The following is a 72089-nucleotide window of genomic DNA, read 5'->3' as shown; positions in this document are numbered from 1 at the left end:
ATCTCTCCCAAACGTCTCAGGTGTGATTAGACTCGAGCTCGGAAGTGTTTGTTATGCCATTTGTACATAATGGTTAGAGCGCCACCTAGTGGAATGACTAACTAATCATGAATGAATGAGTTGAAATGTTAGCTGGTGGTTAAATGCATGAATTCCATCAATGTGACATCAGATCGGACGTGCTGGTTTTAGGTGTTGGGCGTGGCTCGACGCGCCGGGGGTGCGAGGGCCCTCATAACGCTGCTTGCAGCTTTAATTATTATTATTATTATTATTTCGGCAAATGAATTGGCCGTTTGAGGGCCTAAACATGCTCGAAAACTCATGAAATTTTGCACACGCGTCAGGTCTGGTGAAAATTTACGTATTTTAATGTTCTCAGACATGGCCAGGGAAAATTAGCTCAGTAGCGCCACCTAGAAAAATGAAAAACGCGAGCCCCCGGTATGGGTATGACCTACATGTTTGAAAGTCGGTACACCTATATAATGTTCAGAGTCGAACAAAAAAGTCTATTATGGCAATGTCCTAAACCCAACAGGAAGTCCGCCATTTTGGATTGAAGGTGACATTTTGGCTCTGATTTTACCATTTCCATGCCTCGAACTTTGACGAACTCCTCCTTGGGGTTTGATTTCATAACCTTCATATTTGGTCAGTGCCAACTACACCCTTGTGCCATGTTAAATTGCGGAGCTTTTGAGTTTTCACAATACTATGAGGCCGTGGCGCCATGGCGAATTTCGATGACTCGCCATGAAAATCTTATTGCCTCTCATTTTGTCATACATGTTCCGATCTGGACCAAAGAGCACACATATGATAAGGCTCCACCCCTGAACATATTTCAACTGCCATATTTGACATCAAGGACAGCGCCACCTAGTGGGAACAGGAAATGTCATGTTTTACACTTTGGGGTACAGTATAGTGATGGGTGACATCTGCAGCCTCAAATTTCTCCAGGAAAGCCTTAAGGAGTTGGTCTTGGGTTACAGTGAAAACTGTGACTTTTCGCAAAAGGGTGTGACCCCAGCAGCATGGCGAACTTTGATGTCACGCCATGAATAAACAAATTAGTATAACTCAATGAAATCCAGTCTGATCAGTACCAGACTTTACAGGCATGATGGCAGACCCGCCCTGAACAGATTGATGTGCCCATTGTCGGAAATATGGACAGCGCCACCTAATGGCAACAGGAAATGTCATGGCTTTAATTTTGTTGTACTGATTTTCACAGGTTCATCGTGGCCACCTCAAAAGCGGTGAATATCAACATCAGTCCCTCGTGATGCTTCAGTGCAAAAATTGTGACTTTAAACTGAACGGCGCACCCTGGTGGCAACGCGGTTCACCATGAAAGATGAAGTGGCTTTTGAGGGGCTTGGAAAGTTTATAGAGGCTTGAAATTTGGCACACACCTCCAAATGGATGAAGGCATTGTTGTTATGTAACCATTTTCCTTGAATAGCGCAAAATGGCTCCACAGCGCCCCCTACAATATTTCAAAACATCAGCCCCTGCTCTGTGTTTCATCTATGAGTCTGACACTTGGTAAGCTTGTGTAAGATATCAAGATGTACAAAAAAGTCTCTTGGAGCAATATCCCAAATCCAACAGGAAGTCAGCCATTTTAAAATTAATGTGTAATTTTGATGACATTTTCCCCCCTTTTCAGGCCTCATACTTTGACGAACTCCTCCAAGGGATTTCATCATATTGAAGCATTCTTCAGTGTGTAGAATCTAAAGACCTTTGTGATGTTAAATTGTGAAGCTTTTTCCGTTCAGGGAAACGGGGTGGTCATGGCGGCACGTAGAGTTTCAATCACTCGCAAAAAGCAGTAATCTGCTGTCACTAAAAAACACAATGTCCAATCTCTCCCAAAGGTCGCAGGTGTGATGAGACTCGAGCTTGGAAATGTTTGGTATGCCATTTGTCGGTAATAGTTAGAGCGCCACCTAGTGGGACGACTATAATCATAGTTCAATGAGATGAAATGTTAGCTGGTGGTTAAATGCATGAATTCCATCAATGTGACATCACATTGGACGTGCTGGTTTTAGGTGTTGGGCGTGGCTCGACGCGCCGGGGGTGCGAGGGCCCTCATAACGCTGCTTGCAGCTTTAATTATTATTATTATTATTATTATTATTCACCCCAAACAAGGGCCTTTTTGAGGGCCTAAACATGCTCAAAAACTCATGAAATTTTGCACACATGCCAGGTCTGGTGAAAAATTTTGTATTTTAATGGTTTTACTTATGAGCACTGGGAAATGGCTCTAGAGCGCCACCTATGCCTTGTTAAATGCAGCCCTACGACCACATGGTTTGAGCTACATGTATGAAATTTGGCACACATGTGTATCATTCCAAGACGAACAAAAAAGTCTGTGGGCCCATTGACGCAAACCCAACAGGAAGTCCGCCATTTGGAAGAGAAGGTGACATTTTGGCTCTAATTTTGCCATTTCCATGCCTCGAACTTTAACGAACTCCTCCTTGGGATTTGGTCCTATAAACTTCAAATTTGGACAGTGTCAACTACACCCTTGTGCCATGTTAAATTGCGGAGCTTTTGAGTTTTCACAATACTATGAGGCCGTGGCGCCATGGCGAATTTCGATGACTCGCCAAGAAAATCTTATTGCCTCTCATTTTGTCATACATTTTCTGACCTTGACCAAAGTGAACACATATGATAAGGCTCCACCCCTGAACATATTTCAAGTGCCATATTTGACATAAGGGCCAGCGCCACCTAGTGGGAACAGGAAATGTCATGTTTTACACTTTGGGGTACAGTATTGTGATGGGTGACATCTGCAGCCTCATATTTCTCCAGGAAAGCCTTAAGGAGTTGGTCTTGGGGTACAGTGAAAACTGTGAGTTTTCGCGAAAGGGTGTGACCCCAGCAGCATGGCGAACTTTGATGTCTCGCCATGAAGAAACAAATTAGTATAACTCAATGAAATCCAGTCTGATCAGTACCAGACTTTACAGGCGTGATGTCAGACCCGCCCTGAACAGATTGATGTGCCCATTGTCAGGAATATGAAGAGCGCCACCTAGTGGGAACAGGAAATGTCATGTCTTACACTTTGTTGTACTGATTTTCACAGGTTCATCTTGGCCACCTCAAAAGCGGTGAATATCAACATCAGTCCCTCGTGATGTTTCAGTGCAAAAATTGTGACTTTAAACTGAACGGCGCACCCTGGTGGCAACGCTGTTCACCGTGAAAAATGAAGTGGCTTTTGAGGGTCTTGGCAAGTTTATAGAGGCTTGAAATTTGGCACACACCTCCAATGTGATGAAGGCTTTGTTGTCATGTGATCATTTTCATTGAATATCCCAAAATGGCTCCACAGCGCCCCCTACAAAATTTCAAAACCACAGCCCCAGCTCTGTGTTTTATGTATGAATCTGAAACCTGGTAGGCTTATAGGAGATATCAAGATGTACAAAAAAGTCTCTTGGAGCAATATCCCAAATCCAACAGGAAGTCAGCCATTTTAAAATTAATGTGCAATTTTGGCAACATTTTCCCCTCTTTTCAGGCACCGTGCTTTGACGTACTCCTCCAAGGGATTTCATCAGATTGATGCAATCTCCTGTGTGTGGAATCTAAAGACCTTTGTGATGTTAAATTGCGAAGCTTTTTACATTCAGGGAAACGGGGTGGTCATGGCGGCACGTAGAGTGTCAGTCACTCGCCAAAAAGCACTAATCTGCTGTCACTCAAAAACACAATGTCCAATCTCTCCCAAACGTCATAGGCGTGATGAGACTCGAGCTCGGAAATGTTTGTTATGTCATTTGTACATAATGGTTAGAGCGCCACCTAGTGGAACGACTAACTAATCATTATTGAATGAGTTGAAATGTTAGCTGGTGGTTAAATGCATGAATTCCATCAATGTGACATCAGATCGGACATGCTGGTTTGAGGTGTTGGCAGTGGCTCGACGTGCCGGGGGTGCGAGGGCCCTCATAACGCTGCTTGCAGCTTTAATTAGGGCCCGAGCACTGACAGTGCGAAGGCCCTATTGTAATTGCTCTGTTTATTATTATTATTATTATTATTATTATTATTATTATTATTATTATTATTCCGGCAAATGAATTGGCCGTTTGAGGGCCTAAACATGCTCGAAAACTCATGAAATTTTGCACACGCGTCAGGTCTGGTGAAAATTTACGTATTTTAATGTTCTCAGACATGGCCAGGGAAAATTAGCTCAGTAGCGCCACCTAGAAAAATGAAAAACGCGAGCCCCCGGTATGGGTATGACCTACACGTTTGAAAGTCGGTACACCTATATAACGTTCAGAGTCGAACAAAAAAGTCTATTATGGCAATGTCCTAAACCCAACAGGAAGTCCGCCATTTTGGATTGAAGGTGACATTTTGGCTCTGATTTTACCGTTTCCATGCCTTGTACTTTAACGAACTCCTCCTTGGGATTTGGTCCTATAAACTTCATATTTGGACAGTGTCAACTACACCCTTGTGCCATGTTAAATTGCGGAGCTTTTGAGTTTTCACAATACTATGAGGCCGTGGCGCCATGGCGAATTTCGATGACTCGCCATGAAAATCTTATTGGCTCTCATTCTGTCATACATGTTCCGATCTGGACCAAACAGCACACATATGATAAGGCTCCACCCCTGAACATATTTCAACTGCCATATTTGACATCAAGGACAGCGCCACCTAGTGGGAACAGGAAATGTCATGTTTTACACTTTGGGGTACAGTATTGTGATGGGTGACATCTGCAGCCTCAAATTTCTCCAGGAAAGCCTTAAGGAGTTGGTCTTGGGTTACAGTGAAAACTGTGACTTTTCGCAAAAGGGTGTGACCCCAGCAGCATGGCGAACTTTGATGTCACGCCATGAAGAAACAAATTAGTATAACTCAATGAAATCCAGTCTGATCAGTACCAGACTTTACAGGCATGATGTCAGACCCGCCCTGAACAGATTGATGTGCCCATTGTCGGAAATACGGACAGCGCCACCTAGTGGCAACAGGAAATGTCATGGCTTTAATTTTGTTGTACTGATTTTCACAGGTTCATCTTGGCCACCTCAAAAGCGGTGAATATCACCATCAGTCCCTCGTGATGCTTCAGTGCAAAAATTGTGAGTTTAAACTGAACGGCGCACCCTGGTGGCAACGCTGTTCAACATGAAAGATGAAGTGGCTTTTGAGGGTCTTGGCAAGTTTATAGAGGCTTGAAATTTGGCACACACCTCCAAATGGATGAAGGCTTTGTTGGCATGTGATCATTTTCATTGAATAGCGCGAAATTGCTCCACAGCGCCCCCTACAAAATTTCAAAACCACAGCCCCTGCTCTGTGTTCTATGTATGATTCTGAAACCTGGTAAGCTTATAGGAGATATCAAGATGTACAAAAAAGTCTCTTGGTGCAATATCCCAAATCCAACAGGAAGTCAGCCATTTTAAAATTAATGTGTAATTTTGGCAACATTTTCCCCTCTTTCCAGGCACCGTTCTTTGACGAACTCCTCCAAGGGATTTCATCATATTGAACCAATCTCCAGTGTGTGGAATCTAAAGACCTTTGTGATGTTAAATTGCGAAGCTTTTTACGTTCAGTGAAACGGGGTGGTTATGGTGGCACTTAGAGTTTGAATCACTCGCCAAAAAGCAGTAATCTGCTGTCACTCAAAAACACAATATCCAATCTCTCCCAAACGTCTCAGGTGTGATAAGACTCGAGCTCGGAAATGTTTGTTATGCCATTTGTACATAATGGTTAGAGCGCCACCTAGTGGAACGACTAACTAATCATGAATGAATGAGATGAAATGTTAGCTGGTGGTTAAATGCATGAATTCCATCAATGTGACATCAGATCGGAGGTGCTGGTTTTAGGTGTTGGGCTTGGCTCGACGCGCCGGGGGTGCGAGGGCCCTCGTAACGCTGCTTGCAGCTTTAATTAGGGCCCGAGCACTGACAGTGCGAAGGCCCTATTGTAATTGCTCTGTTTCTTATTATTATTATTATTATTTCGGCAAATGAATTGGCTTTTTGAGGGCCTAAACATGCTCAAAAACTCATGAAATTTTGCAGACATGCCAGGTCTGGTGAAAAATTTTGTATTTTAATGGTTTTACTCATGAGCACTGGGAAATGGCTCTACAGCGCCACCTATGCCTTGTTAAATGCAGCCCTACGACCACATCGTTTCAGCTACATGTATGAAATTCGGCACACATGTGTATCATGCCACGACAAACAAAAAAGTCTGTGGGCCCATTGACGCAAACCCAACAGGAAGTCCGCCATTTGGAAGAGAAGGTGACATTTTGGCTCTAATTTTGCCATTTCCATGCCTCGAACTTTTGCGAACTCCTCCTTGGGATTTGGTTGTATAAGCTTCATCTTTGGTCAGTGTCAACTACACACCTGGGCCATGTTAAATTGCGGAGCTTTTGAGTTTTCACAATACTATGAGGCCGTGGCGCCATGGCGAATTTCGATGACTCGCCATGAAAATCTTATTGCCTCTCATTCTGTCATACATGTTCCGATCTGGACCAAAGAGCACACATATGATAAGGCTCCACCCCTGAACATATTTCAACTGCCATATTTGACATCAAGGACAGCGCCACCTAGTGGGAACAGGAAATGTCATGTTTTACACTTTGGGGTACAGTATAGTGAAGGGTGACATCTGCAGCCTCAAATTTCTCCAGGAAAGCCTTAAGGAGTTGGTCTTGGGTTACAGTGAAAACTGTGAGTTTTCGCGAAAGGGTGTGACCCCAGCAGCATGGCGAACTTTGATGTCACGCCATGAAGAAAGAAATTAGTATAACTCAATGAAATCCAGTCTGATCAGTACCAGACTTTACAGGCATGATGTCAGACCCGCCCTGAACAGATTGATGTGCCCATTGTCGGAAATACGGACAGCGCCACCTAGTGGCAACAGGAAATGTCATGGCTTTAATTTTGTTGTACTGATTTTCACAGGTTCATCTTGGCCACCTCAAAAGCGGTGAATATCACCATCAGTCCCTCGTGATGCTTCAGTGCAAAAATTGTGAGTTTAAACTGAACGGCGCACCCTGGTGGCAACGCTGTTCAACATGAAAGATGAAGTGGCTTTTGAGGGTCTTGGAAAGTTTATAGAGGCTTGAAATTTGGCACACACCTCCAAATGGATGAAGGCTTTGTTGGCATGTGATCATTTTCATTGAATAGCGCGAAATTGCTCCACAGCGCCCCCTACAAAATTTCAAAACCACAGCCCCTGCTCTGTGTTCTATGTATGATTCTGAAACCTGGTAAGCTTATAGGAGATATCAAGATGTACAAAAAAGTCTCTTGGTGCAATATCCCAAATCCAACAGGAAGTCAGCCATTTTAATATTAATGTGTAATTTTGGCAACATTTTCCCCTCTTTCCAGGCACCGTTCTTTGACGAACTCCTCCAAGGGATTTCATCATATTGAACCAATCTCCAGTGTGTGGAATCTAAAGACCTTTGTGATGTTAAATTGCGAAGCTTTTTACATTCAGTGAAACGGGGTGGTTATGGTGGCACCTAGAGTTTGAATCACTCGCCAAAAAGCAGTAATCTGCTGTCACTCAAAAACACAATGTCCAATCTCTCCCAAACGTCTCAGGTGTGATGAGACTCGAGCTAGGAAATGTTTGTTATGCCATTTGTCAGTAATGGTTAGAGCTCCACCTAGTGGGACAACTATAATCATGATTGAATGAGATGAATTGTTAGCTGGTGGTTAAATGCATGAATTCCATCAATGTGACATCACATCGGACGTGCTGGTTTTAGGTGTTGGGCGTGGCTTGACGCGCCGGGGGTGCGAGGGCCCTCATAACGCTGCTTGCAGCTTTAATTATTATTATTATTATTATTCCGGCAAATGAATCGGCCTTTTGAGGGCCTAAACATGCTCGAAAACTCATGAAATTTTGCACACGCGTCAGGTCTGGTGAAAATTTACGTATTTTAATGTTCTCGGACATGGCCAGGGAAAATTAGCTCATTAGCGCCACCTAGAAAAATGAAAAATGCGAGCCCCCGGTATGGGTATGACCTACATATTTGAAAGTCGGTACACCTATATAACGTTGAGAGTCGAACAAAAAAGTCTATTATGGCAATGTCCTAAACCCAACAGGAAGTCCGCCATTTTGGATTGAAGGTGACATTTTGGGTCTGATTTTACCGTTTCCATACCTTGTACTTTAACGAACTCCTCCTTGGGATTTGGTCCTATAAACTTCAAATTTGGACAGTGTCAACTACACCCTTGTGCCATGTTAAATTGCGGAGCTTTTGAGTTTTCACAATACTATGAGGCCGTGGCGCCATGGCGAATTTCGATGACTCGCCATGAAAATCTTATTGCCTCTCATTCTGTCATACATGTTCCGATCTGGACCAAAGAGCACACATATGATAAGGCTCCACCCCTGAACATATTTCAACTGCCATATTTGACATCAAGGACAGCGCCACCTAGTGGGAACAGGAAATGTCATGTTTTACACTTTGGGGTACAGTATAGTGATGGGTGACATCTGCAGCCTCAAATTTCTCCAGGAAAGCCTTAAGGAGTTGGTCTTGGGTTACAGTGAAAACTGTGACTTTTCGCAAAAGGGTGTGACCCCAGCAGCATGGCGAACTTTGATGTCACGCCATGAAGAAACAAATTAGTATAACTCAATGAAATCCAGTCTGATCAGTACCAGACTTTACAGGCATGATCTCAGACCCGCCCTGAACAGATTGATGTGCCCATTGTCGGAAATACGGACAGCGCCACCTAGTGGCAACAGGAAATGTCATGGCTTTAATTTTGTTGTACTGATTTTCACAGGTTCATCGTGGCCACCTCAAAAGCGGTGAATATCACCATCAGTACCTCGTGATGCTTCAGTGCAAAAATTGTGACTTTAAACTGAACGGCGCACCCTGGTGGCAATGCTGTTCACCATGAAAGATGAAGTGGCTTTTGAGGGGCTTGGAAAGTTTATAGAGGCTTTAAATTTGGCCCACACCTCCCAATGTGATGAAGGCTTTCTAGTTATGTGACCATTTTCCTTGAATAGCGCAAAATGGCTCCACAGCGCCCCCTACAAAATTCCAAAATATCAGCCCCTGCTCTGTGTTTTATCTATGAGTCTGAAACTTGGTAAGCTCATGGAAGATATTAAGATGTACAAAAAAGTCTCCTGGAGCAATATCCCAAATCCAACAGGAAGTCAGCCATTTTAAAATTAATGTGTAATTTTGGCGACATTTTCCCCTCTTTTCAGGCTTCATACTTTGACGAACTCCTCCAAGAGATTTCATCAGATTGGACCGATCTGAAGTTTGTGGAATCTAAAGACCTTTGTGATGTTAAATTGCGAAGCTTTTTACGTCCAGGGAAACGGGGTGGTTATGGCGGCACTTAGAGTTTGAATCACTCGCCAAAAAGCAGTAATCTGCTGTCACTCAAAAACACCATGTCCAATCTCTCCCAAACGTCTCAGGTGTGATGAGACTCGAGCTTGGAAGTGTTTGTTATGCCATTTGTACATAATGGTTAGAGCGCCACCTAGTGGAACGACTAACTAATCATGAATGAATGAGTTGAAATGTTAGCTGGTGGTTAAATGCATGAATTCCATCAATGTGACATCAGATCGGACGTGCTGGTTTTAGGTGTTGGGCGTGGCTCGACGCGCCGGGGGTGCGAGGGCCCTCCTAACGCTGCTTGCAGCTTTAATTATTAGGGCCCGAGCACTGAGAGTGCGAAGGCCCTATTGTATCTGCTCCGTTTCTTATTATTATTATTATTAGGGCCCGAGCACCGAGAGTGCGAAGGCCCTATTGTATCTGCTCCGTTTCTTATTATTAGGGCCCGAGCACTGACAGTGCGAAGGCCCTATTGTAATTGCTCTGTTTATTATTATTATTAGGGCCCGAGCACTGATAGTGCGAAGGCCCTATTGTATCTGCTCCGTTTCTTATTATTATTATTATTATTATTATTATTATTATTATTATTATTAGGGCCCGAGCACTGACAGTGCGAAGGCCCTATTGTAATTGCTCTGTTTATTATTATTATTATTATTATTTCGGCAAATGAATTGGCCGTTTGAGGGCCTAAACATGCTCGAAAACTCATGAAATTTTGCACACGCGTCAGGTCTGGTGAAAATTTACGTATTTTAATGTTCTCAGACATGGCCAGGGAAAATTAGCTCAGTAGCGCCACCTAGAAAAATGAAAAACGCGAGCCCCCGGTATGGGTATGACCTACATGTTTGAAAGTCGGTACACCTATATAACGTTCAGAGTCGAACAAAAAAGTCTATTATGGCAATGTCCTAAACCCAACAGGAAGTCCGCCATTTTGGATTGAAGGTGACATTTTGGGTCTGATTTTACCGTTTCCATGCCTTGTACTTTAACGAACTCGTCCTTGGGATTTGGTCCTATAAACTTCAAATTTGGACAGTGCAAACTACACCCTTGTGCCATGTTAAATTGCGGAGCTTTTGAGTTTTCACAATACTATGAGGCCGTGGCGCCATGGCGAATTTCGATGACTCGCCATGAAAATCTTATTGCCTCTCATTCTGTCATACATGTTCCGATCTGGACCAAAGAGCACACATATGATAAGGCTCCACCCCTGAACATATTTCAACTGCCATATTTGACATCAAGGACAGCGCCACCTAGTGGGAACAGGAAATGTCATGTTTTACACTTTGGGGTACAGTATAGTGATGGGTGACATCTGCAGCCTCAAATTTCTCCAGGAAAGCCTTAAGGAGTTGGTCTTGGGTTACAGTGAAAACTGTGAGTTTTCGCGAAAGGGTGTGACCCCAGCAGCATGGCGAACTTTGATGTCACGCCATGAAGAAACAAATTAGTATAACTCAATGAAATCCAGTCTGATCAGTACCAGACTTTACAGTCATGATGTCAGACCCGCACTGAACAGATTGATGTGCCCATTGTCGGAAATACGGACAGCGCCACCTAGTGGCAGCAGGAAATGTCATGGCTTTAATTTTGTTGTACTGATTTTCACAGGTTCATCGTGGCCACCTCAAAAGCGGTGAATATCACCATCAGTCCCTCGTGATGCTTCAGTGCAAAAATTGTGACTTTAAACTGAACGGCGCACCCTGGTGACAACGCGGTCCACCATGAAAGATGAAGTGGCTTTTGAGGGTCTTGGCAAGTTTATAGAGGCTTGAAATTTAGCACACACCTCCAAATGGATGAAGGCTTTGTTGGCATGTGATCATTTTCATTGAATAGCGCGAAATTGCTCCACAGCGCCCCCTACAAAATTTCAAAACCACAGCCCCTGCTCTGTGTTCTATGTATGATTCTGAAACCTGGTAAGCTTATAGGAGATATCAAGATGTACAAAAAAGTCTCCTGGTGCAATATCCCAAATCCAACAGGAAGTCAGCCATTTTAAAATTAATGTGTAATTTTGGCAACATTTTCCCCTCTTTCCAGGCACCATTCTTTGACGAACTCCTCCAAGGGATTTCATCATATTGAACCAATCTCCAGTGTGTGGAATCTAAAGACCTTTGTGATGTTCAATTGCGAAGCTTTTTACGTTCAGTGAAACGGGGTGGTTATGGTGGCACTTAGAGTTTGAATCATTCGCCAAAAAGCAGTAATCTGCTGTCACTCAAAAACACAATGTCCAATCTCTCCCAAAGCTCATAGGCGTGATGAGACTCGAGCTCGGAAATGTCTGTTATGCCATTTGTACATAATGGTTAGAGCGCCACCTAGTGGAACGACTAACTAATCATGAATGAATGAGTTGAAATGTTAGCTGGTGGTTAAATGCATGAATTCCATCAATGTGACATCAGATCAGAGGTGCTGGTTTTAGGTGTTGGGCTTGGCTCGACGCGCCGGGGGTGCGAGGGCCCTCGTAACGCTGCTTGCAGCTTTAATTATTATTAGGGCCCGAGCACTGACAGTGCGAAGGCCCTATTGTAATTGCTCTGTTTATTAGGGCCCGAGCACTGACAGTGCGAAGGCCCTATTGTAATTGCTCTGTTTCTTATTATTATTATTATTATTTCGGCAAATGAATTGGCTTTTTGAGGGCCTAAACATGCTCAAAAACTCATGAAATTTTGCAGACATGCCAGGTCTGGTGAAAAATTTTGTATTTTAATGGTTTTACTCATGAGCACTGGGAAATGGCTCTACAGCGCCACCTATGCCTTGTTAAATGCAGCCCTACGACCACATCGTTTCAGCTACATGTATGAAATTCGGCACACATGTGTATCATGCCACGACAAACAAAAAAGTCTGTGGGCCCATTGACGCAAACCCAACAGGAAGTCCGCCATTTGGAAGAGAAGGTGACATTTTGGCTCTAATTTTGCCATTTCCATGCCTCGAACTTTTGCGAACTCCTCCTTGGGATTTGGTTGTATAAGCTTCATCTTTGGTCAGTGTCAACTACACACCTGGGCCATGTTAAATTGCGGAGCTTTTGAGTTTTCACAATACTATGAGGCCGTGGCGCCATGGCGAATTTCGATGACTCGCCATGAAAATCTTATTGCCTCTCATTCTGTCATACATGTTCCGATCTGGACCAAAGAGCACACATATGATAAGGCTCCACCCCTGAACATATTTCAACTGCCATATTTGACATCAAGGACAGCGCCACCTAGTGGGAACAGGAAATGTCATGTTTTACACTTTGGGGTACAGTATAGTGAAGGGTGACATCTGCAGCCTCAAATTTCTCCAGGAAAGCCTTAAGGAGTTGGTCTTGGGTTACAGTGAAAACTGTGAGTTTTCGCGAAAGGGTGTGACCCCAGCAGCATGGCGAACTTTGATGTCACGCCATGAAGAAAGAAATTAGTATAACTCAATGAAATCCAGTCTGATCAGTACCAGACTTTACAGGCATGATGTCAGACCCGCCCTGAACAGATTGATGTGCCCATTGTCGGAAATACGGACAGCGCCACCTAGTGGCAACAGGAAATGTCATGGCTTTAATTTTGTTGTACTGATTTTCACAGGTTCATCTTGGCCACCTCAAAAGCGGTGAATATCACCATCAGTCCCTCGTGATGCTTCAGTGCAAAAATTGTGAGTTTAAACTGAACGGCGCACCCTGGTGGCAACGCTGTTCAACATGAAAGATGAAGTGGCTTTTGAGGGTCTTGGAAAGTTTATAGAGGCTTGAAATTTGGCACACACCTCCAAATGGATGAAGGCTTTGTTGGCATGTGATCATTTTCATTGAATAGCGCGAAATTGCTCCACAGCGCCCCCTACAAAATTTCAAAACCACAGCCCCTGCTCTGTGTTCTATGTATGATTCTGAAACCTGGTAAGCTTATAGGAGATATCAAGATGTACAAAAAAGTCTCTTGGTGCAATATCCCAAATCCAACAGGAAGTCAGCCATTTTAATATTAATGTGTAATTTTGGCAACATTTTCCCCTCTTTCCAGGCACCGTTCTTTGACGAACTCCTCCAAGGGATTTCATCATATTGAACCAATCTCCAGTGTGTGGAATCTAAAGACCTTTGTGATGTTAAATTGCGAAGCTTTTTACATTCAGTGAAACGGGGTGGTTATGGTGGCACCTAGAGTTTGAATCACTCGCCAAAAAGCAGTAATCTGCTGTCACTCAAAAACACAATGTCCAATCTCTCCCAAACGTCTCAGGTGTGATGAGACTCGAGCTAGGAAATGTTTGTTATGCCATTTGTCAGTAATGGTTAGAGCTCCACCTAGTGGGACAACTATAATCATGATTGAATGAGATGAATTGTTAGCTGGTGGTTAAATGCATGAATTCCATCAATGTGACATCACATTGGACGTGCTGGTTTTAGGTGTTGGGCGTGGCTCGACACGCCAGGGTGCGAGGGCCCTCATAACGCTGCTTGCAGCTTTAATTATTAGGGCCCGAGCACTGACAGTGCGAAGGCCCTATTGTAATTGCTCTGTTTATTATTATTATTATTATTATTATTTCGGCAAATGAATTGGCCTTTTGAGGGCCTAAACATGCTCGAAAACTCATGAAATTTTGCACACGCGTCAGGTCTGGTGAAAATTTACGTATTTTAATGTTCTCAGACATGGCCAGGGAAAATTAGCTCAGTAGCGCCACCTAGAAAAATGAAAAACGCGAGCCCCCGGTATGGGTATGACCTACATGTTTGAAAGTCGGTACACCTATATAACTTTCAGAGTCGAACAAAAAAGTCTATTATGGCAATGTCCTAAACCCAACAGGAAGTCCGCCATTTTGGATTGAAGGTGACATTTTGGCTCTGATTTTACCGTTTCCATGCCTCGAACTTTAACGAACTCCTCCTTGGGATTTGGTCCTATAAGCTTCAAATTTGGACAGTGTCAACTACACCCTTGTGCCATGTTAAATTGCGGAGCTTTTGAGTTTTCACAATACTATGAGGCCGTGGCGCCATGGCGAATTTCGATGACTCGCCATGAAAATCTTATTGCCTCTCATTTTGTCATACATTTTCTGACCTTGACCAAAGAGCACACATATGATAAGGCTCCACCCCTGAACATATTTCAACTGCCATATTTGACATAAGGGACAGCGCCACCTAGTGGGAACAGGAAATGTCATGTTTTACACTTTGGGGTACAGTATAGTGATGGGTGACATCTGCAGCCTCAAATTTCTCCAGGAAAGCCTTAAGGAGTTGGTCTTGGGTTACAGTGAAAACTGTGACTTTTCGCAAAAGGGTGTGACCCCAGCGGCGTGGCGAACTTTAATGTCACGCCATGAAGAAACAAATTAGTATAACTCAATGAAATCCAGTCTGATCAGTACCAGACTTTACAGGCATGATGTCAGACCCGCCCTGAACAGATTGATGTGCCCATTGTCGGAAATACGGACAGCGCCACCTAGTGGCAACAGGAAATGTCATGGCTTTAATTTTGTTGTACTGATTTTCACAGATTCATCTTGGCCACCTCAAAAGCGGTGAATATCACCATCAGTCCCTCGTGATGCTTCAGTGCAAAAATTGTGACTTTAAACTGAACGGCGCACCCTGGTGGCAACGCGGTTCACCATGAAAGATGAAGTGGCTTTTGAGGGGCTTGGAAAGTTTATAGAGGCTTGAAATTTGGCACACACCTCCAAATGGATGTAGGCTTTGTTGTCATGTGATCATTTTCATTGAATAGCGCGAAATTGCTCCACAGCGCCCCCTACAAAATTTCAAAACATCAGCCCCAGCTCTGTGTTTCATCTATGAGTCTGAAACCTGGTAAGCTTATGGAAAATATCAAGATGTACAAAAAAGTCTCTTGGAGCAATATCCCAAATCCAACAGGAAGTCAGCCATTTTAAAATTAATGTGTAATTTTGGCGACATTTTCCCCTCTTTTCAGGCTTCATACTTTGACGAACTCCTCCAAGGGATTTCATCATATTGAACCATTCTCCAGTGTGTGGAATCTAAAGACCTTTGTGATGTTAAATTGCGAAGCTTTTTACGTCCAGGGAAACGGGGTGGTTATGGTGGCACTTAGAGTTTGAATCACTCGCCAAAAAGCAGTAATCTGCTGTCACTCAAAAACACAATGTCCAATCTCTCCCAAACGTCTCAGGTGTGATGAGACTCGAGCTTGGAAGTGTTTGTTATGCCATTTGTACATAATGGTTAGAGCGCCACCTAGTGGAACGACTAACTAATCATGAATGAATGAGTTGAATTGTTAGCTGGTGGTTAAATGCATGAATTCCATCAATGTGACATCACATCGGACGTGCTGGTTTTAGGTGTTGGGCGTGGCTCGACACGCCGGGGTGCGAGGGCCCTCATAACGCTGCTTGCAGCTTTAATTATTATTATTATTATTATTTCGGCAAATGAATTGGCCGTTTGAGGGCCTAAACATGCTCGAAAACTCATGAAATTTTGCACACATGCCAGGTCTGGTGAAAAATTTTGTATTTTAATGGTTTTACATATGAGCACTGGGAAATGGCTCTACAGCGCCACCTATGCCTTGTTAAATGCAGCCCTACGACCACATCGTTTCAGCTACATGTATGAAATTTGGCACACATGTGTATCATGCCGAGTCGAACAAAAAAGTCTGTGGGCCCATTGATGCAAACCCAACAGGAAGTCCGCCATTTGGAAGAGAAGGTGACATTTTGGCTCTAATTTTGCCATTTCCATGCCTCGAACTTTTGCGAACTCCTCCTTGGGATTTGGTTGTATAAGCTTCATCTTTGGTCAGTGTCAACTACACACCTGGGCCATGTTAAATTGCGGAGCTTTTGAGTTTTCACAATACTATGAGGCCGTGGCGCCATGGCGAATTTCGATGACTCGCCATGAAAATCTTATTGCCTCTCATTTTGTCATACATTTTCTGACCTTGACCAAAGTGAACACATATGATAAGGCTCCACCCCTGAACATATTTCAACTGCCATATTTGACACCAGGGACAGCGCCACCTAGTGGGAACAGGAAATGTCATGTTTTACACTTTGGGGTACAGTATTGTGATGGGTGACACCTGCAGCCTCAAATTTCTCCAGGAAAGCCTTAAGGAGTTGGTCTTGGGTTACAGTGAAAACTGTGACTTTTCGCAAAAGGGTGTGACCCCAGCAGCATGGCGAACTTTAATGTCACGCCATGAAGAAACAAATTAGTATAACTCAATGAAATCCAGTCTGTTCAGTACCAGACTTTACAGGCATGATGTCAGACCTGCCCTGAACAGATTGATGTGCCCATTGTCGGGAATACGTACAGCGCCACCTAGTGGCAACAGGAAATGTCATGGCTTTAATTTTGTTGTACTGATTTTCACAGGTTCATCGTGGCCACCTCAAAAGCGGTGAATATCAACATCAGTCCCTCGTGATGCTTCAGTGCAAAAATTGTGACTTTAAACTGAACGGCGCACCCTGGTGGCAACGCGGTCCACCATGAAAGATGAAGTGGCTTTTGAGGGGCTTGGAAAGTATATAGAGGCTTTAAATTTAGCACACCCCTCCAAATGGATGAAGGCTTTGTTGTCATGTGATCATTTTTATTGAATAGCGCGAAATGGCTCCACAGCGCCCCCTACAAAATTTCAAAACCACAGCCCCAGCTCTGTGTTTTATGTATGAGTCTGAAACCTGGTAAGCTTATAGGAGATATCAAGATGTACAAAAAAGTCTCTTGGAGCAATATCCAAAATCCAACAGGAAGTCAGCCATTTTAAAATTAATGTGCAATTTTGGCGACATTTTCCCCTCTTTTCAGGCTTCATACTTTGACGAACTCCTCCAAGGGATTTCATCATATTGAACCATTCTCCAGTGTGTGGAATCTAAAGACCTTTGTGATGTTAAATTGCGAAGCTTTTTACGTTCAAGGAAACGGGGTGGTCATGGCGGCACGTGGAGTTTCAATCACTCGCCAAAAAGCAGTAATCTGCTGTCACTCAAAGACACAAAGTCCAATCTCTCCCAAAGGTCGCAGGCGTGATGAGACTCGAGCTCGGAAATGTTTGTTATGCCATTTGTGCATAAGGGTTAGAGCGCCACCTAGTGGAACGACTAACAAATCATGAATGAATGAGTTGAAATGTTAGCTGGTGGTTAAATGCATGAATTCCATCAATGTGACATCACATCGGATGTGCTGGTTTTAGGTGTTGGGCGTGGCTCGACACGCCGGGGGTGCGAGGGCCCTCATAACGCTGCTTGCAGCTTTAATTATTATTATTATTATTATTATTATTCCGGCAAATGAATTGGCCGTTTGAGGGCCTAAACATGCTCGAAAACTCATGAAATTTTGCACACGCGTCAGGTCTGGTGAAAATTTACGTATTTTAATGTTCTCAGACATGGCCAGGGAAAATTAGCTCAGTAGCGCCACCTAGAAAAATGAAAAACGCGAGCCCCCGGTATGGGTATGACCTACATGTTTGAAAGTCGGTACACCTATATAACGTTCAGAGTTGAACAAAAAAGTCTATTATGGCAATGTCCTAAACCCAACAGGAAGTCCGCCATTTTGGATTGAAGGTGACATTTTGGGTCTGATTTTACCGTTTCCATGCCTTGTACTTTAACGAACTCCTCCTTGGGATTTGGTCCTATAAACTTCAAATTTGGACAGTGTCAACTACACCCTTGTGCCATGTTAAATTGCGGAGCTTTTGAGTTTTCACAATAGTATGAGGCCGTGGCGCCATGGCGAATTTTGATGACTCGCCATGAAAATCTTATTGCCTCTCATTCTGTCATACATGTTCCGATCTGGACCAAAGAGCACACATATGATAAGGCTCCACCCCTGAACATATTTCAACTGCCATATTTGACATCAAGGACAGCGCCACCTAGTGGGAACAGGAAATGTCATGTTTTACACTTTGGGGTACAGTATAGTGATGGGTGACATCTGCAGCCTCAAATTTCTCCAGGAAAGCCTTAAGGAGTTGGTCTTGGGTTACAGTGAAAACTGTGACTTTTCGCGAAAGGGTGTGACCCCAGCAGCATGGCGAACTTTGATGTCACGCCATGAAGAAACAAATTAGTATAACTCAATGAAATCCAGTCTGATCAGTACCAGACTTTACAGGCATGATGTCAGACGCGCCCTGAACAGATTGATGTGCCCATTGTCGGAAATACGGACAGCGCCACCTAGTGGCAACAGGAAATGTCATGGCTTTAATTTTGTTGTACTGATTTTCACAGGTTCATCGTGGCCACCTCAAAAGCGGTGAATATCACCATCAGTCCCTTGTGATGCTTCAGTGCAAAAATTGTGACTTTAAACTGAACGGCGCACCCTGGTGGCAACGCTGTTCACGATGAAAGATGAAGTGGCTTTTGAGGGTCTTGGCAAGTTTATAGAGGCTGGAAATTTGGCACACACCTCCAATGTGACGAAGGCTTTGTTGTTATGTGATCATTTTCATTGAATATCCCAAAATGGCTCCACAGCGCCCCCTACAAAATTTCAAAACCACAGCCCCAGCTCTGTGTTTTATGTATGAATCTGAAACCTGGTAGGCTTATAGGAGATATCAAGATGTACAAAAAAGTCTCTTGGAGCAATATCCCAAATCCAACAGGAAGTCAGCCATTTTAAAATTAATGTGCAATTTTGGCAACATTTTCCCCTCTTTTCAGGCACCGTGCTTTGACGTACTCCTCCAAGGGATTTCATCAGATTGATGCAATCTCCTGTGTGTGGAATCTAAAGACCTTTGTGATGTTAAATTGCGAAGCTTTTTACGTTCAGGGAAACGGGATGGTTATGGCGGCACTTAGAGTTTGAATCACTCTCCAAAAAGCAATAATCTGCTGTCACTCAAAAACACAATGTCCAATCTCTCCCAAAGCTCATAGGCGTGATGAGACTCGAGCTCGGAAATGTTTGTTATGCCATTTGTACATAATGGTTAGAGCGCCACCTAGTGGAACGACTAACTAATCATGAATGAATGAGTTGAAATGTTAGCTGGTGGTTAAATGCATGAATTCCATCAATGTGACATCAGATCGGACGTGCTGGTTTTAGGTGTTGGGCGTGGCTCGACGTGCCGGGGGTGCGAGGGCCCTCATAACGCTGCTTGCAGCTTTAATTATTATTATTAGGGCCCGAGCACTGACAGTGCGAAGGCCCTATTGTAATTGCTCTGTTTATTATTATTATTATTATTATTTCGGCAAATGAATTGGCCGTTTGAGGGCCTAAACATGCTCGAAAACTCATGAAATTTTGCACACGCGTCAGGTCTGGTGAAAATTTACGTATTTTAATGTTCTCAGACATGGCCAGGGAAAATTAGCTCAGTAGCGCCACCTAGAAAAATGAAAAACGCGAGCCCCCGGTATGGGTATGACCTATAAGTTTGAAAGTCGGTACACCTATATAACGTTCAGAGTCGAACAAAAAAGTCTATTATGGCAATGTCCTAAACCCAACAGGAAGTCCGCCATTTTGGAGTGAAGGTGACATTTTGGCTCTGATTTTACCGTTTCCATGCCTTGTACTTTAACGAACTCCTCCTTGGGATTTGGTCGTATAAGCTTCAAATTTGGACAGTGTCAACTATACCCTTGTGCCATGTTAAATTGCGGAGCTTTTGAGTTTTCACAATACTATGAGGCCGTGGCGCCATGGCGAATTTCGATGACTCGCCATGAAAATCTTATTGCCTCTCATTTTGTCATACATTTTCTGACCTTGACCAAAGTGAACACATATGATAAGGCTCCACCCCTGAACATATTTCAACTGCCATATTTGACACCAGGGACAGCGCCACCTAGTGGGAACAGGAAATGTCATGTTTTACACTTTGGGGTACAGTATAGTGATGGGTGACACTTGCAGCCTCAAATTTCTCCAGGAAAGCCTTAAGGAGTTGGTCTTGGGTTACAGTGAAAACTGTGACTTTTCGCAAAAGGGTGTGACCCCAGCAGCATGGCGAACTTTGATGTCACGCCATGAAGAAACAAATTAGTATAACTCAATGAAATCCAGTCTGTTCAGTACCAGACTTTACAGGCATGATGTCAGACCCGCCCTGAACAGATTGATGTGCCCATTGTCGGGAATACGTACAGCGCCACCTAGTGGCAACAGGAAATGTCATGGCTTTAATTTTGTTGTACTGATTTTCACAGGTTCATCGTGGCCACCTCAAAAGCGGTGAATATCACCATCAGTCCCTCATGATGCTTCAGTGCAGAAATTGTGACTTTAAACTGAACGGCGCACCCTGGTGGCAACGCGGTCCACCATGAAAGATGAAGTGGCTTTTGAGGGGCTTGGAAAGTTTATAGAGGCTTGAAATTTGGCACACACCTCCAATGTGATGAAGACTTTGTTGTCATGTCATCATTTTCATTGAATAGCGCAAAATGGCTCCACAGCGCCCCCTAAAATATTTCAAAATATCAGCCCCTGCTCTGTGGTTTATGTATGAATCTGAAACCTGGTAGGCTTATAGGAGATATCAAGATGTACAAAAAAGTCTCTTGGAGCAATATCCCAAATCCAACAGGAAGTCAGCCATTTTAAAATTAATGTGCAATTTTGGCGACATTTTCCCCTCTTTTCAGGCTTCATACTTTGACGAACTCCTCCAAGGGATTTCATCATATTGAACCATTCTCCAGTGTGTGGAATCTAAAGACCTTTGTGATGTTAAATTGCGAAGCTTTTTACGTCCAGGGAAACGGGGTGGTTATGGCGGCACTTAGAGTTTGAATCACTCGCCAAAAAGCAGTAATCTGCTGTCACTCAAAAACACAATGTCCAATCTCTCCCAAACGTCTCAGGTGTGATTAGACTCGAGCTCGGAAGTGTTTGTTATGCCATTTGTACATAATGGTTAGAGCGCCACCTAGTGGAACGACTAACTAATCATGAATGAATGAGTTGAAATGTTAGCTGGTGGTTAAATGCATGAATTCCATCAATGTGACATCAGATCGGACGTGCTGGTTTTAGGTGTTGGGCGTGGCTCGACGCGCCGGGGGTGCGAGGGCCCTCATAACGCTGCTTGCAGCTTTAATTAGGGCCCGAGCACTGACAGTGCGAAGGCCCTATTGTAATTGCTCTGTTTATTATTATTATTATTATTATTTCGGCAAATGAATTGGCCGTTTGAGGGCCTAAACATGCTCGAAAACTCATGAAATTTTGCACACGCGTCAGGTCTGGTGAAAATTTACGTATTTTAATGTTCCCAGACATGGCCAGGGAAAATTAGCTCAGTAGCGCCACCTAGAAAAATGAAAAACGCGAGCCCCCGGTATGGGTATGACCTACATGTTTGAAAGTCGGTACACCTATATAACTTTCAGAGTCGAACAAAAAAGTCTATTATGGCAATGTCCTAAACCCAACAGGAAGTCCGCCATTTTGGATTGAAGGTGACATTTTGGGTCTGATTTTACCGTTTCCATGCCTCGAACTTTAACGAACTCCTCCTTGGGATTTGGTCCTATAAGCTTCAAATTTGGACAGTGTCAACTACACCCTTGTGCCATGTTAAATTGCGGAGCTTTTGAGTTTTCACAATACTATGAGGCCGTGGCGCCATGGCGAATTTCGATGACTCGCCATGAAAATCTTATTGCCTCTCATTTTGTCATACATTTTCTGACCTTGACCAAAGAGCACACATATGATAAGGCTCCACCCCTGAACATATTTCAACTGCCATATTTGACATAAGGGACAGCGCCACCTAGTGGGAACAGGAAATGTCATGTTTTACACTTTGGGGTACAGTATAGTGATGGGTGACATCTGCAGCCTCAAATTTCTCCAGAAAAGCCTTAAGGAGTTGGTCTTGGGTTACAGTGAAAACTGTGACTTTTCGCAAAAGGGTGTGACCCCAGCGGCGTGGCGAACTTTAATGTCACGCCATGAAGAAACAAATTAGTATAACTCAATGAAATCCAGTCTGATCAGTACCAGACTTTACAGGCATGATGTCAGACCCGCCCTGAACAGATTGATGTGCCCATTGTCGGAAATACGGACAGCGCCACCTAGTGGCAACAGGAAATGTCATGGCTTTAATTTTGTTGTACTGATTTTCACAGATTCATCTTGGCCACCTCAAAAGCGGTGAATATCACCATCAGTCCCTCGTGATGCTTCAGTGCAAAAATTGTGACTTTAAACTGAACGGCGCACCCTGGTGGCAACGCTGTTCAACATGAAAGATGAAGTGGCTTTTGAGGGTCTTGGCAAGTTTATAGAGGCTTGAAATTTGGCACACACGTCCAAATGGATGAAGGCTTTGTTGGCATGTGATCATTTTCATTGAATAGCGCGAAATTGCTCCACAGCGCCCCCTACAAAATTTCAAAACCACAGCCCCTGCTCTGTGTTCTATGTATGATTCTGAAACCTGGTAAGCTTATAGGAGATATCAAGATGTACAAAAAAGTCTCTTGGTGCAATATCCCAAATCCAACAGGAAGTCAGCCATTTTAAAATTAATGTGTAATTTTGGCAACATTTTCCCCTCTTTCCAGGCACCGTTCTTTGACGAACTCCTCCAAGGGATTTCATCAGATTGAACCAATCTCCAGTGTGTGGAATCTAAAGACCTTTGTGATGTTAAATTGCGAAGCTTTTTACGTTCAGTGAAACGGGGTGGTTATGGTGGCACTTAGAGTTTGAATCACTCGCCAAAAAGCAGTAATCTGCTGTCACTCAAAAACACAATGTCCAATCTCTCCCAAACGTCTCAGGTGTGATGAGACTCGAGCTCGGAAATGTTTGTTATGCCATTTGTACATAATGGTTAGAGCGCCACCTAGTGGAACGACTAACTAATCATGAATGAATGAGTTGAATTGTTAGCTGGTGGTTAAATGCATGAATTCCATCAATGTGACATCACATCGGACGTGCTGGTTTTAGGTGTTGGGCGTGGCTCGACACGCCGGGGTGCGAGGGCCCTCATAACGCTGCTTGCAGCTTTAATTATTATTATTATTATTTCGGCAAATGAATTGGCCGTTTGAGGGCCTAAACATGCTCGAAAACTCATGAAATTTTGCACACGCGTCAGGTCTGGTGAAAATTTACGTATTTTAATGTTCCCAGACATGGCCAGGGAAAATTAGCTCAGTAGCGCCACCTAGAAAAATGAAAAACGCGAGCCCCCGATATGGGTATGACCTACATGTTTGAAAGTCGGCACACCTATATAACGTTCAGAGTCGAACAAAAAAGTCTATTATGGCAATGTCCTAAACCCAACAGGAAGTCCGCCATTTTGGATTGAAGGTGACATTTTGGCTCTGATTTTACCGTTTCCATGCCTCGAACTTTAACGAACTCCTCCTTGGGGTTTGATTTCATAACCTTCATATTTGGTCAGTGCCAACTACACCCTTGTGCCATGTTAAATTGCGGAGCTTTTGAGTTTTCACAATACCATGAGGCCGTGGCGCCACGGCGAATTTCGATGACTCGCCATGAAAATCTTATTGCCTCTCATTTTGTCATACATTTTCTGACCTTGACCAAAGTGAACACATATGATAAGGCTCCACCCCTGAACATATTTCAACTGCCATATTTGACATCAAGGACAGCGCCACCTAGTGGGAACAGGAAATGTCATGTTTTACACTTTGGGGTACAGTATAGTGATGGGTGACATCTGCAGCCTCAAATTTCTCCAGGAAAGCCTTAAGGAGTTGGTCTTGGGGTACAGTGAAAACTGTGGCTTTTCACGAAAGGGTGTGACCTCAGCAGCATGGCGAACTTTGATATCTCGCCATGAAGAAACAAATTAGTATAACTCCATGAAATCCAGTCTGATTAGTACCAGACTTTACAGGCATGATGTCACACCCGCCCTGAACAGATTGATGTGCCCATTGTCAGGAATATGAAGAGCGCCACCTAGTGGGAACAGGAAATGTCATGTCTTACACTTTGTTGTACTGATTTTCACAGGTTCATAGTGGCCACCTCAAAAGCGGTGAATATCACCATCAGTCCTTGATGATGCTTTAGTGCAAAAATTGTGACTTTAAACTGAACGGCGCACCCTGGTGGCAACGCTGTTCACCATGAAAAATGAAGTGGCTTTTGAGGGGCTTGGAAAGTTTATAGAGGCTTGAAATTTGGCGCACACCTCCATTGTGATGAATGCTTTGTTGTTATGTGATCATTTTCATTGAATAGCGCAAAATGGCTCCACAGCGCCCCCTACAAAATTTCAAAACATAAGCCCCAGCTCTGTGTTTTATGTATGAGTCTGAAACCTGGTAAGCTTATAGGAGATATCAAGATGTACAAAAAAGTCTCTTGGAGCAATATCCCAAATCCAACAGGAAGTCAGCCATTTTAAAATTAATGTGTAATTTTTGTGACATTTTCCCCTCTTTCCAGCCACCGTTCTTTGACGAACTCCTCCAAGGGATTTCATCATATTGAACCAATCTCCAGTGTGTGGAATCTAAAGACCTTTGTGATGTTAAATTGCGAAGCTTTTTACGTTCAGGGAAACGGGTGGTCATGGCGGCACGTGGAGTTTCAGTCACTCGCCAAAAAGCAGTAATCTGCTGTCACTCAAAATCAAAATGTCCAATATGTCCCAAAGGTCGCAGGCGTGATGAGACTCGAGCTGGGAAATGTTTGTTATGCCATTTGTCAGTAATGGTTAGAGCGCCACCTAGTGGGACGACTATAATCATGGTTGAATGAGATGAAATGTTAGCTGGTGGTTGAATGCATGAATTTCATCAATGTGACATCAGATCGGACGTGCTGGTTGTAGGTGTTGGGCGTAGCTCGACGCGATGGGGTGCGAGGGCCCTCATAACGCTGCTTGCAGCTTTAATTAGGGCCCGAGCACTGACAGTGCGAAGGCCCTATTGTAATTGCTCTGTTTATTATTATTATTATTATTATTTCGGCAAATGAATCGGCCTTTTGAGGGCCTAAACATGCTCGAAAACTCTGGAAATTTTGCGCACGCGTCAGGTCTGGTGAAAATTTACGTATTTTAATGGTTTTACATATGAGCACTGGGAAATGGCTCTAGAGCGCCACCTATGCCTTGTTAAATGCAGCCCTACGACCACATCGTTTCAGCTACATGTATGAAATTTGGCACACATGTGTATCATGCCAAGACGAACAAAAAAGTCTGTGGGCCCATTGACGCAAACCCAACAGGAAGTCCGCCATTTTGGATTGAAGGTGACATTTTGGCTCTGATTTTACCGTTTCCATGCCTTGTACTTTAACGAACTCCTCCTTGGGATTTGGTCGTATAAGCTTCAAATTTGGACAGTGTCAACTACACCCTTGTGCCATGTTAAATTGCGGAGCTTTTGAGTTTTCACAATACTATGAGGCCGTGGCGCCATGGCGAATTTCGATGACTCGCCATGAAAATCTTATTGCCTCTCATTCTGTCATACATGTTCCAATCTGGACCAAAGAGCACACATATGATAAGGCTCCACCCCTGAACATATTTCAACTGCCATATTTGACCTCAAGGACAGCGCCACCTAGTGGGAACAGGAAATGTCATGTTTTACACTTTGGGGTACAGTATAGTGAAGGGTGACATCTGCAGCCTCAAATTTCTCCAGGAAAGCCTTAAGGAGTTGGTCTTGGGTAACAGTGAAAACTGTGAGTTTTCGCGAAAGGGTGTGACCCCAGCAGCATGGCGAACTTTGATGTCACGCCATGAAGAAACAAATTAGTATAACTCAATGAAATCCAGTCTGATCAGTACCAGACTTTACAGGCATGATGTCAGACCCGCCCTGAACAGATTGATGTGCCCATTGTCGGAAATACGGACAGCGCCACCTAGTGGCAACAGGAAATGTCATGGCTTTAATTTTGTTGTACTGATTTTCACAGGTTCATCTTGGCCACCTCAAAAGCGGTGAATATCACCATCAGTCCCTCGTGATGCTTCAGTGCAAAAATTGTGAGTTTAAACTGAACGGCGCACCCTGGTGGCAACGCTGTTCAACATGAAAGATGAAGTGGCTTTTGAGGGTCTTGGCAAGTTTATAGAGGCTTGAAATTTGGCACACACCTCCAAATGGATGAAGGCTTTGTTGGCATGTGATCATTTTCATTGAATAGCGCGAAATTGCTCCACAGCGCCCCCTACAAAATTTCAAAACCACAGCCCCTGCTCTGTGTTTTATGTATGAATCTGAAACCTGGTAGGCTTATAGGAGATATCAAGATGTACAAAAAAGTCTCTTGGAGCAATATCCCAAATCCAACAGGAAGTCAGCCATTTTAAAATTAATGTGTAATTTTGGCAACATTTTCCCCTCTTTTCAGGCTTCATACTTTGACGAACTCCTCCAAGGGATTTCATCATATTGAACCATTCTCCAGTGTGTGGAATCTAAAGACCTTTGTGATGTTAAATTGCGAAGCTTTTTACGTTCAAGGAAACGGGGTGGTCATGGCGGCACGTGGAGTTTCAATCACTCGCCAAAAAGCAGTAATATGCTGTCACTCAAAGACACAAAGTCCAATCTCTCCCAAAGGTCACAGGCGTGATGAGACTCGAGCTCGGAAATGTTTGTTATGCCCTTTGTCTATAATGGTTAGAGAGCCACCTAGTGGGACGACTATACTCATGGTTGAACCAAATGAAATGTTAACTGGTGGTTAAATGCATGAATTCCATCAATGTGACATCAGATCGGACATGCTGGTTTCAGGTGTTGGGCATGGCTCGACACGCCGGGGGTGCGAGGGCCCTCATAACGCTGCTTGCAGCTTTAATTATTATTATTATTATTATTATTATTATTATTCACCCCAAACAAGGGCCTTTTTGAGGGCCTAAACATGCTCAAAAACTCATGAAATTTTGCACACATGCCAGGTCTGGTGAAAAATTTTGTATTTTAATGGTTTTACATATGAGCACTGGGAAATGGCTCTACAGCGCCACCTATGCCTTGTTAAATGCAGCCCTACGACCACATCGTTTGAGCTACATGTATGAAATTTGGCACACATGTGTATCATGCCAAGACGAACAAAAAAGTCTGTGGGCCCATTGACGCAAACCCAACAGGAAGTCCGCCATTTGGAAGAGAAGGTGACATTTTGGCTCTGATTTTGCCATTTCCATGCCTCGAACTTTAACGAACTCCTCCTTGGGGTTTCATTTCATAACCTTCAAATTTGGACAGTGTCAACTACACCCTTGTGCCATGTTAAATTGCGGAGCTTTTGAGTTTTCACAATACTATGAGGCCGTGGCGCCATGGCGAATTTCGATGACTCGCCATGAAAATCTTATTGCCTCTCATTTTGTCACACATTTTCTGACCTTGACCAAAGTGAACACATATGATAAGGCTCCACCCCTGAACATATTTCAACTGCCACATTTGACATCAGGGACAGCGCCACCTAGTGGGAACAGGAAATGTCATGTTTTACACTTTGGGGTACAGTATAGTGATGGGTGACACCTGCAGCCTCAAATTTCTCCAGGAAAGCCTTAAGGAGTTGGTCTTGGGTTACAGTGAAAACTGTGACTTTTTGCAAAAGGGTGTGACCCCAGCGGCATGGCGAACTTTGATGTCTCGCCATGAAGAAACAAATTAGTATAACTCCATGAAATCCAGTCTGATTAGTACCAGACTTTACAGGCATGATGTCAGACCCGCCCTGAACAGATTGATGTGCCCATTGTCAGGAATATGAAGAGCGCCACCTAGTGGCAACAGGAAATGTCATGTCTTACACTTTGTTGTACTGATGTTCACAGGTTCATCGTGGCCACCTCAAAAGCGGTGAATATCACCATCAGTCCCTCGTGATGCTTCAGTGCAAAAATTGTGACTTTAAACTGAACGGCGCACCCTGGTGGCAACGCTGTTCAACATGAAAGATGAAGTGGCTTTTGAGGGTCTTGGCAAGTTTATAGAGGCTTGAAATTTGGCACACACCTCCAAATGGATGAAGGCTTTGTTGGCATGTGATCATTTTCATTGAATAGAGCGAAATTGCTCCACAGCGCCCCCTACAAAATTTCAAAACCACAGCCCCTGCTCTGTGTTCTATGTATGAATCTGAAACCTGGTAAGCTTATAGGAGATATCAAGATGTACAAAAAAGTCTCTTGGTGCAATATCCCAAATCCAACAGGAAGTCAGCTATTTTAAAATTAATGTGTAATTTTGGCGACATTTTCTCCTCTTTCCAGGCATTGTTCTTTGACGAACTCCTCCAAGGGATTTCATCATATTGAACCAATCTCCAGTGTGTGGAATCTAAAGACCTTTGTGATGTTAAATTGCGAAGCTTTTTACGTCCAGGGAAACAGGGTGGTTATGGCGGCACTTAGAGTTTGAATCACTCGCCAAAAAGCAGTAATCTGCTGTCACTCAAAAACACAATGTCCAATCTCTCCCAAACGTCTCAGGTGTGATGAGACTCGAGCTCGGAAATGTTTGGTATGCCATTTGTACATAATGGTTAGAGCGCCACCTAGTGGAACGACTAACTAATCATGAATGAATGAGTTGAAATGTTAGCTGGTGGTTAAATGCATGAATTCCATCAATGTGACATCAGATCGGACGTGCTGGTTTCAGGTGTTGGGTGTGGCTCGACGTGCAGGGGGTGCGAGGGCCCTCATAACGCTGCTTGCAGCTTTAATTAGGGCCCGAGCACTGACAGTGCGAAGGCCCTATTGTAATTGCTCTGTTTATTATTATTATTATTATTATTATTATTATTATTAGGGCCCGAGCACTGACAGTGCGAAGGCCCTATTGTAATTGCTCTGTTTATTATTATTATTATTATTATTATTATTATTATTATTATTATTATTATTATTTCGGCAAATGAATTGGCCGTTTGAGGGCCTAAACATGCTCGAAAACTCATGAAATTTTGCACACGCGTCAGGTCTGGTGAAAATTTACGTATTTTAATGTTCTCAGACATGGCCAGGGAAAATTAGCTCAGTAGCGCCACCTAGAAAAATGAAAAACGCGAGCCCCCGGTATGGGTATGACCTACATGTTTGAAAGTCGGTACACCTATATAATGTTCAGAGTCGAACAAAAAAGTCTATTATGGCAATGTCCTAAATCCAACAGGAAGTCCGCCATTTTGGATTGAAGGTGACATTTTGGCTCTGATTTTACCATTTCCATGCCTCGAACTTTGACGAACTCCTCCTTGGGGTTTGATTTCATAACCTTCATATTTGGTCAGTGCCAACTACACCCTTATGCCATGTCAAATTGCGGAGCTTTTGAGTTTTCACAATACCATGAGGCCGGGGCGCCATGGCGAATTTCGATGACTCGCCATGAAAATCTTATTGCCTCTCATTCTGTCATAGATTTTCTGACCTTGACCAAAGTGAACACATATGAGAAGGCTCCATCCCTGAACATATTTCAACTGCCATATTTTACATCAGGGACAGCGCCACCTAGTGGGAACAGGAAATGTCATGTTTTACACTTTGGGGTACAGTATTGTGATGGGTGACATCTGCAGCCTCAAATTTCTCCAGGAAAGCCTTAAGGAGTTGGTCTTGGGTTACAGTGAAAACTGTGACTTTTCGCAAAAGGGTGTGACACCAGCGGCATGGCGAACTTTGATGTCACGCCATGAAGAAACAAATTAGTATAACTCAATGAAATCCAGTCTGATCAGTACCAGACTTTACAGGCATGATGTCACACCCGCCCTGAACAGATTGATGTGCCCATTGTCGGGAATACGGACAGCGCCACCTAGTGGCAACAGGAAATGTCATGGCTTTAATTTTGTTGTACTGATTTTCACAGGTTCATCGTGGCCACCTCAAAAGCGGAGAATATCACCATCAGTCCCTCATGATGCTTCAGTGCAAAAATTGTGACTTTAAACTGAACGGCGCACCCTGGTGACAACGCGGTCCACCATGAAAGATGAAGTGGCTTTTGAGGGGCTTGGAAAGTTTATAGAGGCTTGAAATTTGGCACACACCTCCAATGTGATGAAGGCTTTGTTGTTATGTGATCATTTTCATTGAATAGCGCGAAATGGCTCCACAGCGCCCCCTACAATATTTCAAAATATCAGCCCCTGCTCTGTGTTTTATGTATGATTCTGAAACCTGGTAAGCTTATAGGAGATATCAAGATGTACAAAAAAGTCTCTTGGAGCAATATCCCAAATCCAACAGGAAGTCAGCCATTTTAAAATTAATGTGCAATTTTGGCAACATTTTCCCCTCTTTTCAGGCACCGTTCTTTGACGAACTCCTCCAAGGGATTTCATCAGATTGATGCGATCTCCTGTGTGTGGAATCTAAAGACCTTTGTGATGTTAAATTGCGAAGCTTTTTACGTTCAGTGAAACGGGGTGGTTATGGTGGCACTTAGAGTTTGAATCACTCGCCAAAAAGCAGTAATCTGCTGTCACTCAAAAACACAATGTCCAATCTCTCCCAAACGTCTCAGGTGTGATGAGACTCGAGCTAGGAAATGTTTGTTATGCCATTTGTACATAATGGTTAGAGCTCCACCTAGTGGGACAACTATAATCATGATTGAATGAGATGAATTGTTAGCTGGTGGTTAAATGCATGAATTCCATCAATGTGACATCAGATCGGAGGTGCTGGTTTTAGGTGTTGGGCGTGGCTCGACGCGCCGGGGGTGCGAGGGCCCTCATAACGCTGCTTGCAGCTTTAATTATTATTATTATTATTATTATTATTATTATTATTCACCCCAAACAAGGGCCTTTTTGAGGGCCTAAACATGCTCAAAAACTCATGAAATTTTGCACACATGCCAGGTCTGGTGAAAAATTTTGTATTTTAATGGTTTTACTTATGAGCACTGGGAAATGGCTCTAGAGCGCCACCTATGCCTTGTTAAATGCAGCCCTACGACCACATGGTTTGAGCTACATGTATGAAATTTGGCACACATGTGTATCATTCCAAGACGAACAAAAAAGTCTGTGGGCCCATTGACGCAAACCCAACAGGAAGTCCGCCATTTGGAAGAGAAGGTGACATTTTGGCTCTAATTTTGCCATTTCCATGCCTCGAACTTTAACGAACTCCTCCTTGGGATTTGGTCCTATAAACTTCAAATTTGGACAGTGTCAACTACACCCTTGTGCCATGTTAAATTGCGGAGCTTTTGAGTTTTCACAATACTATGAGGCCGTGGCGCCATGGCGAATTTCGATGACTCGCCATGAAAATCTTATTGCCTCTCATTTTGTCATAGATTTTCTGACCTTGACCAAAGTGAACACATATGATAAGGCTCCACCCCTGAACATATTTCAACTGCCATATTTGACCTCAAGGACAGCGCCACCTAGTGGGAACAGGAAATGTCATGTTTTACACTTTGGGGTACAGTATAGTGATGGGTGACATCTGCAGCCTCAAATTTCTCCAGGAAAGCCTTAAGGAGTTGGTCTTGGGTTTCAGTGAAAACTGTGAGTTTTCGCGAAAGGGTGTGACCCCAGCAGCATGGCGAACTTTGATGTCACGCCATGAAGAAACAAATTAGTATAACTCAATGAAATCCAGTCTGATCAGTACCAGACTTTACAGGCATGATGTCAGACCCGCCCTGAACAGATTGATGTGCCCATTGTCGGAAATACGGACAGCGCCACCTAGTGGCAACAGGAAATGTCATGGCTTTAACTTTGTTGTACTGATTTTCACAGGTTCATCGTGGCCACCTCAAAAGCGGTGAATATCAACATCAGTCCCTCGTGATGCTTCAGTGCAAAAATTGTGACTTTAAACTGAACGGCGCACCCTGGTGGCAACGCGGTTCACCATGAAAGATGAAGTGGCTTTTGAGGGGCTTGGAAAGTTTATAGAGGCTTGAAATTTGGCACACACCTCCAAATGGATGTAGGCTTTGTTGTCATGTGATCATTTTCATTGAATAGCGCGAAATTGCTCCACAGCGCCCCCTTCAAAATTTCAAAACAACAGCCCCTGCTCTGTGTTTCATTTATGAGTCTGAAACCTGGTAAGCTTATGGAAAATATCAAGATGTACAAAAAAGTCTCTTGGAGCAATATCCCAAATCCAACAGGAAGTCAGCCATTTTAAAATTAATGTGTAATTTTGGCAACATTTTCCCCTCTTTCCAGGCACCGTTCTTTGACGAACTCCTCCAAGGGATTTCATCATATTGAACCAATCTCCAGTGTGTGGAATCTAAAGACCTTTGTGATGTTAAATTGCGAAGCTTTTTACGTTCAGTGAAACGGGGTGGTTATGGTGGCACTTAGAGTTTGAATCACTCGCCAAAAAGCAGTAATCTGCTGTCACTCAAAAACACAATGTCCAATCTCTCCCAAAGCTCATAGGCGTGATGAGACTCGAGCTCGGAATTGTTTGTTATGCCATTTGTCGGTAATAGTTAGAGCGCCACCTATTGGGATGACTATAATCATGGTTCAATGAGATGAAATGTTAGCTGGTGGTTAAATGCATGAATTCAATCAATGTGACATCAGATCGGATGTGCTGGTTTTACGTGTTGGGCGTGGCTCGACGCGCCGGGGGTGCGAGGGCCCTCATAACGCTGCTTGCAGCTTTAATTAGGGCCCGAGCACTGACAGTGCGAAGGCCCTATTGTAATTGCTCTGTTTATTATTATTAGGGCCCGAGCACTGACAGTGCGAAGGCCCTATTGTAATTGCTCTGTTTATTAGGGCCCGAGCACTGACAGTGCGAAGGCCCTATTGTAATTGCTCTGTTTATTATTATTATTATTATTATTATTATTATTATTATTATTATTAGGGCCCGAGCACTGACAGTGCGAAGGCCCTATTGTAATTGCTCTGTTTATTATTATTATTATTATTATTTCGGCAAATGAATTGGCCGTTTGAGGGCCTAAACATGCTCGAAAACTCATGAAATTTTGCACACATGCCAGGTCTGGTGAAAAATTTTGTATTTTAATGGTTTTACATATGAGCACTGGGAAATGGCTCTACAGCGCCACCTATGCCTTGTTAAATGCAGCCCTACGACCACATCGTTTCAGCTACATGTATGAAATTTGGCACACATGTGTATCATGCCGAGTCGAACAAAAAAGTCTGTGGGCCCATTGATGCAAACCCAACAGGAAGTCCGCCATTTGGAAGAGAAGGTGACATTTTGGCTCTAATTTTGCCATTTCCATGCCTCGAACTTTTGCGAACTCCTCCTTGGGATTTGGTTGTATAAGCTTCATCTTTGGTCAGTGTCAACTACACACCTGGGCCATGTTAAATTGCGGAGCTTTTGAGTTTTCACAATACTATGAGGCCGTGGCGCCATGGCGAATTTCGATGACTCGCCATGAAAATCTTATTGCCTCTCATTTTGTCATACATTTTCTGACCTTGACCAAAGTGAACACATATGATAAGGCTCCACCCCTGAACATATTTCAACTGCCATATTTGACACCAGGGACAGCGCCACCTAGTGGGAACAGGAAATGTCATGTTTTACACTTTGGGGTACAATATTGTGATGGGTGACACCTGCAGCCTCAAATTTCTCCAGGAAAGCCTTAAGGAGTTGGTCTTGGGTTACAGTGAAAACTGTGACTTTTCGCAAAAGGGTGTGACCCCAGCAGCATGGCGAACTTTAATGTCACGCCATGAAGAAACAAATTAGTATAACTCAATGAAATCCAGTCTGTTCAGTACCAGACTTTACAGGCATGATGTCAGACCTGCCCTGAACAGATTGATGTGCCCATTGTCGGGAATACGTACAGCGCCACCTAGTGGCAACAGGAAATGTCATGGCTTTAATTTTGTTGTACTGATTTTCACAGGTTCATCGTGGCCACCTCAAAAGCGGTGAATATCAACATCAGTCCCTCGTGATGCTTCAGTGCAAAAATTGTGACTTTAAACTGAACGGCGCACCCTGGTGGCAACGCGGTCCACCATGAAAGATGAAGTGGCTTTTGAGGGGCTTGGAAAGTATATAGAGGCTTTAAATTTAGCACACCCCTCCAAATGGATGAAGGCTTTGTTGTCATGTGATCATTTTTATTGAATAGCGCGAAATGGCTCCACAGCGCCCCCTACAAAATTTCAAAACCACAGCCCCAGCTCTGTGTTTTATGTATGAGTCTGAAACCTGGTAAGCTTATAGGAGATATCAAGATGTACAAAAAAGTCTCTTGGAGCAATATCCAAAATCCAACAGGAAGTCAGCCATTTTAAAATTAATGTGCAATTTTGGCGACATTTTCCCCTCTTTTCAGGCTTCATACTTTGACGAACTCCTCCAAGGGATTTCATCATATTGAACCATTCTCCAGTGTGTGGAATCTAAAGACCTTTGTGATGTTAAATTGCGAAGCTTTTTACGTTCAAGGAAACGGGGTGGTCATGGCGGCACGTGGAGTTTCAATCACTCGCCAAAAAGCAGTAATCTGCTGTCACTCAAAGACACAAAGTCCAATCTCTCCCAAAGGTCGCAGGCGTGATGAGACTCGAGCTCGGAAATGTTTGTTATGCCATTTGTGCATAAGGGTTAGAGCGCCACCTAGTGGAACGACTAACAAATCATGAATGAATGAGTTGAAATGTTAGCTGGTGGTTAAATGCATGAATTCCATCAATGTGACATCACATCGGATGTGCTGGTTTTAGGTGTTGGGCGTGGCTCGACACGCCGGGGGTGCGAGGGCCCTCATAACGCTGCTTGCAGCTTTAATTATTATTATTATTATTATTATTATTATTATTCCGGCAAATGAATTGGCCTTTTGAGGGCCTAAACATGCTCGAAAACTCATGAAATTTTGCACACGCGTCAGGTCTGGTGAAAATTTACGTATTTTAATGTTCTCAGACATGGCCAGGGAAAATTAGCTCAGTAGCGCCACCTAGAAAAATGAAAAACGCGAGCCCCCGGTATGGGTATGACCTACATGTTTGAAAGTCGGTACACCTATATAACGTTCAGAGTCGAACAAAAAAGTCTATTATGGCAATGTCCTAAACCCAACAGGAAGTCCGCCATTTTGGATTGAAGGTGACATTTTGGGTCTGATTTTACCGTTTCCATGCCTTGTACTTTAACGAACTCCTCCTTGGGATTTGGTCCTATAAACTTCAAATTTGGACAGTGTCAACTACACCCTTGTGCCATGTTAAATTGCGGAGCTTTTGAGTTTTCACAATAGTATGAGGCCGTGGCGCCATGGCGAATTTTGATGACTCGCCATGAAAATCTTATTGCCTCTCATTCTGTCATACATGTTCCGATCTGGACCAAAGAGCACACATATGATAAGGCTCCACCCCTGAACATATTTCAACTGCCATATTTGACATCAAGGACAGCGCCACCTAGTGGGAACAGGAAATGTCATGTTTTACACTTTGGGGTACAGTATAGTGATGGGTGACATCTGCAGCCTCAAATTTCTCCAGGAAAGCCTTAAGGAGTTGGTCTTGGGTTACAGTGAAAACTGTGACTTTTCGCAAAAGGGTGTGACCCCAGCGGCGTGGCGAACTTTGATGTCACGCCATGAAGAAACAAATTAGTATAACTCAATGAAATCCAGTCTGATTAGTACCAGACTTTACAGGCATGATGTCAGACCCGCCCTGAACAGATTGATGTGCCCATTGTCGGAAATACGGACAGCGCCACCTAGTGGCAACAGGAAATGTCATGGCTTTAATTTTGTTGTACTGATTTTCACAGGTTCATCGTGGCCACCTCAAAAGCGGTGAATATCACCATCAGTCCCTCGTGATGCTTCAGTGCAAAAATTGTGACTTTAAACTGAACGGCGCACCCTTGTGGCAACGCTGTTCAACATGAAAGATGAAGTGGCTTTTGAGGGTCTTGGCAAGTTTATAGAGGCTTGAAATTTGGCACACACCTCCAAATGGATGTAGGCTTTGTTGTCATGTGATCATTTTCATTGAATAGCGCGAAATTGCTCCACAGCGCCCCCTACAAAATTTCAAAACAACAGCCCCTGCTCTGTGTTTCATCTATGAGTCTGAAACCTGGTAAGCTTATGGAAAATATCAAGATGTACAAAAAAGTCTCTTGGAGCAATATCCCAAATCCAACAGGAAGTCAGCCATTTTAAAATTAATGTGTAATTTTGGCGGCATTTTCCCCTCTTTTCAGGCTTCATACTTTGACGAACTCCTCCAAGGGATTTCATCATATTGAACCATTCTCCAGTGTGTGGAATCTAAAGACCTTTGTGATGTTAAATTGCGAAGCTTTTTACGTTCAAGGAAACGGGGTGGTCATGGCGGCACGTGGAGTTTCAATCACTCGCCAAAAAGCAGTAATATGCTGTCACTCAAAGACACAAAGTCCAATCTCTCCCAAAGGTCGCAGGCGTGATGAGACTCGAGCTCGGAAATGTTTGTTATGCCCTTTGTCTATAATGGTTAGAGCGCCACCTAGTGGGACGACTATACTCATGGTTGAACCAAATGAAATGTTAACTGGTGGTTAAATGCATGAATTCCATCAATGTGACATCAGATCGGACGTGCTGGTTTCAGGTGTTGGGCATGGCTCGACACGCCGGGGGTGCGAGGGCCCTCATAACGCTGCTTGCAGCTTTAATTATTATTAGGGCCCGAGCACTGACAGTGCGAAGGCCCTATTGTAATTGCTCTGTTTATTATTATTATTATTATTATTATTATTATTATTATTATTAGGGCCCGAGCACCGAGAGTGCGAAGGCCCTATTGTATCTGCTCCGTTTCTTATTATTATTATTATTATTATTATTATTATTATTATTATTATTATTCACCCCAAACAAGGGCCTTTTTGAGGGCCTAAACATGCTCAAAAACTCATGAAATTTTGCACACATGCCAGGTCTGGTGAAAAATTTTGTATTTTAATGGTTTTACATATGAGCACTGGGAAATGGCTCTACAGCGCCACCTATGCCTTGTAAAATGCAGCCCTACGACCACATCGTTTGGGCTACATGTATGAAATTTGGCACACATGTGTATCATGCCAAGACGAACAAAAAAGTCAGTGGGCCCATTGACGCTAACCCAACAGGAAGTCCGCCATTTGGACGTGAAGGTGACATTTTGGCTCTAATTTTGCCGTTTCCATGCCTCGAACTTTTACGAACTCCTCCTTGGGATTTGGTCGTATAAGCTTCATCTTTGGTCAGTGTCAACTACACACCTGGGCCATGTTAAATTGCGGAGCTTTTGAGTTTTCACAATACCATGAGGCCGTGGCGCCACGGCGAATTTCGATGACTCGCCATGAAAATCTTATTGCCTCTCATTTTGTCATACATTTTCTGACCTTGACCAAAGTGAACACATATGATAAGGCTCCACCCCTGAACATATTTCAACTGCCATATTTGACACCAGGGACAGCGCCACCTAGTGGGAACAGGAAATGTCATGTTTTACACTTTGGGGTACAGTATTGTTATGGGTGACATCTGCAGCCTCAAATTTCTCCAGAAAAGCCTTAAGGAGTTGGTCTTGGGTTACAGTGAAAACTGTGAGTTTTCGCAAAAGGGTGTGACCCCAGCGGCATGGCGAACTTTGATGTCACGCCATGAAGAAACAAATTAGTATAACTCAATGAAATCCAGTCTGATCAGTACCAGACTTTACAGGCATGATGTCAGACCCGCCCTGAACAGATTGATGTGCCCATTGTCGGAAATACGGACAGCGCCACCTACTGGCAACAGGAAATGTCATGGCTTTAATTTTGTTGTACTGATTTTTACAGGTTCATCGTGGCCACCTCAAAAGCGGTGAATATCACCATCAGTCCCTCGTGATGCTTCAGTGCAAAAATTGTGACTTTAAACTGAACGGCGCACCCTGGTGGCAACGCGGTCCACCATGAAAGATGAAGTGGCTTTTGAGGGGCTTGGAAAGTTTATAGAGGCTTGAAAGTTGGCACACACCTCCAAATGTATGAAGGCTTTGTTGTTATGTGATCATTTTCATTGAATAGCGCAAAATGGCTCCACAGCGCCCCCTACAAAATTTCAAAAAGTCAGCCCCAGCTCTGTGTTTCATCTATGAGTCTGAAACCTGGTAAGCTTATAGGAGATATCAAGATGTACAAAAAAGTCTCTTGGAGCAATATCCCAAATCCAACAGGAAGTCAGCCATTTTAAAATTCATGTGTAATTTTGGCGACATTTTCCCCTCTTTTTAGGCTTCATACTTTGACGAACTCCTCCAAGGGATTTCATCATATTGAACCATTCTCCAGTGTGTGGAATCTAAAGACCTTTGTGATGTTAAATTGCGAAGCTTTTTACGTTCAAGGAAACGGGGTGGTCATGGCGGCACGTGGAGTTTCAATCACTCGCCAAAAAGCAGTAATATGCTGTCACTCAAAGACACAAAGTCCAATCTTTCCCAAAGGTCGCAGGCGTGATGAGACTCGAGCTCGGAAATGTTTGTTATGCCCTTTGTCTATAATGGTTAGAGCGCCACCTAGTGGGACGACTATACTCATGGTTGAACCAAATGAAATGTTAGCTGGTGGTTAAATGCATGAATTCCATCAATGTGACATCAGATCGGACGTGCTGGTTTCAGGTGTTGGGCATGGCTCGACACGCCGGGGGTGCGAGGGCCCTCATAACGCTGCTTGCAGCTTTAATTAGGGCCCGAGCACTGACAGTGCGAAGGCCCTATTGTAATTGCTCTGTTTCTTATTATTATTATTATTATTTCGGCAAATGAATTGGCTTTTTGAGGGCCTAAACATGCTCAAAAACTCATGAAATTTTGCAGACATGCCAGGTCTGGTGAAAAATTTTGTATTTTAATGGTTTTACTCATGAGCACTGGGAAATGGCTCTACAGCGCCACCTATGCCTTGTTAAATGCAGCCCTACGACCACATGGTTTGAGCTACATGTATGAAATTTGGCACACATGTGTATCATGCCAAGACGAACAAAAAAGTCTGTGGGCCCATTGACGCAAACCCAACAGGAAGTCCGCCATTTGGAAGAGAAGGTGACATTTTGGCTCTAATTTTGCCATTTCCATGCCTCGAACTTTTGCGAACTCCTCCTTGGGATTTGGTTGTATAAGCTTCATCTTTGGTCAGTGTCAACTACACACCTGGGCCATGTTAAATTGCGGAGCTTTTGAGTTTTCACAATACTATGAGGCCGTGGCGCCATGGCGAATTTCGATGACTCGCCATGAAAATCTTATTGCCTCTCATTCTGTCATACATGTTCCGATCTGGACCAAAGAGCACACATATGATAAGGCTCCACCCCTGAACATATTTCAACTGCCATATTTGACATCAAGGACAGCGCCACCTAGTGGGAACAGGAAATGTCATGTTTTACACTTTGGGGTACAGTATAGTGAAGGGTGACATCTGCAGCCTCAAATTTCTCCAGGAAAGCCTTAAGGAGTTGGTCTTGGGTTACAGTGAAAACTGTGAGTTTTCGCGAAAGGGTGTGACCCCAGCAGCATGGCGAACTTTGATGTCACGCCATGAAGAAAGAAATTAGTATAACTCAATGAAATCCAGTCTGATCAGTACCAGACTTTACAGGCATGATGTCAGACCCGCCCTGAACAGATTGATGTGCCCATTGTCGGAAATACGGACAGCGCCACCTAGTGGCAACAGGAAATGTCATGGCTTTAATTTTGTTGTACTGATTTTCACAGGTTCATCTTGGCCACCTCAAAAGCGGTGAATATCACCATCAGTCCCTCGTGATGCTTCAGTGCAAAAATTGTGAGTTTAAACTGAACGGCGCACCCTGGTGGCAACGCTGTTCAACATGAAAGATGAAGTGGCTTTTGAGGGTCTTGGAAAGTTTATAGAGGCTTGAAATTTGGCACACACCTCCAAATGGATGAAGGCTTTGTTGGCATGTGATCATTTTCATTGAATAGCGCGAAATTGCTCCACAGCGCCCCCTACAAAATTTCAAAACCACAGCCCCTGCTCTGTGTTCTATGTATGATTCTGAAACCTGGTAAGCTTATAGGAGATATCAAGATGTACAAAAAAGTCTCTTGGTGCAATATCCCAAATCCAACAGGAAGTCAGCCATTTTAATATTAATGTGTAATTTTGGCAACATTTTCCCCTCTTTCCAGGCACCGTTCTTTGACGAACTCCTCCAAGGGATTTCATCATATTGAACCAATCTCCAGTGTGTGGAATCTAAAGACCTTTGTGATGTTAAATTGCGAAGCTTTTTACATTCAGTGAAACGGGGTGGTTATGGTGGCTCTAGAGTTTGAATCACTCGCCAAAAAGCAGTAATCTGCTGTCACTCAAAAACACAATGTCCAATCTCTCCCAAACGTCTCAGGTGTGATGAGACTCGAGCTAGGAAATGTTTGTTATGCCATTTGTCAGTAATGGTTAGAGCTCCACCTAGTGGGACAACTATAATCATGATTGAATGAGATGAATTGTTAGCTGGTGGTTAAATGCATGAATTCCATCAATGTGACATCACATCGGACGTGCTGGTTTTAGGTGTTGGGCGTGGCTTGACGCGCCGGGGGTGCGAGGGCCCTCATAACGCTGCTTGCAGCTTTAATTATTATTATTATTATTATTCCGGCAAATGAATTGGCCGTTTGAGGGCCTAAACATGCTCGAAAACTCATGAAATTTTGCACACGCGTCAGGTCTGGTGAAAATTTACGTATTTTAATGTTCCCAGACATGGCCAGGGAAAATTAGCTCAGTAGCGCCACCTAGAAAAATGAAAAACGCGAGCCCCCGGTATGGGTATGACCTACACGTTTGAAAGTCGGTACACCTATATAACGTTCAGAGTCGAACAAAAAAGTCTATTATGGCAATGTCCTAAACCCAACAGGAAGTCCGCCATTTTGGATTGAAGGTGACATTTTGGGTCTGATTTTACCGTTTCCATGCCTTGTACTTTAACGAACTCCTCCTTGGGATTTGGTCCTATAAACTTCAAATTTGGACAGTGTCAACTACACCCTTGTGCCATGTTAAATTGCGGAGCTTTTGAGTTTTCACAATACTATGAGGCCGTGGCGCCATGGCGAATTTCGATGACTCGCCATGAAAATCTTATTGCCTCTCATTCTGTCATACATGTTCCGATCTGGACCAAAGAGCACACATATGATAAGGCTCCACCCCTGAACATATTTCAACTGCCATATTTGACATCAAGGACAGCGCCACCTAGTGGGAACAGGAAATGTCATGTTTTACACTTTGGGGTACAGTATAGTGATGGGTGACATCTGCAGCCTCAAATTTCTCCAGGAAAGCCTTAAGGAGTTGGTCTTGGGTTACAGTGAAAACTGTGACTTTTCGTGAAAGGGTGTGACCCCAGCAGCATGGCGAACTTTGATGTCACGCCATGAAGAAACAAATTAGTATAACTCAATGAAATCCAGTCTGATCAGTACCAGACTTTACAGGCATGATGTCAGACCCGCCCTGAACAGATTGATGTGCCCATTGTCGGAAATACGGACAGCGCCACCTAGTGGCAACAGGAAATGTCATGGCTTTAATTTTGTTGTACTGATTTTCACAGGTTCATCGTGGCCACCTCAAAAGCGGTGAATATCACCATCTGTCCCTCGTGATGCTTCAGTGCAAAAATTGTGACTTTAAACTGAACGGCGCACCCTGGTGGCAACGCTGTTCAACATGAAAGATGAAGTGGCTTTTGAGGGTCTTGGCAAGTTTATAGAGGCTTGAAATTTGGCACACACCTCCAAATGGATGAAGGCTTTGTTGGCATGTGATCATTTTCCTTGAATAGTGCGAAATTGCTCCACAGCGCCCCCTACAAAATTTCAAAACCACAGCCCCTGCTCTGTGTTCTATGTATGAGTCTGAAACCTGGTAAGCTTATAGGAGATATCAAGATGTACAAAAAAGTCTCTTGGTGAAATATCCCAAATCCAACAGGAAGTCAGCCATTTTAAAATTAATGTGCAATTTTGGCAACATTTTCCCCTCTTTTCAGGCACCGTGCTTTGACGTACTCCTCCAAGGGATTTCATCATATTGAACCAATCTTCTGTGTGTGGAATCTAAAGACCTTTGTGATGTTAAATTGCGAAGCTTTTTACGTCCAGGGAAACGGGGTGGTTATGGCGGCACTTAGAGTTTGAATCACTCGCCAAAAAGCAGTAATCTGCTGTCACTCAAAAACACCATGTCCAATCTCTCCCAAAGCTCATAGGCGTGATGAGACTCGAGCTCGGAATTGTTTGTTATGCCATTTGTCGGTAATAGTTAGAGCGCCACCTATTGGGATGACTATAATCATGGTTCAATGAGATGAAATGTTAGCTGGTGGTTAAATGCATGAATTCAATCAATGTGACATCAGATCGGATGTGCTGGTTTTACGTGTTGGGCGTGGCTCGACGCGCCGGGGGTGCGAGGGCCCTCATAACGCTGCTTGCAGCTTTAATTAGGGCCCGAGCACTGACAGTGCGAAGGCCCTATTGTAATTGCTCTGTTTATTATTATTAGGGCCCGAGCACTGACAGTGCGAAGGCCCTATTGTAATTGCTCTGTTTATTAGGGCCCGAGCACTGACAGTGCGAAGGCCCTATTGTAATTGCTCTGTTTATTATTATTATTATTATTATTATTATTATTATTATTATTATTATTATTATTATTATTATTATTATTATTATTCCGGCAAATGAATTGGCCTTTTGAGGGCCTAAACATGCTCGAAAACTCATGAAATTTTGCACACGCGTCAGGTCTGGTGAAAATTTACGTATTTTAATGTTCTCAGACATGGCCAGGGAAAATTAGCTCAGTAGCGCCACCTAGAAAAATGAAAAACGCGAGCCCCCGGTATGGGTATGACCTACATGTTTGAAAGTCGGTACACCTATATAACGTTCAGAGTCGAACAAAAAAGTCTATTATGGCAATGTCCTAAACCCAACAGGAAGTCCGCCATTTTGGATTGAAGGTGACATTTTGGGTCTGATTTTACCGTTTCCATGCCTTGTACTTTAACGAACTCCTCCTTGGGATTTGGTCCTATAAACTTCAAATTTGGACAGTGTCAACTACACCCTTGTGCCATGTTAAATTGCGGAGCTTTTGAGTTTTCACAATAGTATGAGGCCGTGGCGCCATGGCGAATTTTGATGACTCGCCATGAAAATCTTATTGCCTCTCATTCTGTCATACATGTTCCGATCTGGACCAAAGAGCACACATATGATAAGGCTCCACCCCTGAACATATTTCAACTGCCATATTTGACATCAAGGACAGCGCCACCTAGTGGGAACAGGAAATGTCATGTTTTACACTTTGGGGTACAGTATAGTGATGGGTGACATCTGCAGCCTCAAATTTCTCCAGGAAAGCCTTAAGGAGTTGGTCTTGGGTTACAGTGAAAACTGTGACTTTTCGCAAAAGGGTGTGACCCCAGCGGCGTGGCGAACTTTGATGTCACGCCATGAAGAAACAAATTAGTATAACTCAATGAAATCCAGTCTGATTAGTACCAGACTTTACAGGCATGATGTCAGACCCGCCCTGAACAGATTGATGTGCCCATTGTCGGAAATACGGACAGCGCCACCTAGTGGCAACAGGAAATGTCATGGCTTTAATTTTGTTGTACTGATTTTCACAGGTTCATCGTGGCCACCTCAAAAGCGGTGAATATCACCATCAGTCCCTCGTGATGCTTCAGTGCAAAAATTGTGACTTTAAACTGAACGGCGCACCCTTGTGGCAACGCTGTTCAACATGAAAGATGAAGTGGCTTTTGAGGGTCTTGGCAAGTTTATAGAGGCTTGAAATTTGGCACACACCTCCAAATGGATGTAGGCTTTGTTGTCATGTGATCATTTTCATTGAATAGCGCGAAATTGCTCCACAGCGCCCCCTACAAAATTTCAAAACAACAGCCCCTGCTCTGTGTTTCATCTATGAGTCTGAAACCTGGTAAGCTTATGGAAAATATCAAGATGTACAAAAAAGTCTCTTGGAGCAATATCCCAAATCCAACAGGAAGTCAGCCATTTTAAAATTAATGTGTAATTTTGGCGGCATTTTCCCCTCTTTTCAGGCTTCATACTTTGACGAACTCCTCCAAGGGATTTCATCATATTGAACCATTCTCCAGTGTGTGGAATCTAAAGACCTTTGTGATGTTAAATTGCGAAGCTTTTTACGTTCAAGGAAACGGGGTGGTCATGGCGGCACGTGGAGTTTCAATCACTCGCCAAAAAGCAGTAATATGCTGTCACTCAAAGACACAAAGTCCAATCTCTCCCAAAGGTCGCAGGCGTGATGAGACTCGAGCTCGGAAATGTTTGTTATGCCCTTTGTCTATAATGGTTAGAGCGCCACCTAGTGGGACGACTATACTCATGGTTGAACCAAATGAAATGTTAACTGGTGGTTAAATGCATGAATTCCATCAATGTGACATCAGATCGGACGTGCTGGTTTCAGGTGTTGGGCATGGCTCGACACGCCGGGGGTGCGAGGGCCCTCATAACGCTGCTTGCAGCTTTAATTATTATTAGGGCCCGAGCACTGACAGTGCGAAGGCCCTATTGTAATTGCTCTGTTTATTATTATTATTATTATTATTATTATTATTATTATTATTATTATTATTATTATTATTCCGGCAAATGAATTGGCCGTTTGAGGGCCTAAACATGCTCGAAAACTCATGAAATTTTGCACACGCGTCAGGTCTGGTGAAAATTTACGTATTTTAATGTTCCCAGACATGGCCAGGGAAAATTAGCTCAGTAGCGCCACCTAGAAAAATGAAAAACGCGAGCCCCCGGTATGGGTATGACCTACACGTTTGAAAGTCGGTACACCTATATAACGTTCAGAGTCGAACAAAAAAGTCTATTATGGCAATGTCCTAAACCCAACAGGAAGTCCGCCATTTTGGATTGAAGGTGACATTTTGGGTCTGATTTTACCGTTTCCATGCCTTGTACTTTAACGAACTCCTCCTTGGGATTTGGTCCTATAAACTTCAAATTTGGACAGTGTCAACTACACCCTTGTGCCATGTTAAATTGCGGAGCTTTTGAGTTTTCACAATACTATGAGGCCGTGGCGCCATGGCGAATTTCGATGACTCGCCATGAAAATCTTATTGCCTCTCATTCTGTCATACATGTTCCGATCTGGACCAAAGAGCACACATATGATAAGGCTCCACCCCTGAACATATTTCAACTGCCATATTTGACATCAAGGACAGCGCCACCTAGTGGGAACAGGAAATGTCATGTTTTACACTTTGGGGTACAGTATAGTGATGGGTGACATCTGCAGCCTCAAATTTCTCCAGGAAAGCCTTAAGGAGTTGGTCTTGGGTTACAGTGAAAACTGTGACTTTTCGTGAAAGGGTGTGACCCCAGCAGCATGGCGAACTTTGATGTCACGCCATGAAGAAACAAATTAGTATAACTCAATGAAATCCAGTCTGATCAGTACCAGACTTTACAGGCATGATGTCAGACCCGCCCTGAACAGATTGATGTGCCCATTGTCGGAAATACGGACAGCGCCACCTAGTGGCAACAGGAAATGTCATGGCTTTAATTTTGTTGTACTGATTTTCACAGGTTCATCGTGGCCACCTCAAAAGCGGTGAATATCACCATCTGTCCCTCGTGATGCTTCAGTGCAAAAATTGTGACTTTAAACTGAACGGCGCACCCTGGTGGCAACGCTGTTCAACATGAAAGATGAAGTGGCTTTTGAGGGTCTTGGCAAGTTTATAGAGGCTTGAAATTTGGCACACACCTCCAAATGGATGAAGGCTTTGTTGGCATGTGATCATTTTCCTTGAATAGTGCGAAATTGCTCCACAGCGCCCCCTACAAAATTTCAAAACCACAGCCCCTGCTCTGTGTTCTATGTATGAGTCTGAAACCTGGTAAGCTTATAGGAGATATCAAGATGTACAAAAAAGTCTCTTGGTGAAATATCCCAAATCCAACAGGAAGTCAGCCATTTTAAAATTAATGTGCAATTTTGGCAACATTTTCCCCTCTTTTCAGGCACCGTGCTTTGACGTACTCCTCCAAGGGATTTCATCATATTGAACCAATCTTCTGTGTGTGGAATCTAAAGACCTTTGTGATGTTAAATTGCGAAGCTTTTTACGTCCAGGGAAACGGGGTGGTTATGGCGGCACTTAGAGTTTGAATCACTCGCCAAAAAGCAGTAATCTGCTGTCACTCAAAAACACCATGTCCAATCTCTCCCAAACGTCTCAGGTGTGATGAGACTCGAGCTTGGAAGTGTTTGTTATGCCATTTGTACATAATGGTTAGAGCGCCACCTAGTGGAACGACTAACTAATCATGAATGAATGAGTTGAAATGTTAGCTAGTGGTTAAATGCATGAATTCCATCAATGTGACATCAGATCGGACGTGCTGGTTTTAGGTGTTGGGCGTGGCTCGACGCGCCGGGGGTGCGAGGGCCCTCATAACGCTGCTTGCAGCTTTAATTATTATTATTATTATTATTTCGGCAAATGAATCGGCCTTTTGAGGACCTAAACATGCTCGAAAACTCATGAAATTTTGCACACGCGTCAGGTCTGGTGAAAATTTACGTATTTTAATGTTCTCAGACATGGCCAGGGAAAATTAGCTCAGTAGCGCCACCTAGAAAAATGAAAAACGCGAGCCCCCGGTATGGGTATCACCTACATGTTTGAAAGTCGGTACACCTATATAACGTTCAGAGTCGAACAAAAAAGTCTATTATGGCAATGTCCTAAACCCAACAGGAAGTCCGCCATTTTGGATTGAATGTGACATTTTGGCTCTGATTTTACCGTTTCCATGCCTCGAACTTTAACGAACTCCTCCTTGGGGTTTGATTTCATAACCTTCATATTTGGTCAGTGCCAACTACACCCTTATGCCATGTTAAATTGCGGAGCTTTTGAGTTTTCACAATACCATGAGGCCGTGGCGCCACGGCGAATTTCGATGACTCGCCATGAAAATCTTATTGCCTCTCATTTTGTCATAGATTTTCTGACCTTGACCAAAGTGAACACATATGATAAGGCTCCACCCCTGAACATATTACAACTGCCATATTTTACATCAGGGACAGCGCCACCTAGTGGGAACAGGAAATGTCATGTTTTACACTTTGGGGTACAGTATAGTGATGGGTGACATCTGCAGCCTCAAATTTCTCCAGGAAAGCCTTAAGGAGTTGGTCTTGGGGTACAGTGAAAACTGTGGCTTTTCACAAAAGGGTGTGACCTCAGCAGCATGGCGAACTTTGATATCTCGCCATGAAGAAACAAATTAGTATAACTCCATGAAATCCAGTCTGATTAGTACCAGACTTTACAGGCATGATGTCACACCCGCCCTGAACAGATTGATGTGCCCATTGTCAGGAATATGAAGAGCGCCACCTAGTGGGAACAGGAAATGTCATGTCTTACACTTTGTTGTACTGATTTTCACAGGTTCATAGTGGCCACCTCAAAAGCGGTGAATATCACCATCAGTCCTTGATGATGCTTTAGTGCAAAAATTGTGACTTTAAACTGAACGGCGCACCCTGGTGGCAACGCTGTTCACCATGAAAAATGAAGTGTCTTTTGAGGGGCTTGGAAAGTTTATAGAGGCTTGAAATTTGGCGCACACCTCCATTGTGCTTAAGGCTTTGTTGTTATGTGATCATTTTCATTGAATAGCGCAAAATGGCTCCACAGCGCCCCCTACAAAATTTCAAAACATCAGCCCCAGCTCTGTGTTTTATGTATGAGTCTGAAACCTGGGAAGCTTATAGGAGATATCAAGATGTACAAAAAAGTCTCTTGGAGCAATATCCCAAATCCAACAGGAAGTCAGCCATTTTAAAATTAATGTGTAATTTTTGTGACATTTTCCCCTCTTTCCAGGCACCGTTCTTTGACGAACTCCTCCAAGGGATTTCATCATATTGAACCAATCTCCAGTGTGTGGAATCTAAAGACCTTTGTGATGTTAAATTGCGAAGGTTTTTACGTTCAGGGAAACGGGGTGGTCATGGCGGCATGTGGAGTTTCAGTCACTCGCCAAAAAGCAGTAATCTGCTGTCACTCAAAATCAAAATGTCCAATATGTCCCAAAGGTCGCAGGCGTGATGAGACTCGAGCTCGGAAATGTTTGTTATGCCATTTGTCAGTAATGGTTAGAGCGCCACCTAGTGGGACGACTATAATCATGATTGAATGAGATGAAATGTTAGCTGGTGGTTGAATGCATGAATGTCATTAATGTGACATCAGATCGGAGGTGCTGGTTGTAGGTGTTGGGCGTAGCTCGACGCGATGGGGTGCGAGGGCCCTCATAACGCTGCTTGCAGCTTTAATTAGGGCCCGAGCACTGACAGTGCGAAGGCCCTATTGTAATTGCTCTGTTTATTATTATTATTATTATTATTATTATTATTTCGGCAAATGAATTGGCCGTTTGAGGGCCTAAACATGCTCGAAAACTCATGAAATTTTGCACACGCGTCAGGTCTGGTGAAAATTTACGTATTTTAATGTTGTCAGACATGGCCAGGGAAAATTAGCTCAGTAGCGCCACCTAGAAAATTGAAAAACGCGAGCCCCCGGTATGGGTATGGCCTACAAGTTTGAAAGTCGGTACACCGTTATAACGTTCAGAGTCGAACAAAAAAGTCTATTATGGCAATGTCCTAAACCCAACAGGAAGTCCGCCATTTTGGATTGAAGGTGACATTTTGGCTCTGATTTTACCGTTTCCATGCCTTGTACTTTAACGAACTCCTCCTTGGGATTTGGTCCTATAAACTTCAAATTTGGACAGTGTCAACTACACCCTTGTGCCATGTTAAATTGCGGAGCTTTTGAGTTTTCACAATACTATGAGGCCGTGGCGCCATGGCGAATTTCGATGACTCGCCATGAAAATCTTATTGCCTCTCATTTTGTCATACATTTTCTGACCTTGACCAAAGTGAACACATATGATAAGGCTCCACCCCTGAACATATTTCAACTGCCATATTTGACATCAAGGACAGCGCCACCTAGTGGGAACAGGAAATGTCATGTTTTACACTTTGGGGTACAGTATAGTGATGGGTGACATCTGCAGCCTCAAATTTCTCCAGGAAAGCCTTAAGGAGTTGGTCTTGGGTTACAGTGAAAACTGTGACTTTTCGCGAAAGGGTGTGACCCCAGCAGCATGGCGAACTTTGATGTCACGCCATGAAGAAACAAATTAGTATAACTCAATGAAATCCAGTCTGATCAGTACCAGACTTTACAGGCATGATGTCAGACCCGCCCTGAACAGATTGATGTGCCCATTGTCGGAAATACGGACAGCGCCACCTAGTGGCAACAGGAAATGTCATGGCTTTAACTTTGTTGTACTGATTTTCACAGGTTGATCGTGGCCACCTCAAAAGTGGTGAATATCACCATCAGTCCCTCGTGATGCTTCAGTGCAAAAATTGTGACTTTAAACTGAACGGCGCACCCTGGTGGCAACGCGGTTCATCATGAAAGATGAAGTGGCTTTTGAGGGGCTTGGAAAGTTTATAGAGGCTTGAAATTTGGCACACACCTCCAAATGGATGAAGGCATTGTTGTTATGTAACCATTTTCCTTGAATAGCGCAAAATGGCTCCACAGCGCCCCCTACAATATTTCAAAACATCAGCCCCTGCTCTGTGTTTCATCTATGAGTCTGACACTTGGTAAGCTTGTGTAAGATATCAAGATGTACAAAAAAGTCTCTTGGAGCAATATCCCAAATCCAACAGGAAGTCAGCCATTTTAAAATTAATGTGCAATTTTGATGACATTTTCCCCTCTTTTCAGGCCTCATACTTTGACGAACTCCTCCAAGGGATTTCATCATATTGAAGCATTCTTCAGTGTGTGGAATCCAAAGACCTTTGTGTTGTTAAATTGCGAAGCTTTTTACGTCCAGGGAAACGGGGTGGTTATGGCGGCACTTAGAGTTTGAATCACTCGCCAAAAAGCAGTAATCTGCTGTCACTCAAAAACACAATGTCCAATCTCTCCCAAACGTCTCAGGTGTGATGAGACTCGAGCTTGGAAGTGTTTGTTATGCCATTTGTACATAATGGTTAGAGCGCCACCTAGTGGAACGACTAACTAATCATGAATGAATGAGTTGAAATGTTAGCTGGTGGTTAAATGCATGAATTCCATCAATGTGACATCAGATCGGACGTGCTGGTTTTAGGTGTTGGGCGTGGCTCGACGCGCCGGGGGTGCGAGGGCCCTCATAACGCTGCTTGCAGCTTTAATTATTAGGGCCCGAGCACCGAGAGTGCGAAGGCCCTATTGTATCTGCTCCGTTTCTTATTAGGGCCCGAGCACTGATAGTGCGAAGGCCCTATTGTAATTGCTCTGTTTATTATTATTAGGGCCCGAGCACTGACAGTGCGAAGGCCCTATTGTAATTGCTCTGTTTATTATTATTATTATTATTATTATTATTATTATTATTATTATTATTATTATTATTATTATTATTCCGGCAAATGAATCGGCCTTTTGAGGGCCTAAACATGCTCGAAAACTCATGAAATTTTGCACACGCGTCAGGTCTGGTGAAAATTTACGTATTTTAATGTTCTCAGACATGGCCAGGGAAAATTAGCTCAGTAGCGCCACCTAGAAAAATGAAAAACGCGAGCCCCCGGTATGGGTATGACCTACATGTTTGAAAGTCGGTACACCTATATAACGTTCAGAGTCGAACAAAAAAGTCTATTATGGCAATGTCCTAAACCCAACAGGAAGTCCGCCATTTTGGATTGAAGGTGACATTTTGGCTCTGATTTTACCGTTTCCATGCCTTGTACTTTAACGAACTCCTCCTTGGGATTTGGTCGTATAAGCTTCAAATTTGGACAGTGTCAACTACACCCTTGTGCCATGTTAAATTGCGGAGCTTTTGAGTTTTCACAATACTATGAGGCCGTGGCGCCATGGCGAATTTCGATGACTCGCCATGAAAATCTTATTGCCTCTCATTCTGTCATACATGTTCCGATCTGGACCAAAGAGCACACATATGATAAGGCTCCACCCCTGAACATATTTCAACTGCCATATTTGACATCAAGGACAGCGCCACCTAGTGGGAACAGGAAATGTCATGTTTTACACTTTGGGGTACAGTATAGTGATGGGTGACATCTGCAGCCTCAAATTTCTCCAGGAAAGCCTTAAGGAGTTGGTCTTGGGTTACAGTGAAAACTGTGACTTTTCGCCAAAGGGTGTGACCCCAGTGGCGTGGCGAACTTTGATGTCACGCCATGAAGAAACAAATTAGTATAACTCAATGAAATCCAGTCTGATCAGTACCAGACTTTACAGGCATGATGTCAGACCCGCCCTGAACAGATTGATGTGCCCATTGTCGGAAATACGGACAGCGCCACCTAGTGGCAACAGGAAATGTCATGGCTTTAATTTTGTTGTACTGATTTTCACAGGTTCATCGTGGCCACCTCAAAAGCGGTGAATATCACCATCAGTCCCTCATGATGCTTCAGTGCAGAAATTGTGACTTTAAACTGAACGGCGCACCCTGGTGGCAACGCGGTCCACCATGAAAGATGAAGTGGCTTTTGAGGGGCTTGGAAAGTTTATAGAGGCTTGAAATTTGGCCCACGCCTCCAATGTGATGAAGACTTTGTTGTCATGTCATCACTTTCATTGAATAGCGCAAAATGGCTCCACAGCGCCCCCTACAATATTTCAAAATATCAGCCCCTGCTCTGTGGTTTATGTATGAATCTGAAACCTGGTAGGCTTATAGGAGATATCAAGATGTACAAAAAAGTCTCTTGGAGCAATATCCCAAATCCAACAGGAAGTCAGCCATTTTAAAATTAATGTGCAATTTTGGCAACATTTTCCCCTCTTTTCAGGCTTCATACTTTGACGAACTCCTCCAAGGGATTTCATCATATTGAACCATTCTCCAGTGTGTGGAATCTAAAGACCTTTGTGATGTTAAATTGCGAAGCTTTTTACGTCCAGGGAAACGGGGTGGTTATGGCGGCACTTAGAGTTTGAATCACTCGCCAAAAAGCAGTAATCTGCTGTCACTCAAAAACACAAAGTCCAATCTCTCCCAAACGTCTCAGGTGTGATTAGACTCGAGCTCGGAAGTGTTTGTTATGCCATTTGTACATAATGGTTAGAGCGCCACCTAGTGGAACGACTAACTAATCATGAATGAATGAGTTGAAATGTTAGCTGGTGGTTAAATGCATGAATTCCATCAATGTGACATCAGATCGGACGTGCTGGTTTTAGGTGTTGGGCGTGGCTCGACGCGCCGGGGGTGCGAGGGCCCTCATAACGCTGCTTGCAGCTTTAATTATTATTATTATTATTATTATTATTATTATTCCGGCAAATGAATTGGCCGTTTGAGGGCCTAAACATGCTCGAAAACTCATGAAATTTTGCACACCCGTCAGGTCTGGTGAAAATTTACGTATTTTAATGTTCCCAGACATGGCCAGGGAAAATTAGCTCAGTAGCGCCACCTAGAAAAATGAAAAACGCGAGCCCCCGGTATGGGTATGACCTACACGTTTGAAAGTCGGTACACCTATATAACGTTCAGAGTCGAACAAAAAAGTCTATTATGGCAATGTCCTAAACCCAACAGGAAGTCCGCCATTTTGGATTGAAGGTGACATTTTGGGTCTGATTTTACCGTTTCCATGCCTTGTACTTTAACGAACTCCTCCTTGGGATTTGGTCCTATAAACTTCAAATTTGGACAGTGTCAACTACACCCTTGTGCCATGTTAAATTGCGGAGCTTTTGAGTTTTCACAATACTATGAGGCCGTGGCGCCATGGCGAATTTCGATGACTCGCCATGAAAATCTTATTGCCTCTCATTCTGTCATACATGTTCCGATCTGGACCAAAGAGCACACATATGATAAGGCTCCACCCCTGAACATATTTCAACTGCCATATTTGACATCAAGGACAGCGCCACCTAGTGGGAACAGGAAATGTCATGTTTTACACTTTGGGGTACAGTATAGTGATGGGTGACATCTGCAGCCTCAAATTTCTCCAGGAAAGCCTTAAGGAGTTGGTCTTGGGTTACAGTGAAAACTGTGACTTTTCGTGAAAGGGTGTGACCCGAGCAGCATGGCGAACTTTGATGTCACGCCATGAAGAAACAAATTAGTATAACTCAATGAAATCCAGTCTGATCAGTACCAGACTTTACAGGCATGATGTCAGACCCGCCCTGAACAGATTGATGTGCCCATTGTCGGAAATACGGACAGCGCCACCTAGTGGCAACAGGAAATGTCATGGCTTTAATTTTGTTGTACTGATTTTCACAGGTTCATCTTGGCCACCTCAAAAGCGGTGAATATCACCATCAGTCCCTCGTGATGCTTCAGTGCAAAAATTGTGACTTTAAACTGAACGGCGCACCCTGGTGGCAACGCTGTTCACCATGAAAGATGAAGTGGCTTTTGAGGGTCTTGGCAAGTTTATAGAGGCTTGAAATTTGGCACACACCTCCAAATGGATGAACGCTTTGTTGGCATGTGATCATTTTCATTGAATAGCGCGAAATGGCTCCACAGCGCCCCCTACAAAATTTCAAAACCACAGCCCCTGCTCTGTGTTCTATGTATGATTCTGAAACCTGGTAAGCTTATAGGAGATATCAAGATGTACAAAAAAGTCTCTTGGTGCAATATCCCAAATCCAACAGGAAGTCAGCCATTTTAAAATTAATGTGTAATTTTGGCAACATTTTCCCCTCTTTCCAGGCACCGTTCTTTGACGAACTCCTCCAAGGGATTTCATCATATTGATTCAATCTCCAGTGTGTGGAATCTAAAGACCTTTGTGATACTAAATTGCGAAGCTTTTTACGTTCAGTGAAACGGGGTGGTTATGGTGGCACTTAGAGTTTGAATCACTCGCCAAAAAGCAGTAATCTGCTGTCACTCAAAAACACAATGTCCAATCTCTCCCAAACGTCTCAGGTGTGATGAGACTCGAGCTCGGAAGTGTTTGTTATGCCATTTGTACATAATGGTTAGAGCGCCACCTAGTGGAACGACTAACTAATCATGAATGAATGAGTTGAAATGTTAGCTGGTGGTTAAATGCATGAATTCCATCAATGTGACATCAGATCGGACGTGCTGGTTGTAGGTGTTGGGCGTGGCTCGACGCGCCGGGGGTGCGAGGGCCCTCATAACGCTGCTTGCAGCTTTAATTATTAGGGCCCGAGCACTGACAGTGCGAAGGCCCTATTGTAATTGCTCTGTTTATTATTATTATTATTATTATTATTATTATTATTATTCCGGCAAATGAATTGGCCGTTTGAGGGCCTAAACATGCTCGAAAACTCATGAAATTTTGCACACGCGTCAGGTCTGGTGAAAATTTACGTATTTTAATGTTCTCAGACATGGCCAGGGAAAATTAGCTCAGTAGCGCCACCTAGAAAAATGAAAAACGCGAGCCCCCGGTATGCGTATGACCTACATGTTTGAAAGTTGGTACACCTATAAAATGTTCAGAGTCGAACAAAAAAGTCTATTATGGCAATGTCCTAAACCCAACAGGAAGTCCGCCATTTTGGATTGAAGGTGACATTTTGGCTCTGATTTTACCATTTCCATGCCTCGAACTTTAACGAACTCCTCCTTGGGATTTGGTCCTATAAACTTCAAATTTGGACAGTGTCAACTACACCCTTGTGCCATGTTAAATTGCGGAGCTTTTGAGTTTTCACAATACTATGATGCCGTGGCGCCATGGCGAATTTCGATGACTCGCCATGAAAATCTTATTGCCTCTCATTTTGTCATACATTTTCTGACCTTGACCAAAGTGAACACATATGATAAGGCTCCACCCCTGAACATATTTCAACTGCCATATTTGACATCAAGGACAGCGCCACCTAGTGGGAACAGGAAATGTCATGTTTTACACTTTGGGGTACAGTATAGTGATGGGTGACATCTGCAGCCTCAAATTTCTCCAGGAAAGCCTTAAGGAGTTGGTCTTGGGTTACAGTGAAAACTGTGAGTTTTCGCGAAAGGGTGTGACCCCAGCAGCATGGCGAACTTTGATGTCACGCCATGAAGAAACAAATTAGTATAACTCAATGAAATCCAGTCTGATCAGTACCAGACTTTACAGGCATGATGTCAGACCCGCCCTGAACAGATTGATGTGCCCATTGTCAGGAATATGAAGAGCGCCACCTAGTGGGAACAGGAAATGTCATGTCTTACACTTTGTTGTACTGATTTTCACAGGTTCATTGTGGACACCTCAAAAGCGGTGAATATCACCGTCAGTCCTTCATGATGCTGCAGTGCGAATATTGTGACTTTATACTGAACGGCGCACCCTGGTGGCAACGCTGTTCACCATGAAAAATGAAGTGGCCTTTGAGGGGCTTGGAAAGTTTAAAAAGTCTTGAAATTTGGCGCACACCTCCAATGTCCATAAGGCTTTGTTGTTATGTGATCATTTTCATTGAATAGCGCAAAATGGCTCCACAGCGCCCCCTACGAAATTTCAAAACATCAGCCCCAGCTCTGTGTTTTATGTATGAGTCTTAAACCTGGTAAGCTTATAGGAGATATCAAGATGTACAAAAAAGTCTCTTGGAGCAATATCCCAAATCCAACAGGAAGTCAGCCATTTTAAAATTAATGTGTAATTTTTGTGACATTTTCCCCTCTTTCCAGGCACCGTTCTTTGACGTACTCCTCCAAGGGATTTCATCATATTGAACCAATCTCCAGTGTGTGGAATCTAAAGACCTTTGTGATGTTAAATTGCGAAGCTTTTTACGTTCAGGGAAACGGGGTTGTCATGGCGGCACGTGGAGTTTCAATCACTCGCCAAAAAGCAGTAATCTGCTGTCACTCAAAATCTAAATGTCCAAATTCTCCCAAAGGTCGCAGGCGTGATGAGACTCGAGCTTGGAAATGTTTGTTATGCCATTTGTCAGTAATGGTTAGAGCGCCACCTAGTGGGACGACTATAATGATGATTGAATGAGATGAAATGTTAGCTGGTGGTTAAATGCATGAATTCCATCAATGTGACATCACATCGGACGTGCTGGTTGTAGGTGTTGGGCGTGGCTCGACGCGATGGGGTGCGAGGGCCCTCATAACGCTGCTTGCAGCTTTAATTAGGGCCCGAGCACTGACAGTGCGAAGGCCCTATTGTAATTGCTCCGTTTATTATTAGGGCCCGAGCACTGATAGTGCGAAGGCCCTATTGTAATTGCTCTGTTTATTATTATTATTATTATTATTATTATTATTATTATTATTATTATTATTATTATTATTATTATTATTATTATTATTATTATTCCGGCAAATGAATTGGCCGTTTGAGGGCCTAAACATGCTCGAAAACTCATGAAATTTTGCACACGCGTCAGGTCTGGTGAAAATTTACGTATTTTAATGTTCCCAGACATGGCCAGGGAAAATTAGCTCAGTAGCGCCACCTAGAAAAATGAAAAACGCGAGCCCCCGGTATGGGTATGACCTACACGTTTGAAAGTCGGTACACCTATATAACGTTCAGAGTCGAACAAAAAAGTCTATTATGGCAATGTCCTAAACCCAACAGGAAGTCCGCCATTTTGGATTGAAGGTGACATTTTGGGTCTGATTTTACCGTTTCCATGCCTTGTACTTTAACGAACTCCTCCTTGGGATTTGGTCCTATAAACTTCAAATTTGGACAGTGTCAACTACACCCTTGTGCCATGTTAAATTGCGGAGCTTTTGAGTTTTCACAATACTATGAGGCCGTGGCGCCATGGCGAATTTCGATGACTCGCCATGAAAATCTTATTGCCTCTCATTCTGTCATACATGTTCCGATCTGGACCAAAGAGCACACATATGATAAGGCTCCATCCCTGAACATATTTCAACTGCCATATTTGACATCAAGGACAGCGCCACCTAGTGGGAACAGGAAATGTCATGTTTTACACTTTGGGGTACAGTATAGTGATGGGTGACATCTGCAGCCTCAAATTTCTCCAGGAAAGCCTTAAGGAGTTGGTCTTGGGTTACAGTGAAAACTGTGACTTTTCGCGAAAGGGTGTGACCCCAGCGGCATGGCGAACTTTGATGTCACGCCATGAAGAAACAAATTAGTATAACTCAATGAAATCCAGTCTGATTAGTACCAGACTTTACAGGCATGATGTCACACCCGCCCTGAACAGATTGATGTGCCCATTGTCAGAAATACGGACAGCGCCACCTAGTGGCAACAGGAAATGTCATGGCTTTAATTTTGTTGTACTGATTTTCACAGGTTCATCTTGGCCACCTCAAAAGCGGTGAATATCACCATCAGTCCCTCGTGATGCTTCAGTGCAAAAATTGTGACTTTAAACTGAACGGCGCACCCTGGTGGCAACGCTGTTCAACATGAAAGATGAAGTGGCTTTTGAGGGTCTTGGCAAGTTTATAGAGGCTTGAAATTTGGCACACACCTCCAAATGGATGAAGGCTTTGTTGGCATGTGATCATTTTCATTGAATAGCGCGAAATTGCTCCACAGCGCCCCCTACAAAATTTCAAAACCACAGCCCCTGCTCTGTGTTCTATGTATGATTCTGAAACCTGGTAAGCTTATAGGAGATATGAAGATGTACAAAAAAGTCTCTTGGTGCAATATCCCAAATCCAACAGGAAGTCAGCCATTTTAATATTAATGTGTAATTTTGGCAACATTTTCCCCTCTTTCCAGGCACCGTTCTTTGACGAACTCCTCCAAGGGATTTCATCATATTGAACCAATCTCCAGTGTGTGGAATCTAAAGACCTTTGTGATGTTAAATTGCGAAGCTTTTTACGTTCAGTGAAACGGGGTGGTTATGGTGGCACTTAGAGTTTGAATCACTCGCCAAAAAGCAGTAATCTGCTGTCACTCAAAAACACAATGTCCAATCTCTCCCAAACGTCTCAGGTGTGATGAGACTCGAGCTCGGAAGTGTTTGTTATGCCATTTGTACATAATGGTTAGAGCGCCACCTAGTGGGACGACTATACTCATGGTTGAACCAAATGAAATGTTAACTGGTGGTTAAATGCATGAATTCCATCAATGTGACATCAGATCGGACGTGCTGGTTTCAGGTGTTGGGCATGGCTCGACACGCCGGGGGTGCGAGGGCCCTCATAACGCTGCTTGCAGCTTTAATTATTATTATTATTATTATTATTATTTCGGCAAATGAATCGGCCTTTTGAGGACCTAAACATGCTCGAAAACTCATGAAATTTTGCACACGCGTCAGGTCTGGTGAAAATTTACGTATTTTAATGTTCTCAGACATGGCCAGGGAAAATTAACTAAGTAGCGCCACCTAGAAAAATGAAAAATGCGAGCCCCCGGTATGGGTATCACCTACATGTTTGAAAGTCGGTACACCTATATAACGTTCAGAGTCGAACAAAAAAGTCTATTATGGCAATGTCCTAAACCCAACAGGAAGTCCGCCATTTTGGATTGAATGTGACATTTTGGCTCTGATTTTACCGTTTCCATGCCTCGAACTTTAACGAACTCCTCCTTGGGGTTTGATTTCATAACCTTCATATTTGGTCAGTGCCAACTACACCCTTATGCCATGTTAAATTGCGGAGCTTTTGAGTTTTCACAATACCATGAGGCCGTGGCGCCACGGCGAATTTCGATGACTCGCCATGAAAATCTTATTGCCTCTCATTCTGTCATAGATTTTCTGACCTTGACCAAAGTGAACACATATGATAAGGCTCCACCCCTGAACATATTTCAACTGCCATATTTTACATCAGGGACAGCGCCACCTAGTGGGAACAGGAAATGTCATGTTTTACACTTTGGGGTACAGTATTGTGATGGGTGACATCTGCAGCCTCAAATTTCTCCAGGAAAGCCTTAAGGAGTTGGTCTTGGGTTACAGTGAAAACTGTGACTTTTCGCGAAAGGGTGTGACCCCAGCAGCATGGCGAACTTTGATGTCACGCCATGAAGAAACAAATTAGTATACCTCAATGAAATCCAGTCTGTTCAGTACCAGACTTTACAGGCATGATGTCAGACCCGCCCTGAACAGATTGATGTGCCCATTGTCGGGAATACGTACAGCGCCACCTAGTGGCAACAGGAAATGTCATGGCTTTAATTTTGTTGTACTGATTTTCACAGGTTCATCGTGGCCACCTCAAAAGCGGTGAATATCACCATCAGTCCCTCGTGATGCTTCAGTGCAAAAATTGTGACTTTAAACTGAACGGCGCACCCTGGTGGCAACGCGGTCCACCATGAAAGATGAAGTGGCTTTTGAGGGGCTTGGAAAGTATATAGAGGCTTGAAATTTAGCACACCCCTCCAAATGGATGAAGGCTTTGTTGTCATGTGATCATTTTTATTGAATAGCGCGAAATGGCTCCACAGCACCCCCTACAAAATTTCAAAACCACAGCCCCAGCTCTGTGTTTTATGTATGAGTCTGAAACCTGGTAAGCTTATAGGAGATATCAAGATGTACAAAAAAGTCTCGTGGTGCAATATCCCAAATCCAACAGGAAGTCAGCCATTTTAAAATTAATGTGTAATTTTGGCGACATTTTCCCCTCTTTTCAGGCTTCATACTTTGACGAACTCCTCCAAGGGATTTCATCATATTGAACCATTCTCCAGTGTGTGGAATCTAAAGACCTTTGTGATGTTAAATTGCGAAGCTTTTTACGTCCAAGGAAACGGGGTGGTCATGGCGGCACGTGGAGTTTCAATCACTCGCCAAAAAGCAGTAATCTGCTGTCACTCAAAGACACAAAGTCCAATCTCTCCCAAAGGTCGCAGGCGTGATGAGACTCGAGCTCGGAAATGTTTGTTATGCCCTTTGTCTATAATGGTTAGAGCGCCACCTAGTGGGACGACTATACTCATGGTTGAACCAAATGAAATGTTAACTGGTGGTTAAATGCATGAATTCCATCAATGTGACATCAGATCGGACGTGCTGGTTTCAGGTGTTGGGCGTGGCTCGACGCGCCGGGGGTGCGAGGGCCCTCATAACGCTGCTTGCAGCTTTAATTATTATTATTATTATTATTCCGGCAAATGAATCGGCCTTTTGAGGGCCTAAACATGCTCGAAAACTCATGAAATTTTGCACACGCGTCAGGTCTGGTGAAAATTTACGTATTTTAATGTTGTCAGACATGGCCAGGGAAAATTAGCTCAGTAGCGCCACCTAGAAAAATGAAAAACGCGAGCCCCCGGTATGGGTATGACCTACATGTTTGAAAGTCGGTACACCTATAAAATGTTCAGAGTCGAACAAAAAAGTCTATTATGGCAATGTCCTAAACCCAACAGGAAGTCCGCCATTTTGGATTGAAGGTGACATTTTGGCTCTGATTTTGCCATTTCCATGCCTCGAACTTTTGCGAACTCCTCCTTGGGGTTTGATTTCATAACCGTCATCTTTGGACAGTGTCAACTACACCCTTGTGCCATGTTAAATTGCGGAGCTTTTGAGTTTTCACAATACTATGAGGCCGTGGCGCCACGGCGAATTTTGATGACTCGCCATGAAAATCTTATTGCCTCTCATTTTGTCATACATTTTCTGACCTTGACCAAAGTGAACACATATGATAAGGCTCCACCCCTGAACATATTTCAACTGCCATATTTGACATCAAGGACAGCGCCACCTAGTGGGAACAGGAAATGTCATGTTTTACACTTTGGGGTACAGTATAGTGATGGGTGACATCTGCAGCCTCAAATTTCTCCAGGAAAGCCTTAAGGAGTTGGTCTTGGGTTACAGTGAAAACTGTGAGTTTTCGCCAAAGGGTGTGACCCCAGCAGCATGGCGAACTTTGATGTCACGCCATGAAGAAACAAATTAGTATAACTCAATGAAATCCAGTCTGATCAGTACCAGACTTTACAGGCATGATGTCAGACCCGCCCTGAACAGATTGCTGTGCCCATTGTCGGAAATACGGACAGCGCCACCTAGTGGCAACAGGAAATGTCATGGCTTTAATTTTGTTGTACTGATTTTCACAGGTTCATCGTGGCCACCTCAAAAGCGGTGAATATCACCATCAGTCCTTCGTGATGCTTCAGTGCAAAAATTGTGACTTTAAACTGAACGGCGCACCCTGGTGGCAACGCTGTTCACGATGAAAGATGAAGTGGCTTTTGAGGGTCTTGGCAAGTTTATAGAGGCTTGAAATTTGGCACACACCTCCAATGTGATGAAGGCTTTGTTGTTATGTGATCATTTTCATTGAATATCCCAAAATGGCTCCACAGCGCCCCCTACAAAATTTCAAAACCACAGCCCCAGCTCTGTGTTTTATGTATGAATCTGAAACCTTGTAGGCTTATAGGAGATATCAAGATGTACAAAAAAGTCTCTTGGAGCAATATCCCAAATCCAACAGGAAGTCAGCCATTTTAAAATTAATGTGCAATTTTGGCAACATTTTCCCATCTTTTCAGGCACCGTGCTTTGACCTACTCCTCCAAGGGATTTCATCAGATTGATGCAATCTCCTGTGTGTGGAATCTTAAGACCTTTGTGATGTTAAATTGCGAAGCCTTTTACATTCAGGGAAATGGGGTGGTCATGGCGGCACGTGGAGTTTCAATCACTCGCCAAAAAGCAGTAATCTGCGGTCACTCAAAATCAAAATATTCAATCTCTCCCAAAGGTCGCAGGCGTGATGAGACTCGAGCTCGGAAATGTTTGTTATGCCATTTGTACATAATGGTTAGAGCGCCACCTAGTGGAACGACTAACTAATCATGAATGAATGAGTTGAAATGTTAGCTGGTGGTTAAAAGCATGAATTCCATCAATGTGACATCAGATCGGAGGTGCTGGTTTTAGGTGTTGGGCGTGGCTCGACGTGCCGGGGGTGCGAGGGCCCTCATAACGCTGCTTGCAGCTTTAATTATTATTATTATTATTATTCACCCCAAACAAGGGCCTTTTTGAGGGCCTAAACATGCTCAAAAACTCATGAAATTTTGCACACATGCCAGGTCTGGTGAAAAATTTTGTATTTTAATGGTTTTACATATGAGCACTGGGAAATGGCTCTACAGCGCCACCTATGCCTTGTTAAATGCAGCCCTACGACCACATCGTTTGAGCTACATGTATGAAATTTGGCACACATGTGTATTATGCCAAGACGAACAAAAAAGTCTGTGGGCCCATTGACGCAAACCCAACAGGAAGTCCGCCATTTGGAAGAGAAGGTGACATTTTGGCTCTAATTTTGCCATTTCCATGCCTCGAACTTTTGCGAACTCCTCCTTGGGGTTTCATTTCATAACCTTCAAATTTGGACAGTGTCAACTACACCCTTGTGCCATGTTAAATTGCGGAGCTTTTGAGTTTTCACAATACTATGAGGCCGTGGCGCCATGGCGAATTTCGATGACTCGCCATGAAAATCTTATTGCCTCTCATTTTGTCATACATTTTCTGACCTTGACCAAAGAGCACACATATGATAAGGCTCCACCCCTGAACATATTTCAAGTGCCATATTTGACATAAGGGACAGCGCCACCTAGTGGGAACAGGAAATGTCATGTTTTACACTTTGGGGTACAGTATAGTGATGGGTGACATCTGCAGCCTCAAATTTCTCCAGGAAAGCCTTAAGGAGTTGGTCTTGGGTTACAGTGAAAACTGTGACTTTTCGCGAAAGGGTGTGACCCCAGCAGCATGGCGAACTTTCATGTCTCGCCATGAAGAAACAAATTAGTATAACTCCATGAAATCCAGTCTGATTAGTACCAGACTTTACAGGCATGATGTCACACCCGCCCTGAACAGATTGATGTGCCCATTGTCAGGAATATGAAGAGCGCCACCTAGTGGGAACAGGAAATGTCATGTCTTACACTTTGTTGTACTGATTTTCACAGGTTCATAGTGGCCACCTCAAAAGCGGTGAATATCACCATCAGTCCTTGATGATGCTTTAGTGCAAAAATTGTGACTTTAAACTGAACGGCGCACCCTGGTGGCAACGCTGTTCACCATGAAAAATGAAGTGGCTTTTGAGGGGCTTGGAAAGAATATAGAGGCTTGAAATTTGGCGCACACCTCCATTGTCCTTAAGGCTTTGTTGTTATGTGATCATTTTCATTGAATAGCGCAAAATGGCTCCACAGCGCCCCCTACAAAATTTCAAAACATCAGCCCCTGCTCTGTGTTTTATGTATGAATCTGAAACCTGGTAGGCTTATAGGAGATATCAAGATGTACAAAAAAGTCTCTTGGAGCAATATCCCAAATCTAACAGGAAGTCAGCCATTTTAAAATTAATGTGTAATTTTGATGACATTTTCCCCCCTTTTCAGGCCTCATACTTTGACGAACTCCTCCAAGGGATTTCATCATATTGAAGCATTCTTCAGTGTGTAGAATCTAAAGACCTTTGTGATGTTAAATTGCGAAGCTTTTTCCGTTCAGGGAAACGGGGTGGTCATGGCGGCACGTAGAGTTTCAATCACTCGCAAAAAGCAGTAATCTGCTGTCACTAAAAAACACAATGTCCAATCTCTCCCAAAGGTCGCAGGTGTGATGAGACTCGAGCTTGGAAATGTTTGTTATGCTATTTGTCAATAATGGTTAGAGCGCCACCTAGTGGCATGACTATAATCCTGGTTGAATAAGATGAAATGTTAGCTGGTGATTAAAAGCATGAAATCCATCAATGTGACATCACATCGGACGTGCCGGTTTGAGGTGTTGGCAGTGGCTCGACGTGCCGGGGGTGCGAGGGCCCTCATAACGCTGCTTGCAGCTTTAATTATTAGGGCCCGAGCACTGAGAGTGCGAAGGCCCTATTGTATCTGCTCCGTTTCTTATTATTATTATTAGGGCCCGAGCACCGAGAGTGCGAAGGCCCTATTGTATCTGCTCCGTTTCTTATTAGGGCCCGAGCACTGACAGTGCGAAGGCCCTATTGTAATTGCTCTGTTTATTATTAGGGCCCGAGCACTGACAGTGCGAAGGCCCTATTGTAATTGCTCTGTTTATTATTATTATTATTATTATTTCGGCAAATGAATTGGCCGTTTGAGGGCCTAAACATGCTCGAAAACTCATGAAATTTTGCACACGCGTCAGGTCTGGTGAAAATTTACGTATTTTAATGTTCTCAGACATGGCCAGGGAAAATTAGCTCAGTAGCGCCACCTAGAAAAATGAAAAACGCGAGCCCCCGGTATGGGTATGACCTATAAGTTTGAAAGTCGGTACACCTATATAACGTTCAGAGTCGAACAAAAAAGTCTATTATGGCAATGTCCTAAACCCAACAGGAAGTCCGCCATTTTGGAGTGAAGGTGACATTTTGGCTCTGATTTTACCGTTTCCATGCCTTGTACTTTAACGAACTCCTCCTTGGGATTTGGTCGTATAAGCTTCAAATTTGGACAGTGTCAACTATACCCTTGTGCCATGTTAAATTGCGGAGCTTTTGAGTTTTCACAATACTATGAGGCCGTGGCGCCATGGCGAATTTCGATGACTCGCCATGAAAATCTTATTGCCTCTCATTTTGTCATACATTTTCTGACCTTGACCAAAGTGAACACATATGATAAGGCTCCACCCCTGAACATATTTCAACTGCCATATTTGACACCAGGGACAGCGCCACCTAGTGGGAACAGGAAATGTCATGTTTTACACTTTGGGGTACAGTATAGTGATGGGTGACACTTGCAGCCTCAAATTTCTCCAGGAAAGCCTTAAGGAGTTGGTCTTGGGTTACAGTGAAAACTGTGACTTTTCGCAAAAGGGTGTGACCCCAGCAGCATGGCGAACTTTGATGTCACGCCATGAAGAAACAAATTAGTATAACTCAATGAAATCCAGTCTGTTCAGTACCAGACTTTACAGGCATGATGTCAGACCCGCCCTGAACAGATTGATGTGCCCATTGTCGGGAATACGTACAGCGCCACCTAGTGGCAACAGGAAATGTCATGGCTTTAATTTTGTTGTACTGATTTTCACAGGTTCATCGTGGCCACCTCAAAAGCGGTGAATATCACCATCAGTCCCTCATGATGCTTCAGTGCAGAAATTGTGACTTTAAACTGAACGGCGCACCCTGGTGGCAACGCGGTCCACCATGAAAGATGAAGTGGCTTTTGAGGGGCTTGGAAAGTTTATAGAGGCTTGAAATTTGGCACACACCTCCAATGTGATGAAGACTTTGTTGTCATGTCATCATTTTCATTGAATAGCGCAAAATGGCTCCACAGCGCCCCCTAAAATATTTCAAAATATCAGCCCCTGCTCTGTGGTTTATGTATGAATCTGAAACCTGGTAGGCTTATAGGAGATATCAAGATGTACAAAAAAGTCTCTTGGAGCAATATCCCAAATCCAACAGGAAGTCAGCCATTTTAAAATTAATGTGCAATTTTGGCGACATTTTCCCCTCTTTTCAGGCTTCATACTTTGACGAACTCCTCCAAGGGATTTCATCATATTGAACCATTCTCCAGTGTGTGGAATCTAAAGACCTTTGTGATGTTAAATTGCGAAGCTTTTTACGTCCAGGGAAACGGGGTGGTTATGGCGGCACTTAGAGTTTGAATCACTCGCCAAAAAGCAGTAATCTGCTGTCACTCAAAAACACAATGTCCAATCTCTCCCAAACGTCTCAGGTGTGATTAGACTCGAGCTCGGAAGTGTTTGTTATGCCATTTGTACATAATGGTTAGAGCGCCACCTAGTGGAACGACTAACTAATCATGAATGAATGAGTTGAAATGTTAGCTGGTGGTTAAATGCATGAATTCCATCAATGTGACATCAGATCGGACGTGCTGGTTTTAGGTGTTGGGCGTGGCTCGACGCGCCGGGGGTGCGAGGGCCCTCATAACGCTGCTTGCAGCTTTAATTATTATTATTATTATTTCGGCAAATGAATCGGCCTTTTGAGGGCCTAAACATGCTCGAAAACTCTGGAAATTTTGCGCACGCGTCAGGTCTGGTGAAAATTTACGTATTTTAATGGTTTTACATATGAGCACTGGGAAATGGCTCTAGAGCGCCACCTATGCCTTGTTAAATGCAGCCCTACGACCACATCGTTTCAGCTACATGTATGAAATTTGGCACACATGTGTATCATGCCAAGACGAACAAAAAAGTCTGTGGGCCCATTGACGCAAACCCAACAGGAAGTCCGCCATTTTGGATTGAAGGTGACATTTTGGCTCTGATTTTACCGTTTCCATGCCTTGTACTTTAACGAACTCCTCCTTGGGATTTGGTCGTATAAGCTTCAAATTTGGACAGTGTCAACTACACCCTTGTGCCATGTTAAATTGCGGAGCTTTTGAGTTTTCACAATACTATGAGGCCGTGGCGCCATGGCGAATTTCGATGACTCGCCATGAAAATCTTATTGCCTCTCATTCTGTCATACATGTTCCAATCTGGACCAAAGAGCACACATATGATAAGGCTCCACCCCTGAACATATTTCAACTGCCATATTTGACCTCAAGGACAGCGCCACCTAGTGGGAACAGGAAATGTCATGTTTTACACTTTGGGGTACAGTATAGTGAAGGGTGACATCTGCAGCCTCAAATTTCTCCAGGAAAGCCTTAAGGAGTTGGTCTTGGGTAACAGTGAAAACTGTGAGTTTTCGCGAAAGGGTGTGACCCCAGCAGCATGGCGAACTTTGATGTCACGCCATGAAGAAACAAATTAGTATAACTCAATGAAATCCAGTCTGATCAGTACCAGACTTTACAGGCATGATGTCAGACCCGCCCTGAACAGATTGATGTGCCCATTGTCGGAAATACGGACAGCGCCACCTAGTGGCAACAGGAAATGTCATGGCTTTAATTTTGTTGTACTGATTTTCACAGGTTCATCTTGGCCACCTCAAAAGCGGTGAATATCACCATCAGTCCCTCGTGATGCTTCAGTGCAAAAATTGTGAGTTTAAACTGAACGGCGCACCCTGGTGGCAACGCTGTTCAACATGAAAGATGAAGTGGCTTTTGAGGGTCTTGGCAAGTTTATAGAGGCTTGAAATTTGGCACACACCTCCAAATGGATGAAGGCTTTGTTGGCATGTGATCATTTTCATTGAATAGCGCGAAATTGCTCCACAGCGCCCCCTACAAAATTTCAAAACCACAGCCCCTGCTCTGTGTTTTATGTATGAATCTGAAACCTGGTAGGCTTATAGGAGATATCAAGATGTACAAAAAAGTCTCTTGGAGCAATATCCCAAATCCAACAGGAAGTCAGCCATTTTAAAATTAATGTGTAATTTTGGCAACATTTTCCCCTCTTTTCAGGCTTCATACTTTGACGAACTCCTCCAAGGGATTTCATCATATTGAACCATTCTCCAGTGTGTGGAATCTAAAGACCTTTGTGATGTTAAATTGCGAAGCTTTTTACGTTCAAGGAAACGGGGTGGTCATGGCGGCACGTGGAGTTTCAATCACTCGCCAAAAAGCAGTAATATGCTGTCACTCAAAGACACAAAGTCCAATCTCTCCCAAAGGTCACAGGCGTGATGAGACTCGAGCTCGGAAATGTTTGTTATGCCCTTTGTCTATAATGGTTAGAGAGCCACCTAGTGGGACGACTATACTCATGGTTGAACCAAATGAAATGTTAACTGGTGGTTAAATGCATGAATTCCATCAATGTGACATCAGATCGGACATGCTGGTTTCAGGTGTTGGGCATGGCTCGACACGCCGGGGGTGCGAGGGCCCTCATAACGCTGCTTGCAGCTTTAATTATTATTATTATTATTATTTCGGCAAATGAATTGGCCGTTTGAGGGCCTAAACATGCTCGAAAACTCATGAAATTTTGCACACGCGTCAGGTCTGGTGAAAATTTACGTATTTTAATGTTCCCAGACATGGCCAGGGAAAATTAGCTCAGTAGCGCCACCTAGAAAAATGAAAAACGCGAGCCCCCGATATGGGTATGACCTACATGTTTGAAAGTCGGCACACCTATATAACGTTCAGAGTCGAACAAAAAAGTCTATTATGGCAATGTCCTAAACCCAACAGGAAGTCCGCCATTTTGGATTGAAGGTGACATTTTGGCTCTGATTTTACCGTTTCCATGCCTCGAACTTTAACGAACTCCTCCTTGGGGTTTGATTTCATAACCTTCATATTTGGTCAGTGCCAACTACACCCTTGTGCCATGTTAAATTGCGGAGCTTTTGAGTTTTCACAATACCATGAGGCCGTGGCGCCACGGCGAATTTCGATGACTCGCCATGAAAATCTTATTGCCTCTCATTTTGTCATACATTTTCTGACCTTGACCAAAGTGAACACATATGATAAGGCTCCACCCCTGAACATATTTCAACTGCCATATTTGACATCAAGGACAGCGCCACCTAGTGGGAACAGGAAATGTCATGTTTTACACTTTGGGGTACAGTATAGTGATGGGTGACATCTGCAGCCTCAAATTTCTCCAGGAAAGCCTTAAGGAGTTGGTCTTGGGGTACAGTGAAAACTGTGGCTTTTCACGAAAGGGTGTGACCTCAGCAGCATGGCGAACTTTGATATCTCGCCATGAAGAAACAAATTAGTATAACTCCATGAAATCCAGTCTGATTAGTACCAGACTTTACAGGCATGATGTCACACCCGCCCTGAACAGATTGATGTGCCCATTGTCAGGAATATGAAGAGCGCCACCTAGTGGGAACAGGAAATGTCATGTCTTACACTTTGTTGTACTGATTTTCACAGGTTCATAGTGGCCACCTCAAAAGCGGTGAATATCACCATCAGTCCTTGATGATGCTTTAGTGCAAAAATTGTGACTTTAAACTGAACGGCGCACCCTGGTGGCAACGCTGTTCACCATGAAAAATGAAGTGGCTTTTGAGGGGCTTGGAAAGTTTATAGAGGCTTGAAATTTGGCGCACACCTCCATTGTGATGAATGCTTTGTTGTTATGTGATCATTTTCATTGAATAGCGCAAAATGGCTCCACAGCGCCCCCTACAAAATTTCAAAACATCAGCCCCTGCTCTGTGTTTTATGTATGAGTCTGAAACCTGGTAAGCTTATAGGAGATATCAAGATGTACAAAAAAGTCTCTTGGAGCAATATCCCAAATCCAACAGGAAGTCAGCCATTTTAAAATTAATGTGTAATTTTTGTGACATTTTCCCCTCTTTCCAGCCACCGTTCTTTGACGAACTCCTCCAAGGGATTTCATCATATTGAACCAATCTCCAGTGTGTGGAATCTAAAGACCTTTGTGATGTTAAATTGCGAAGCTTTTTACGTTCAGGGAAACGGGTGGTCATGGCGGCACGTGGAGTTTCAGTCACTCGCCAAAAAGCAGTAATCTGCTGTCACTCAAAATCAAAATGTCCAATATGTCCCAAAGGTCGCAGGCGTGATGAGACTCGAGCTGGGAAATGTTTGTTATGCCATTTGTCAGTAATGGTTAGAGCGCCACCTAGTGGGACGACTATAATCATGCTTGAATGAGATGAAATGTTAGCTGGTGGTTGAATGCATGAATTTCATCAATGTGACATCAGATCGGACGTGCTGGTTGTAGGTGTTGGGCGTAGCTCGACGCGATGGGGTGCGAGGGCCCTCATAACGCTGCTTGCAGCTTTAATTATTATTATTATTATTATTATTCACCCCAAACAAGGGCCTTTTTGAGAGCCTAAACATGCTCAAAAACTCATGAAATTTTGCACACATGCCAGGTCTGGTGAAAAATTTTGTATTTTAATGGTTTTACTTATGAGCACTGGGAAATGGCTCTAGAGCGCCACCTATGCCTTGTTAAATGCAGCCCTACGACCACATGGTTTGAGCTACATGTATGAAATTTGGCACACATGTGTATCATTCCAAGACGAACAAAAAAGTCAGTGGGCCCATTGACGCAAACCCAACAGGAAGTCCGCCATTTGGAAGAGAAGGTGACATTTTGGCTCTAATTTTGCCATTTCCATGCCTCGAACTTTAACGAACTCCTCCTTGGGATTTGGTCCTATAAACTTCAAATTTGGACAGTGTCAACTACACCCTTGTGCCATGTTAAATTGCGGAGCTTTTGAGTTTTCACAATACCATGAGGCCGTGGCGCCATGGCGAATTTCGATGACTCGCCAAGAAAATCTTATTGCCTCTCATTTTGTCATACATTTTCTGACCTTGACCAAAGAGCACACATATGATAAGGCTCCACCCCTGAACATATTTCAAGTGCCATATTTGACATAAGGGCCAGCGCCACCTAGTGGGAACAGGAAATGTCATGTTTTACACTTTGGGGTACAGTATTGTGATGGGTGACATCTGCAGCCTCATATTTCTCCAGGAAAGCCTTAAGGAGTTGGTCTTGGGGTACAGTGAAAACTGTGAGTTTTCGCGAAAGGGTGTGACCCCAGCAGCATGGCGAACTTTGATGTCTCGCCATGAAGAAACAAATTAGTATAACTCAATGAAATCCAGTCTGATCAGTACCAGACTTTACAGGCGTGATGTCAGACCCGCCCTGAACAGATTGATGTGCCCATTGTCAGGAATATGAAGAGCGCCACCTAGTGGGAACAGGAAATGTCATGTCTTACACTTTGTTGTACTGATTTTCACAGGTTGATCGTGGCCACCTCAAAAGCGGTGAATATCACCATCAGTCCCTCGTGATGCTTCAGTGCAAAAATTGTGACTTTAAACTGAACGGCGCACCCTGGTGGCAACGCGGTTCATCATGAAAGATGAAGTGGCTTTTGAGGGGCTTGGAAAGTTTATAGAGGCTTGAAATTTGGCACACACCTCCAAATGGATGAAGGCATTGTTGTTATGTAACCATTTTCCTTGAATAGCGCAAAATGGCTCCACAGCGCCCCCTACAATATTTCAAAACATCAGCCCCTGCTCTGTGTTTCATCTATGAGTCTGACACTTGGTAACCTTGTGTAAGATATCAAGATGTACAAAAAAGTCTCTTGGAGCAATATCCCAAATCCAACAGGAAGTCAGCCATTTTAAAATTAATGTGTAATTTTGATGACATTTTCCCCCCTTTTCAGGCCTCATACTTTGACGAACTCCTCCAAGGGATTTCATCATATTGAAGCATTCTTCAGTGTGTAGAATCTAAAGACCTTTGTGATGTTAAATTGCGAAGCTTTTTCCGTTCAGGGAAACGGGGTGGTCATGGCGGCACGTAGAGTTTCAAACACTCGCAAAAAGCAGTAATCTGCTGTCACTAAAAAACACAATGTCCAATCTCTCCCAAAGGT

Source organism: Rhamphochromis longiceps, linkage group LG3 (genome assembly GCF_057381845.1).
Source record: "Rhamphochromis longiceps isolate RC_006_pf linkage group LG3, R_longiceps_female_GT1.1, whole genome shotgun sequence".
Classification (NCBI taxonomy): domain Eukaryota; kingdom Metazoa; phylum Chordata; class Actinopteri; order Cichliformes; family Cichlidae; genus Rhamphochromis; species Rhamphochromis longiceps.
This window is presented reverse-complemented; position numbering follows the sequence as displayed.